The sequence below is a fragment of the Corvus cornix genome, chromosome 13, assembly GCF_000738735.6.
Source record: "Corvus cornix cornix isolate S_Up_H32 chromosome 13, ASM73873v5, whole genome shotgun sequence".
NCBI lineage: Eukaryota > Metazoa > Chordata > Aves > Passeriformes > Corvidae > Corvus > Corvus cornix.
In genome coordinates, this window is record NC_046343.1 from 7,082,490 (window position 1) to 7,139,408 (window position 56,919).

Below are 56,919 nucleotides of genomic sequence, written 5' to 3' on the forward strand. Positions count from 1 at the left end.
ACCTCGGAGCCACAGCACCACAGGCCAGGAATGACAGCAACAAACCTGTGTCACACAGGATCCCTGCTTGTTTTTATTTTCACTGATGCCTAAAAAATAAAAAGGAAAACCAGTTCTGCCTTATATACACAAAAACTGAGCTGATGTCCTGAGTCGACGCAAACATTTGTCCTCATCACTGAGCGCACCTGGTAACAGAGGCCGTGGGAAGTGTCACCGGCAGGAGGGAGACCCAAAGCCTTTGAGGGCTGGACCAGAGCAGTGGACACAGTGGGATAACAGGGACCCACTTGTAAAAGCCACAGCACACCTGGGGACTCTGTGTTCTGGGGGCTGGGAGTGGTGGGGGCTGGCAGTGGATGGTGTAGCCAAGGCATGCGAGGCACAAGCGGTGTCAGGTGGGGTGTGAGGGTTTGTCTGGGTGCTCTTCAGGCAGCAGGGACGTGTCTGCTGCTCCATCTTCCCAGAGCTTGGAGAGAAAATGCTGAGAAAGGTCACACAAGCCACCATGCAAAGCTCATGCTCCCTCATCCCTGTCTTGGTTTTCAGAAGCCACAGCCAAGGAGCACTTGGTGCAGCCCAGAGCAGGAGCCACAGACCCTCCTGTGTCCCAGCTGTGCCCCAGCTGTGCCCCACTGGCCTTTGGGGCTGCTGAAACTGGGCTGTATGTTAACCTGGGCCTATACAATGGTCAAGACTCAGCAGGATGAAGGGACTCCTCAGCTGCAGTTCACCAGTAGGAATGGATGGGGTTTAGCTAACCGGCCTAGGGAACACAGTGAGTGAGAGGGAGTGCAGTGCATGGAGGAGCAGGGAGAAAGGGAGGACAAAATCTGTAGTCCTCTAATCTGTAGTTTTAAAGAAAATAGGAAAAGAATTGCTTCTCTGTCTTTCTGAAAACCACCTCTCCATCACCTAACACCAGGGCACATGCCAGTCATTTCTTGCATGCCTGAGGAGGCCCCTGCCCACCTGGCACCAGCTCCTGGTGCCTGCAGTTACTGTGCTCCCTTGGAATAGCACCCAAATCGCTCCTGGTGTTGGCCCTTCTGGACAGCCCGGGGCTGGTTCTTGGACCCTGTCTTGATGGCAAACCTTCCGTTCTCCTTCCCTTCCCCATGGAAGGGCTCAGCAGGGTGGTCTGCCCCCACTGTGCCTGTGCTGGGCTCCCTTCTACCCTCTCCCTGTGCTCCAGGGGGAGGATGGCTGCAGGGCCACCTTGCCATGGCACAGCCAGGGGAACCAGGGCTGCAGGGGCACGTGGCTCTGCGTGGCTGCGGGGGCAGAGCTGAGGATGCACGATTGGGCACTGCCAGGGTCACTGGGGACAAGGGCGGGGATGTTCAGGTACTCTTGTCAAGGACACGCTCCAGCTTGCCACCATCACTGTGGCTTGAAGGGCTCCCATGTCACGTCCCACAGCTGAGGGTCTTGCCTGGTTCCCAGAGCCCAACTTGCTCTGCCCTCCTCACCCCACTTCCCGGAAGACCAGCTCAGCAGAAATCCATTTTGCCTTGAGTCCAGCCAGGTCTTTTTTCTACTTCAGTCTTGTTCGAACTGCCCAAAGCACCAGGCAGCTGGATTGCCAGGAGCACCAAAGGAAGCACCTGGAGCACCACAGGAAAGCCCTCCTCCACTATCACCCCCTTCCTTCTGCTGACATCAGGACTTTGCTGTGGGCTACAAAGACCAGAGACCAAACTGGTGTGTGGTTCCTATGGGAGAGCAGTACCTAACCCATGTTTTTTACGCAGGGGAGAGCCCACCAGTCCCTTGGGAAGGTCCCAGTGCCACCTGGCCCAGCCTTGCTGTCTGCCCCATCGGTTCAGCCAGGGACAGTCATGTCTTTGGGAAGGGGCTGTCACCCTTCAGAGCACATGGGCTGGCGGGGCTCTGCTGCATAGTGCTTTTCTCTTGGGGTCTGTAGCTGGTGAAGAGGGTTAAGGCATGAATTCTTCCTTGATCGTCAGTGGAGATGAGGAGACGAGGTTGGGGGCATTGCTGCTGCAGAGGCCTCCGATGGGTCCCAGTGTGCTGACAGCTGGTGGGGTGGGCGTGGTGGTGCTGGTGGGCTGGCTCTGCTGCTGCAGCTTCTTCTTGTTCACCTTCCTCTCCTTCGCCCTCCGATTCTGAAACCAGATTTTCACCTGCAGAAAGGAAAAGACGGCAATGCAAAGATGAGGATGGACTCAGGCAAGGATGACAACCCTCAGTCCCCATGGGGCAGGGAGGGCATCCCAAAGTTTGGAAAGGATGTCTGTGGAGCAAGGTGGGGCTTGGGCTCTTCCCCATCCCCATCTCCACCCGGGATGTGGTTTTCCCAGGACTCTGCAGCACTGACCTGCCGTTCGGTCAGCCCGAGGGCCGCGGCCAGCTCGGCCTTGCGGCGGATGGTGATGTAGCGGCTGTAGTGAAACTCCTTCTCCAGCTCCAGGCGCTGGTGGTCCGTGTACACCACCCGGTACTTGTCTTTTGTCCTGGTCTTGCCTGGCAGAGAGACCAGATAGGGGTGAGCCAAGGGGGGAAGAAGGGGAGCAGTGGAAGGGAGGGAGCATCCCCAAGGGCACAGAGGAGACACACAACCACCTCAGGAGAAGCATGCAATGCCCTGGGGACCAGTGGGAAAGACAGTCAGGAGGCTCCTACTGGCTTTAATATCCTTCCTGTTTAGCATCAGGATGTTTCTTCTTGTTGGGAAGTACCTGGGCTTTGGTGGAATTGCTTGGTAGAAAGAGTAGGATGGATTCAGATATGCCCCGGGAAAATGGACCATACATCCCCTGTGTCATGACACACGGTCCCTGAGAGGAGCAGAGCTGCAGGTCCTGCAGCGGGCAGAGGAGAGGCTGCCTGGCTGGGCTAAGGAGAGCCCAGCTCTTTGCTAGGAAGCCCAAAACCAAGGTGCCATCACTTGAATGTGCATGGATCAGAACAGGGGAAGGGCAGAAAACCTTGGAATGACCACATTTCTCTGCCTCCAAGAGGGCTATTCTCCTTCTCCCTGTACTGAGCTAAGACAGAGGGCAGTGCTTTTGGTGCAGTCTTTAAAGATGCACTGGAGAAAGCCCATAGGATGCCTAAGCACTCCTGGGGACTGGCTCAATGGGCCAGGGGTGCTTGGCCAAAGCCAGCCTGAATCTCTCCTTGGTCCCCCCAGATATGGACAGAGCTTGGGGCCATCAGCACCCACAGATGCACATCCCATGGGTCTGCAAACAGCACCTGCTGCTTTCTAGCAGCAAAATACAGTCAAAGGTCCTTTGTTATTCCACAGGGACACAGGGTGAGCTGTGGAACTCTGCCTGGGCCGTGGGGGGCAGGTGGCACTCCGAGGGGGGACGCCCATGCCCGGCAGTTTGCTCACAAGTTCCTGGTGTTTTTCTCTGCAGAAGAGCCCATAGGCAGGGAATAAACACAGCTGTGAATATTTGCTTCTCCACCCAAAATTACAAAATCCTGTTCCAGGGAGTCGAGAGGGATGATACCTGGCCATTTGTTTGCCTGGCAGACGTGTTTGCCCATATTCTCCTGAATTTCTGATGCTGAGAGCAGTGCTGCTGTGGGAAGGAGTGGGAGCAAGCTCAGAGCAGCTCCATGGATTTTCCTGGGGCTGCCCTGGGTGTATCAGCATGGACAAGATACTGCACACCACTGCTGCAGATGCGCAGAAAGGGATTTCTGGTGATTCAGCAACTTACATAACCTCGCTTGCAGCCTGGTTCTGCCAGGAAAGGGGATCTTTGTGTGCCTGCCATCCTGTTCATCCATTCTCCCTAATGAGTCCTTTGCACATCCACCCATTTGGGCCAAATCACTTGGACACTGGACAAACTCAGCAATACAATTAAATTCTGACACCGTCCTGGTGGAAGCAGGAGTTTATGTGGTCCAGACGAAAACTGGGCTCTAGACACCCTAATAAGACGTCAGAGAACATCTACAGAGCAAAACCCCAACCTTCAGGCTGCAAATCTGTTTGTGGACCAGCTCAGTTTTATTTTTGACAGTGTCTCTCTCCTGCTCTCACATTGCAAGGAGATGGAGACCTTCCTAAGCCACTCCTTATGCTGAAACTTAAATGTGAAAGAGTTGAAGACAGGACAACCCACATCCACTGCAGGTGGGAGAGGGGCTTGCAGCACCACATGGGATGGAAGAAAGCAGCTGGTTTTCTACTGAATAAGCAGGAGCCACAAAGATCCAGCTCATGGCATCACTGAGCAAACCAAGTGTGGAAGCACGAGTGGGAGCAAGCAGGACCTGGGATGGGCAAAGAAGGCACCTCACCCTGCAGGGACTGGATGCTGGCACTCCCAGGCACACAAGCAGCAGTCACTCAATTGAAGTTAGCACCCAATTTCCATCACTATGCTACTGTCTGTGTCCTCCTGCCATTGCTGTTGGTGGTGGTGGCACAGGCTCAGCACAGCATGAGCAGGGTGATGGCTGAGGGTCCCAGCACAGTCCCCAAGAAGCACTGAGGCTCCCAAGTGATCCATGGAATAGGGAAGGAGCCCAGCAAGGCTGCAACACAACCAGGAATAGAACCAGAGTTCCAGCACCAGGGCTGGACTTCAGCCACTAACTTGTAATTGAGGGATGGGATGAATTCAGTGACTGTTTCAGAGAGTGGGGAGCCCAGCTCATCCCAGGGCTTGTTGGAAGTGAACACCTAATCCTTCCTCACCACCACCAGGTCAAACCTGCCTCTGACCACACAGGGTGACCCTGTGGGTTAAGAAAGGGTAAAAAAAGGTTAATTTGATTGAGCAAGGTGTGTGTGGAATATCTGTTGGGACAGGGCTGAAACGCAGAGATTCCATGTGCAAGGGGTCTGTGGCAGCTTTGCCAGGCACTTGTCTCCTACTTGTCACACGTCAGCTATGACAGCTCCAAACAAAACTGCCCCCAGGAGACTCTGCTGGGCTGCAGCGATGCCAGGGGCACCCAGCCCACGCAGGATCTGCACCCTGCCCTCGCTCTCCTACAGGGCCCCCGTCCATCCCAGGGTCACTGCTGCCTCTCACCACCCTGCAGGGGAAGGGTTCACCAGCATGAAAAGAACTTCTGCACCCCAGCCCAGGAGGGACCTGTGCTGAATCTGCAAACACAGCAATTCCCAAGAAGTTACAGAATAAACCAGATGCTCTGGTGGAGATTTATGTGAGGTTTAACAGCTCTGTGAGAAACTGGGCTCCCTCTGGCTGCTCCAGGCTCAGGGGCTCCTGCAGGTTTTTTTTTTCCTCATAGATTTATCTTTTTTTCTGTTTTGTTTTTTTTTTTTTTAATCTGAAAGCAAAAACCTCTCTAAAGAGATAATAACTTTAAAATGGTTTTACTTGCAATGTTGTTATTTGAATAGTACTGTTTGGAAAAAAGGAACACCTGGAAAGTGAAGGAGTTGACAGATACAGTAAAAAAAATAAAGACTAAAGAAATAAGGCGGTTTGTGAATACCACATATGCCATGAATTTCAGTAGGAATTATTATTTCCTGCTGCAGCTGTAAATAGATCCATCACACCCTGTTCTTTGTTATTCCCTCTTCATCCTTCATCCTGGATGGAGGCTGTGCTTTGCCTCAGGGCTGGCAGAGCCATCGCTGGGTGAGCTGGGCACCAGGCTCAATAGCAGTATCAATATCATCACTTGCTGCTCAGTATCAGGTAGAAAAGACTCCAAACAGAGGGCTGACGACCAAGCCAGAGATGGAAAGTTATTCACCTCCACTAATTGCTGGTTTCAGATGTTTGCTGAATTCAGGGATGTACTGTGGGTGATTCACAAGGAAAAGAAAAGGATTTGCAAGAAATACTATTGACAATGAATAATTCAACTACCTTGAATATGAATGCTGGGTTACACTTAACTCTCTCCTGGAGACTTTTTATGGCTCTGTGAAAAGAAAGAGGAAATTTCGGACGAGCCAATCCGGTTACTTACAGGGAGCCCTCGTGCCTATGGCCAAACAGAGGGATGGAACCAGGCATTTCCAGCCAGGCCTGGCAATGCTGGAACAGGCTGTCCCATGGCTGGGATAACCTGGAGCTGGGGATGCTGCCCCAGGAGGGAGTGTGGATGGGATGCAGAGGGGGTGCCAGTGGTGTCTCTTAGCACAGTCGTTAGCTCCTTCCAACCCTGCTATGCATTTACAGCCCCTCCTGCTTGTCCCTGAAAGACTAGGCACAGGAACTGCTTGGACAGGCAAATGGAGCCATCCGTGGGGCCAGTGGGAATGGTTTCGGCTTTGGGATCAAGGCAGGGCCAATGACTGCGTGGGGAGAGGGTATCGTTACTACTGTTAATGTATAACCCTAATAGCACTCACCTGAGCCACGATTAGATAAGGGAATAGCTTTAATGTGCTGTGCAAACCCCAAGGGACGCGCTCCCGAGTGTGCACGCACACACACAGGGGGGATGGAGTCCTGACCCCAGCCTGGATTCACTCTCCTCAGCAACCCTGCCCCGAGACAGGGATGCCAGAGCTCCTGCCCTGGGCTGGATCAGGAGCCTGGCAGGGTAAGGGAAAATCAAACTAGATCCTGTGCCCACCATCCTAGGCTCTCTCCCTCACAGCCACAGTGGAGGCTGCCAGGAAGGGGGTATTTCACCATCTCCAGTCCTGGCCTGCCCAAAGGATGGCTTTAAGTAAAAAAATGTGCCCCGAAAACCCTAACAGATTGAGAATATGGGCATTGTGAGGCTGGTGCTGAGCAGCTCTAAGAACAGCTGGGAAGGGGCTGGTTCAAACCAGGGAGGAAAGAGACTGTGGGGTGGCAGTGGCACCCTGGGTGGAGGTGGAAAATAGCAAAGGAGCAAAAGCTGGCATGTTACGAGGGGATCCACCGAGCTCCCAATGGAGGATCCCCATCCACGGGACACCTTTCTCCCAGCCACAGCAGGAGCAGCACAGCTGCCAGCAGCCAGGAGCATAAACTGCAGCGCTTTTCTAAAAGTCTCTATTTCACAGGTCAAAGCAGCTCAAAATTACCACAGCCCCAAACTCTGTGGGAAGCTGCTGTGCAGCCATCAGGGCTCTGATCTGGGAAGCTGGGGTACGGCAGCCCTGACCTGCTGGCTGGAGCCACTGAGATGAGAGCCCACGGTGGTGACGGCTGTTGCACCCCACAGCAGATGTTCCCAAGGCCTGGGGACACGTTGGATGTTGCCTTGTAGAGGAGGTGCTGGCAGGGGTGATGGAGGCACTGCTGCCAGGCTGCCTCAGCAGCTCTCATGCCTCACTCTGTGCTGGCTCTTTGTGCTCCCAGAGCCATCCTGCCTGGTCCCACCTGCCTGGTGGTGCTCTGGCCCCACACTGGCTCTGTCTGTACAGCCTTGTCTGCCCATCTCTCTGTACTGGGGAGCTGGTCCCACACTCTCTGATGGCATTAAAATATTACAATGCTGAAAAACATCGGGTGTGAAAGTCCTGTCACCAGGGAGCACCTGGGAAAGAACTGGTCCACACTGGAGGTAAAGTGCAGCAAGACGGTGCAAGGCTGTCCCCTCCATGTGGGTGCTTCCTCTCCACGATAAAGCTGCTCCATTCTGAATGAGCAGCATCTGCTTGCAAAGAGGATAAAATCCTCCCATCCCAGAGGAATCAGTGTTCTATCAAGATTTGGCATTTCTCCCCTGGGAAAGGATCAAGGAAAACTTCCCTCACACCTGGCAGAGCTTTAGGCAATGTTATGGCTGGAGAAACAGGCACACAGGCAGTTGCAAACCAGAGTGGAGTCCCAGGGTGAGAGCCATGGGATTCCCTGGACAGTTTAATCCCCAGTCCTTCTCCAGCTCATGGGGGGAAATGCCCTTCACACCCCCACAAAATTGAGGACAGCCAGCAGAGCAATACCCCATGACAGACACCCCAGGCCCAGGAAAGGGCTGGGGTCGGCTCCTAAAGCTCACGAGCCTCCAGGCTGGCTGGAGCCACCCTCATCTGGCAGCCAGATGTGCTCCAGCTGTCTGTGTGCAGAGGGGTCAATGCTCCCTCTGCCGAGCAGCGATGATGGGAGCCGCACTGCACAGAGGTGATGCTGAGGCTCGGGACAGACAGCCTGGATCATTTCACCATCCCTAAACCGACTGGAAATAGGAACCCCAAAGTCTGAACTGGTGGTGGCAAGGGCGATCCTCTGATGCTCCCTTCCCCACACTCATTTTTTCCCCTCCTTTCCCCTCCAGGTCCAGCAGCCACTCCAAACACCCACGCTCCTCTGTGGCCTGGGAGGGGGGGAATAAACCCGAGCCCCTCACACTCCCTGAGTGCTGGGAACCAGCAGCTCATGGTTTTCACAAGCTTTCCCCTTCCCTTGCATACTTCAATATCCTCAGCTATTTTTCCTCTGCCGCAGGAAGCAGAGGAGTGATGGATGGGACGACTGATGCGGGGCGAAGGACCGGAGCCATGTGGCTCATTTCATCACTGCCAGTGAGAAACGACCCCCTCTGTAGGGCAATCCTTCCCGAGATCCCTGCCTGACATCATTCCTCTGCCAGAATACACTGGATTTAGACAACAGCTGGGTGTCAAAAACTGGGTGAGAGGAACCACACATCCTCTCTGTACATATTTAATGTCTCAGTGCTGTGGAGGGAGGGAGGGAGGGAATGCTGGATGAATCCTCACTGAATGGACCCTGCCAAAACTCCCCCATCTCTACTCTGGGTTGCAAAAATGGGCATTTCAGACATCAGGGTTGAGGCAGGACTCATCTGTGCTGCAGAGCACTGCAGGCCCCTCCAGGGAGCCCAGCAATGCTCCTACACCGAGGGTAGCTCTCTCCATGGCAGTTCATCTCACACAACCTGGGGATTTCTTCCTGGTGCCAAAGGCTTCAGAGCAAACTGCAAATCTCCCATGTGCACCCAGTAGCAATAAAACCTGGTCCAGCTTGGTATGGAGAGCACTGGAAACATTTCACTTGCCAAACTGCGCTGCTTGACCCAATGGCTTTCTGGTCCCCTGCTCACTGAGGATCAAGCTCTGTGTTCCCAAAAAAGCTTTGCTCTAAGTGCAAGTGTGTGGCTGGAGAAGGCATGCCCGGGGCTTGTGGGACTGGCAGAGCCGACACAGTCAAGCAGGGCAGCCCTGCTGCCAGGCAGGGGCAGAAACCTGGTCAAAGAGCTGGATTTGGAGAGTGCAGACCGGTGCACAGGAGCACAGGCTCACCCTGGCTGGGTTTTGCACAGCTGGCACAGTGTGACAGGGACAGAGCTGCACCCACACCCACGCCCACGCCCACTGGTGAGGACACCCTTCCCAGGAGGTGCAAACCCCAAGGGCATGAAGAGCAGATGCCTGGTGTTTGTAGTGAGCTGGTGATTCCCCATGACAGCCCCATGTTCTTGGACATGGACAACACAACCAGAGGCCAGTCAGCCCTGGGGGCAGCAGCCTGAAGCTGGCTGTTGGAGCAAGTCTTTCCCAGCCCTGCAGTGACTCAATCCTTTATTTTGGCAACTGGCAGATTCCTTCAGTTGTTCCCATGTTTTATGAGCAATGAGCTGAGTGCCGCCAGCCTGGCTCCTGTGCTGGGTCAAAGGCCACAGCAGCGCGGGAGGACAGGGAGCGCCAGGGTGACACATGGGCTGCTGGCACGTGTGGGGTGGACACAACCCCATTCAGAACATCACCTCACTCCAGCCCTGATCCAGCTCATCCCAACCTGCCACCTGGATGAAGCTCATCTGCAGTGGGGGGAGGAGAACAGTGAGGCAGTGGGGGTCCCATCTGGACATCAGGACTCCTCTCCCCCTTTGCAGCCCCACAGGGTTTGGCCCATCCTTGCCATGGGGCAGTGTGGGGGAAGGATCCAGCCTCTTATCCAAGCAATCACAAAGCTAACAGCACCAGAGTGGGCGTCCTTGAAGGGTCCCCTATAGGAAACATCTGTCATTGGCCAGAGGTTTAAAGTGTCCCTCTGCTAATCCCAGGGTATTAGCCAGCCAAGCCCATCACGTAGGTACTGCCAGTGCTCCAGAGAAGCCTTTTTTGTTCAAGGAAAGTCAATTCTAGGAAAGTTTGAGAGGCCTGTACCTTGGCCAGCAGGCTAAGCAGTCAACAAACCCCAGCTGGGGCCAGGAGCAGGTTGTGGGTTAATAATTCAAGGGGAAAAGACTGATGGGGCCTGACACACACCTCGCAAGTGTCCCGGTGGAGCAAAGGGTCTCACAGGGAATGAGCATGTCCTAAAGAGAGGCTCCCCATGCAGGGACTGACCAGGGAAATGCACTGTCCTCCAGCCAGCACCATCATCCCAAAACATACCAAGCACAGAGTGAACCCCAGCAGTCCAGGGGAAATGTTTCTGTCTCATTATTGGGTGTTTTACTCTTTCCCCCAGTGTTCATGGGCCCCACTAGGAAAATAAACAGAGCTGGAAAACTGACCTAGAAATAGTAAAACTGAGCTGGAAAACTGCACACCCAGCAAATCACCACATGCTCCGAGCATCACTGCTTGCTCTCGATCACCCCAAAACCTGCCTGGGCACCACGGGCAGTGGTACCACACGAAGCCGTGAGCACATTTGCCTCCACAAGGGATGCTCCAATTGCACTTTCACTTGCACTATTTAGCACTGTGGCCCCTGCTCAATTAGTGACCTAAAAGCCAGACCCAAGGCAGTATCTGAGGATTTGCATGACTAACGAGCAGAGAGTGAATTTCAAAGTTCAGCCAGCCCCTCTTCCAGCCACCTTCCTGAGCTTTTTATAAACCCTGGGTGCAATTCACAGGGAAGTTTGCAAATAATTGTGAATAAGGAGGAAGCATGAGGCTCTGACATGCTGCTAGTGAAGATTTTATGGGCAGAAAAGGAGGTGACATTGGAGAGAGAAATGAGGCCTGGGGACATCTTCCAGCTCGGTTCCCTTTAACTCCCAATTCCTGGTGTCTGGAGTTGCAATCCCTTCTGCTGCTGGGTTATCTCAGCTCAGCCATGTGAAGCACGCATGAATGTAGCAACAGGTACATAAAATCATCCCCCTGTAAAGCCTGACTCTTCAGTGAGTCACTGGGAGATTTCTCATTGATTTTTCTCAAGCTCTGGATCACATTTGCAGAAGTGCCTGACACACTCATATTCCCTGCACAACATTTTATTTTACTACCACGCAGCTCTTCCCCAAAAGCTTTCAAACTATGGCCAGGAGCTGTTTATACTAGACAAGACAGAAAGGGAACATTAATTTACAACCCTCTGAAGTATTATGATTTACAGCATTCACAATGAAACTGTTGATATTTATAGGAAAAATCTCCGTGTATTCATTTCCTATTCCCACAGTGGTGAGATGGGGAGTTTATCAATCCAGACAGATTAAAGCCCAGTTTATTGATTTCAATAAAATGATTCATCTAAGAGCTTCACCCTTATCTATGTCAAACCCATCTCTGCCCTACTCTCTTTCAAGCTTAATGAAGACTTTTATTTAAAGGGCAGCACTGGAAAACCCCAACAGCATCCCACCATCTCCCAGCTCATGGTCCCACCACAGCAAAATCCTGCAGTTGCTTGGCACCAGAAGCACTGGGCTTGGACCCAGCAGAGGTGCAAGGACAGGTCCTTAATCTGTGGGTGACTTAGAAAAGGAGCTTACTGGTCATCCATCCCAAGGAAACCACCCCAAGGAAGGGCCTTTCACCCCCACATCGCTGTGGTGGGGCTGGGGCAGCTCCTCTCCGTGTGAGAGGAACAAGGCTGATTTATTTGTTCCTTTGTATGTCTTTGATCTAGGAGATACAAACTAAGCAACTAATGATATTTTTCCAGAATTCAATCAACTCAATTGTCGTCTAACTCAATCAGAGGCACTTTCAAGCCCCTGTTTTATCTCGGCCCCACTGCTGGGTGTAAACCCATGGCCTTGATCCAGAGGAGAGGTGTGCTGATGGCTTTCCTTCCCCACTCATTTTCCCTCCCACCTCTCTCCTCAGAAGAAATCAAGATGTTCAGACCTACAAACCCTGCAGAAGTGGCAGGGTCCCAGCTGCAGGGCAGGGCTGCAGGGGCCTTTTCCTCACATTTCCCTTTCCACCCCGGGCAGAGGGAAGCCCTCAGCCCTGGCACGCCTGTGGGTCTCCATCACTACATCTGGGGGGAAGGATTTTTCCTAAATAGTTACATTCAGCACTTAAAACGAGACAGGAAATACCAGCCTGCCTCTCCCTCCTCTTTCCAGACTGGGGCTGGTTTTTTTTCCATTTATTGGGATATTCTGCCTGCTCCACTGCAGACACTGGTCCCCATCCCTGCCACACAGATTCTGGGAATATGAGTAGGTATTTTCCATGCTGGAAGACCCCAGGCACATCTGAAGAAGACCCTTACGTGGGCCCTGCCCACTGGGAATGCAGGGCAGAGCTGAAAACAAGCCAAAAACCTGAGACACTACAAACAGGGAGCCCTGGCCCTGATTCCAAGGATATGGGGCAGCAGTAACTCAAAGCAAACTCGCTCCCTAGAGATGCCCACAGCGACTCCTGTAGTGAGTTTGGCCCCAGCAGTGCTCTGAGGAGCTCATGGCACAGGAGAGGGAGAGGGATAGCAGGTTCAGGCAAGCCCCGTGGGTTCCGCTGGGAAGGGTCCAGGCTGGGAAGATGAAAGGGTGGGGGTAGGTCAGGACAAAGGGCCCGCACCTCACCTCGCTGCCAGAGGAGCCGGCCACCATCTCCATGACAAAGAGAAGTCCTTGTCAATTTGGGCTGGCCCCAAGGGGGATCTGCCCATCGCCTTTGAAGTGGGCAGCAGGGAGGGTAGGGGGCTGGGGTCACCCAGACGCTTCCCCCAGGTCAGGAGTTCAGCGGGGACAGAACCCTGGGGACAGCACGACCACTCGGTGCCCAGGCCGGAGATAATCCCAGGAACCAGGGCACCCTTTCCTGCAGAGCCGAGCACCCACCAGCCGTGCACCTGCAGCACCCACAGCCACCCTCCACGTGGCACTGTCCCCAAGACACTCTTTGCACACGCACGGTGCCCCTCGCACACACACCGTGCGCGACACCGTCCTCACACAGCGCCCTGCACACACACTCGGAGCACGTCACCTCCCCCAGGCACAGCGGGTGACACTGCCTGCACACACACACTGCCCGCGGTGCCCCGCACGCTCGCACAGAGCCTGCAGCACCTCCCTGAATGCACCTTGTGCACATGCACACGCACACAGCATGGCTGCACACAGCTCCTTCCCTGCACACGCACACCGCTTTAGGCACCCTGCACGGGCTCTCCCACAGCCAGCTCACGCTCTCATGTACAGCCACAGCCCCACACACTCACCTCGGCACTTTTGACACCCCCCATCCAACACCCCCTCAGGGTCCTGGGGGTCTCTGGTTCTGCCCATCCTACCCGGCACCGGCTGGGGAAAAGGACTGCCCCGCCATGTAAGCCCAGCTGTGAGTGTGGAAGGACAGCACCCTCCCTGCCCGTCCTCAGCTGCTGCCACCTCGCTGGCGGGGTCCCCTGCTCTTTGGGGACTGGGTGTCATGCCAAGGGCAGGCCAAACTTGCTGTCCTCCTGGCAGTCCCTGTGCAGGGAGAGCCACAGAGCAGGATCCGGCCCTGCAGAAATCCAAGCTCAGGGATCCTCTGCTCTGGGGATGGCGCAGGGGTGCAGGACTGGGGGTTTCCTTACCGTTGTTGCTGGTGCTGGGAATGCTGCGCCTCATCCACTCGTATGGGGTGCGTCTCTGGGCATTAGGGGAGAGCTGGGGGACCGAGCTGCTGATGGGTGGAGGCAGGAGTCCAGAGCCCGGAGGCTGAATGGGGTTAAAATCTGGGGGGCTGAATCCAAACTGCCCCGGGCTGGCGGTGGAAGGCGTCGCAGCGGCCCCATAGGAATGCCAGTCCTCCTTGGCAGGGGTGTAGGGAGAGCCCCAGGCAGCTGCCGGCTGCCCGTGGTGCAGGTCGTTGTTAATCCCCGGCACATGGTGGTAGCTGGCGAAGTCCGAGTACTGCGGTGGCCCCGGCACGTAGTTCTGGGGGTTGAGGTTGAGGCTGGGGTGCCGGACCGGGCTGGGATACATGTTGGTGTCCTTATCCACAAGATATCCTACATACATCTTCCCGGGCCGTCCCGCTCATGCTGCGCCGCCGAGCCGCGACTGCGGCCGCTTGGGTTTGGCGGGGAGGCGGCCGCCCCTCCTTCGCCACCACTCACCTGGGCGCCTTGGGGAGCCTGTCCTGGGGCCAGGCACCTCCCTGCCCACAGGCTTTTATTGGGCCCAACCTCTCGCAGCATTTGCATTGAAAGGCAGGTTTGCATTTCAAAGTGCAGAAACCCCAGCGGGTGAGGGGGACGAGCTCAAACTTCCCACTCTGGCTGCAAGGAGGATGAGGTAGTGGGTGACCCCAGGGAGCACCCAGGACCCCCCAGACCCTCTGTCACTACCCCACAACTGTGCCCATGCCACCGGACGTGGTCCCTCTGTAGCAGCTGTCTTTGGGGACATGAGGGTGTCACGGGTGTCCCATGAGGATACCCCAAGGGACCTCACCACCATCCACACCCCAGGAGCAGTGTGCCTTGGGATGAACCTCTGTATTAAAACCCAGCTGCACACAGGGGACAAGTTGGCCTGTCACCTGCCCTGTCCCCACGTTGGGGGACACCAAACTCTTGGTCTGAATGGGGTTCTCCTGTGCCCAGCAGCAGCATCTGCCTCTTTGGAAGAGAGAGGCTGGTGGAGGCTTTGGGTCTGCGTTTCCTTCATGCCAGGGCAAACCCACCCCTCCAACCCTGACAGCAAAGCTCAGCCCAGCCTCGAGAGCAGGAGAGATGGGCAGAACCTGTGTGCAGGGAGAATGCCCCCACCATGGGCACTGCTGCGAGTACCCGGGCTGACACATCTCCAAGGGGCTCACGACACTGCAGCAAGAGGAGTTTCTCACCTGCTTTGTCTCTTAAGAAAGCAAAACCATCCCCATATGTTTGGTGGTAAGGAAAACCAAGCAGAAAGGAGACCCTCGTGAAGCCCTGTCTGCCTGCAAGGTGGGAGGTGCCAGCCACAAACACCCCAGCAGAGATCACACCTGTCAGGTCAGACACACCTGCACTCCAGAGGGGGACGAAATCCCCACCACTGGCAGCCGGGAACCTCGGCCCCACCAACGTCCCCCTCCCCGCCGGTGTCACACTCCAGCTGCACTGGCCACCACCCAGCCACAGTTGTCATTTGCAGGCTGGCTTTTTCTCCCCAGTCAGAAGCAGAGTTCACAGAGGCTTCAGGAGGGTGTTTTGTCACCTCCTCAAGGCCGCCTCTGTCCTTTTCTCTGCACCAGCCCCTTCCCCTTCTAGAAAAGTGAGCAGGGCAAGGACAGATCCTCACCGTCCTGGAACCAAAACAGCCTGGAATTTGACAATAGGAAACAGAAAAAAACCCAAATAGATTAAGGATGAAATTGAGAGGAGGGGATAAAACCTCCATCACGGAGCTCTGGACCCTCAGTGTTCTGTGTCAGTTGCAAGCTCCTCATCCCATTGCTCTGGCCCCAGTTCTACCTGAAACTGGGTGCTCATATTCCCCTGTGCTACATCCACACCCTGCAAGGAGGTGGGTGCCAGGATGAGATGGAGGGGAGATGGGTAGGAGGTGAGGGGTCTGGTTTAGGAGGACAGAGAAGGGTAAACCCCCAGCAATGGGAAATCACCCCCAGAGCTGACATCACATGCAGTCTGCCTCCTGAAACCTGGCATGGCCAGAGGCACCAGGAGATGTGAGCACTTTGCAGCACCCCCTCTGGGCCCCCAGGGTCCCCAACCCCTTGCTCAGCCTTGTCCCAGGCCCCTCCCTTGTGACAAAGGTGACTGTCATGACCGTCCCACCCAGTGATGATCTCAGCTCACCACTCAGCTCAGATTGCTTGATGTGCTGTATAATCCCATCTATCCTGGATTTTTCCCAAGATCTCAGTACCGCCATGGCTTTGTGCAAACTAGAGAGCCAAAGCCACGTTACTCCTCCTCTTCCTCCCATCAGCAAAGATGCTCAGGAACTGGGAGAAAAAAGATGAAAAGAAAATTCCCCCTGAGCAGATGGTGGGAGGTACAGAGCAACAGAGGTGGCTGCTGGGTCCCATCCCAGGGGTGGCTGCACTTCAGGCTCTGGGGTTATTCCTGCCACTGGCTGTTTCTTTCAGGCAGTGACAGGGAGCCCAGGCCCCCCTTACCTTTTCCCAACCTGTGGAGCCAAAGCCAAGGACTCAGGCAGTTGCTGGGGGTGGGAGGGCTCAGGGGTCTGGGGCAGCACCCCACAGCTGCATCCTCTGCAGGGGAGCAGGTGACAGGCTTGGCAGGGCACAGCATGGCCAGGTGCCCGCTGACAGCTGAGCGTGAACTCCCTCAGTGTGGGCGAAGGGGGCGGGGGAGGACAATTGGGCCATAAAGATCCACCAACAATAACTTCCCTCTTCTGCTTTTCTTTGACCTGTTTATTACTGGTGGCAAAGTTTGTGCTGGGGAAGAGCCAGGTGAGGAGCCCTTCATGGGCTCTCCAGGCTGCTCAGCTGGGGCTGAAGGGTGCTGATTGGGACCCTCAGTGCCCCAGGATGCCACTTGCCCCGGGGTCCCATGGACGAGCAGATGAGGGACTGACAGAGCCCCTGGGGGGTCCCCAGCTGGGTGAGAGGAGGTGGCAGTACCCCCTCCATCCATCCTAGAGACCCCCAGAAACACACCCAACCTGGGGACCTCCTCCTAGTCCTTCAGACCTGGTATTCCTGGTGGAAACCAGGCAGATGCAGCGGAGAGGGAGAGCAGTCAGGGTTCCCTCAACACTCCCTGGGGCTCGCTGCTGCTATCTGTGATCGAGTGATGCCATCTCCTGGAAGGAGGAGGGCTGGGAGGTCCCCAGGGCCAGGCTGCACGCAACTATCCTCAGATGGAGCAGGGACACCATCTCATCACCTCCTGCTCCCATGGAGGAGGCATTCAATATGGAAACTGAGTCCTAACTTGTCCCCCAGCTTGCTCTGAACCCCACTGTGGTTTCTGCAGGAGAGGGAGATGCCCACAGAGAGTCAAGTAGGTGTCCCCCCTTGCTCCCCTTTTCCCCCACAGCCTCCTTCCTCACTTCACTCCCTCCAGCTCCTATTGCTCCCAAAGGCAAATCTGTGGCTTCAGACCAGCATATCCCAGAGCTGCATGGCCCCACTCACATCCCAGCCCAGCCAGGGTTTCACCTTTTGGTCATTCCTCAGCTTCTGAATGCCCTGAGAGTAACCCCTCTCTCTGGCAATGGAGACATTAGTGCTACCCTCTTGCAGAGGAAAACCCCCTGCCTCATGTCCACCAGCCCCACTGCAGGCTCCTGTGTGGCCTTTGGCTCTCCCCAGATGCCTGAACCGCCCCTGTGCTGTCACCTGTGTCCCTGTGCTGAGGAGAGTCTGAGGAGCTGGTCCCCAGAGAGATGGGTGCTGGACCGGGATAGCCCCAATGGATGTGCCACCAGTGCACAGTACAGCTCCCCTCTCCCCATCCAGGGCCACGGATCCTCTTTGGGATCTGGATCAGCTTTCTTGGCAAATGCAAATGCCACAAACCCTGTGAATATCCTCAAGAGGGCACTGGGGACAGGGACACATGCTGGCATCCCTCATCACTTCCCAGCACGTGTGGGCCCTGCTCTTGGTGGGGTGGGGATGTGATTCTCCCTGCACTGGTGGGGAGCATCCTGGTTTCGCTCCTTTGCTGCGTTTCAGGCACTGTGCAAGCAGAGGGTTAACGATTCCCACATTAAGTGGCTGCAGATGTGTGGGAAAGGCTGGGTCGAGCGGCCGGCATCGTTATTAGTATTCACCCAGGAGCCTGTCGCTGCCTCCCGGGGCTCTGCCGAGCACATTTAATACCAAGGTTCGTGGTGGGGGTTAGGAAGAGTGCGTGGGATGGGGTCGGAAAGGCCCTGAGGTGGGGAAAGGCAGCAGGATAACATCCTCCATGCTGGCTGCTGCCTCCTCCAAGTGTCCCAGCCCTGGGGATGTAGGGAAGGGGCCAGCATCCATAGGGACACAGCACCATACGTGCGTATGGCCCAGTGCTACCTCCTGACACTGCTGTCACCCTGTGGTGTCCATGGCCAGTGTTCCCAGTGCTGGGGAATGCTGCAGGATACTCCCCAGGATGCTCCCCATCATGTTATGCTTGGGCATACGGTCACTTTGGAAGAAACCCAGCACTTTTTGCCTCCCTTTCCTCCCTGGGCCCTGGTGTCACCCATCCTGGCAAAGCAGGATCACACACACACACAGGGTACAGGCTCCTCTGGACACCAGGGCAGAGCTTTAGAGATGCTGGATGAAGCCTTGGTGCAGCTCCCTGCAGGGCCCAAGAGCTGGATCCAGCCAGGGGCAAGTGCTGGCAGCTGCCATGCCAGATGGGCTGCCCAGATGTGGTGCTGTGCTCCCTGGCACCCTCTCTTGTGGTCTGCGGCTTGACACCACTTCAGAGTGATGCTGAAATTCCTCGGCTGATTTGTGAGTTGATAGAGGCTCCGAAAATCTGAAGCTGGAGCAAATCTGGCCCCTATCAAACCTTCAGAGAAGTGGGGAAGGCCGACATGTGCTGCTTCTTCCATACCTGCCTGTCACCTGCTGGCACATGGTACCTGTTGAGGACTCCAGCACGGCTGTTTCCACCATTGTCTTGGGTCACCTGGCTCTGGTCTCTCTTCTCTATGTCAGGCATGGGGAATAGGTTTTTCTCTGTGGTCCCAGCTCTGCCTGGGGTGGGCCAGGAGTTCGGAGAGCTGCTTTGATCCAGTTGATACCAGAGCAGACCAAATCCCCTGGAATATCCTGTCTCAATGGCTGATTGCCCCACCAGAGATGCTGCACTACATGACCCCAAGGCCCCATTAGGACTTAGTGATGCTTACTGAGGCTAGAAATCTCAGCTGAGAGGGGTCTGGCATCCCACACTGCAGCTGTCCCAGCCCCAGGGGGACCACTGGGTCCTGCAGCACCACGAAGGGGGGTGCAGGCGCCAAAAATAGAGGTGAGCAATGAAGGGCTGATGAGGCCAAAGTAGCAGAGCTGCTGCCCTCCACCCACACGCTTGCACAAGCGAGTTCCTCTGGCTTTGGTGCTTCCTCTGAGCTGGCCTTTCCCAGGAGCTGCCGTAACCCCAGCGTGCTGCTCCTAAACAAAGTATGTGGCTGTGGATGCTCCCTGGGGATGTACAGAGTGGGCTGACGTGTGCTTGCCGGGATGCTTTGGGTTCCCCAGAGCTCTCTCAGCATCCCCAAACAATGAATCCTGGCCTTTGCAGACTGGGAGGTTTTGTTTGCCAGATTCTTCCTGGTCCCAGCCTGGAGTGGGTATTGGTGCCATCTGTTTGCAAGGGACAGAAGGGGGAATATGTCCCACTTCAGGCTCAGGATGCTCTGCCCTCAAGCATGGTCTGTGTTAGCTTTTCCACCCCCTGCTCACCCCAGGTAGCCCATCCCCAGTGCAAGGGGCCCAGCAGGATTGTGCCAGTGAGTTTCTCCCTCTCCCACTCTGTCTGGAGAAGTCATGTCCTCAGAGCGGGGACACCACCAGGAAATAGCTCTGCTGAGCAATTCCCAGCAGCCCATATGTCCCCACACATGGACCCACCAGACACATCTTCATCCCTTGGGAAAAGTGTTGGGAAGAGCCATGTGCACAGCACGTCCCCTGTGCCGCCTGGCCCCCACACGAGCTGCTCTCACGCTCGCTGGCTCCATTTCTGCACAACAGCATGTCTCAGCCCAGGGGGGCTGACAGGGCCCCTGACACAGGGCCACCACCAGGTCTGGAGTCAGGGGAATCCATCCGAGCCAGGGCTGCATCCCTCCTGCACCTGTCCAGGTACCAGGCGCTGCCAGGCACGGAGCTGGCACACCAGCCCCGTGCCAGGAGTGGCCCTACTGGTCACGTAGGAATAGCCTGGTGCTGCAGCCTGGCTCTCCTCACCCTCCACAGCTGCACAGAATAAACACCTCCCCTTTGGTTTTCCATAGATACAAAGAAAACATTAAGATAATGAGAGATAAACAGCAAATCTCTTGGGCTGGTCCAGCCAGGAATCATTCCCTGTGGTCATTGTGCAGGCATTTGCTAGCATGGCAGGAGGGGATGAGCCTGCCTTGCAAAAAAAAAGGCAAAAACACAGATTTCAGCAGTGTTGTCATTATGGGGACAGCTTTTTTATTCTTAGAAAGGAAAATTAAAGAAAGATGGACACGTGTCTTTTCAGGATAGCCAGTGCAGTTTTGCACTTTCTCTTGTTTCGATCAGAGAGAAACACAGAATGGTTAAGGTTAAAAAAGACCTCTAAGATCATCGAGTCCAACCCCCCACTGCCATCGTCACCACTAAACCATGTCCCCAAGTGCCACTTCCAGACATTTTTGAACATTTCCAGGGATGGTGATTCCACTACTTCCCTTTGCAGCCTGTTCCAATGCCTGACCACCCTTAAGCATCCCCAAGATGAAAACGGTGGCAAGAACTGATGGGTCAAAAGGCACTTTTCATCCAAAGATCACCTGTCCCTTGTTACAGTGCTAAAACAAATTGAAAAAAAAATCCCCTCTGGACACATGGTAATGTTTTGCCTACTGAAAGTTTCTCAGAAATTCGATTTGAACTCATTAAGATGCTGGGAGGATTTAAAGCTGGTTCATTACCTGGATTCCAGCCCCCCAGGGCAGGAGGGGTGCAGCACATCTGAGATGATGGCACGGCTGAGGTGATCACTCCTGCCATCTCTCCCAGCTCTGTGCCCTCGGCAGCCCCAACACCCCAAATCCCCAGCTAAACCCACCCTCTGCTGCAGCATCCCAGCTGCAGAAGACCTTTTACCCCCCTTTCCAAAAGAGAGGAGTTGCAAGGGTGCGTTGGTGGTCCCCAAGGGGCAGCGGCCAGTCGGGGTCAGGGGCCAGGAGCTGCAGTGCCGGCACAGCACAGCGCAGGGAGGCATCTGGGGGGAACACACGGAGTCAGTTCAGTACAGGCCCTCTTTAATAAAAACATGAGTCAGCTGCTGGCGTGGGCAGTGGATTTTCTAAACATCCCCTCATATCCTGAGAAAGGGGGAAAAAAAAAAAGTAAACGGGAGGGGGGGGTTGAGGGGAAAAAAAGAGAAAGAAAATAAAAGAAAAAGAAAACAGGGAAAAAGGCCAGAATTGAAAGCAGACACAGGGAGAGAGCAGCTCCTTCCCTCCGGTTTAAGGAGGCGATAGCAGGGCTGGTCCGGGCTCCTTTTGTTCCCCGTGAGCCGGGCCCTCACCGCTCGCCCCATCGCAGCCCGCAGCAGAGCTCCCCTCTCCTTGCAGCCACTAAGGCTTCTCCTCCTTTTAAATTTTTTTTTTTTTTTTTCACGCATCACGCTCGTCCGCCGGGCGTTAATCGCAAATTCTGCTCTGCAAAGGGTCCCCACAGAGGGTGGAGGGAGGAAGTCGGAGGAGCTCCTCTCCTCATTGGCGAAACAGCCTCCCCCTTCTCCTCCTCCCGAGGTCTCTTTTATTTATACACGCACACACACACGCGTGCACATCCCTCGGCCCCGGGATTTGCTCCACACTCGGGTCCGAGGAGGCTGGACCCCCTCCCAGCTGGGCTGGGGGTTGCACAGGGCACTGCTGAGGTGCACTAGAGGAGTAGAGCAGGGGCTTGGCTGCAGCCCAGCCCTGGCACAGCCTTGCCTCTCCTTTTGATTTTATTTTATTTTTTTTCCCCTCCTCCCCTCCACTTCATTTCTTTCTCTCCCTCTTTCGCCTTTAAGTGGAAAAGCCTTGCCAGCTGGGGAAGGCTGGGAGGGCAGAGAGAGCCTCAGCAGGCAGCAGATAGAGAGTGCGGAGGAGGAAGAGAGGAAGGAATTTCGGGGCGGCCTTCGCCGGTGGGACGTGCGGCGCAGGCACTCGGCCGGTGGGACCCTGCCCAAGGTAAGCTCTCGTGTCGCCCACCCGGGGGCTGACTCGCCCTCCTGCTCAGCTCTGGCTGTCCGCATGGCAAACATCGTATTGGAGCTGCTACAGTCTCAAGGGACCCTGTCCCTGAGCCAGCCCGGTTGCTCTGGAGCTGGCTTTGCCCCCCTCCAAGAGGTTGGCAGCCCAATACGCTCCCCCGAGCTCTGGGGAGACGGTGTTTGGTGGAAAGCAGCTGAATTCTGTGGCATCCCATGGGAAAAATCGTTCCACCAGCTCTCACCAGGTCCTGGACCCAGGTAGCTGAGAGAAGCCAACGGGATGCTGCGGTTGTAGGGAAGGAAGGGGGGTCCCCACTGCAGTGGGAGTAGGGCCCAGGTGATCTCTGCTTCTCCCTGGATCAGGGGCTTGCCCTGGCTCTCCAGGCTGGTGGGTGGGAGGGCTGGAGTGTGCATGGGGGAGAGGCTGCCCACCACCCCTGACAGCGAGATGTCCTGTCATCCTTCCGAGGCGTGAGTGTCCCCCATGGCAGAGCAGTGTCGCCCCAGGGTCAGCCTGTCCAAACATGTCCATGGCCATCCCTAAAAGCAGATTGCTCCAGGACAATGTCCTTGGACCTCAGTCTGTGGCTGCGGTGGGGCTCCTGTGCCTGTGCACCATGGAGAGGGACGTCTGCAAGCCCTGCCCAGGGTCTGTGCCTGGGTGTGCTGGGTATTGGAAAGGGCAGAGCTTGGTAAAACCCTACTAGGCATGGATGGGGGCAACTACTCTGCTATCCCAAAAGCACAGGAGCTGAGGGCCTTGAACAGGACAGAGCTGACCTGGAGTGAAGCTCTGACAGCCCAGGGACAGGGGTTAGCATGACCTGCGGGGCTAACTGTGCTCACTGTGGTGCCACTGTGGGCTCAGAGTACCCAGCTCCTGCACTCACCTGCCAGTTGGGAGTCATTCAAAGAAGGATTTGTGGTGGAAAGGGATGTTGTGCTCCTCCATCCTGGTCCCAGAGCAAGTGGGGTTTATGATAAAGCCTTGGGTAAACAGCTTAAAGTAGTTGGTCTGGTGCGCAAAGCCTGTGTTGGCAGAGGCTTGGCATTCCCAAATCTTTTCAGAGGGTCTCCCACTGATGACAAGGACTAGCAACGTTGAGACCCAGTGCTTCCCAGGGGCCATTGAGGGATGGGTGGGAGGGTCATTTCCCACTCAGCACCCTGCAGGACAAGGTGCCTGTGCCTCCCATGCTCTCCGGAAAAGAGTGAGTTTCATGTGGTCACCATGAGCCAGTGTCAAGGACATGGCTCTGCCTGGCAGAGGACACAGGCCAGGCTGGCTTGGAGGGGGAGCTGCAAGGCAGCTGCCCGGGTTGGCAGCCCTTGCCAGGGTCTGACATGAGGCTTGGAGTCACTCCTTGAAGGGATGTCACCCAAGCTTGGGTGTGCTCTGGTTGTGGCAGCCACCAACCCTGGGCAATGTCCCTGAGCCCAGGAAGTATCCCTAAATCAGTCGGTGCATCAGGAGGGATCAGTGTTTTGGACAAGCACCAAGTCACAGCAACCCAATTGCAGCACGCAAAGGGCTTTTCTCTCTGCCTAAAGCCAGCTGTCCCTTCCTCCAGCTCAGGAGCATGGAGGGTCCTCATGGAAGGAGCATGCGAGGGGAAAACAGCCACTCAATTCCCTGCCCCTGGATCACCTCCTGCATCCCTGCACAGGACTGGGAGTGTGGGGTGCCCGTGGTCTGAATGGAAAGCACAGTGTGAACACAAGCATGGCCAGCTGCAGTACTGCAGTCAGGGAGAAGTTAGCCATGGCTTATTGTCCACAGTCCTGGGCGTTTCTTGTGGGCTCCTGCAGGGCTCTGGCCTGGCCTTGGCCCTCTGCAATCCCTACCTTAACCACGTGGGAGGTGGATAAGTACATCCTACACCCTGGGATGGCACCAAGCTGGGTGGGCAGCTGGTGTGCATGGGAGTGTGGGAGGATCCCAAGAGCTCCAGCAGAGTCCAGAACCAGCCAGAGTGGCTGTAGTGGACACACACCAGATTGCAGCATGGTTCCAGGAAACCCAAGCTCTTCCTGAGGGATGTGCTGAAAGGTGCATGGCTGGAGGCAGCTCAGAGAGGCAGGGTGAAGGGAGCGGGTCCTCCCCAGCAAGTGACACTGAGTACTTCAGCAGAGATGGACATGGAGTAGAGGGGCTCAGGGACAGCAGTGAGAATGGTGAGAAGTCCAGAAGAAGCTGCAAAGGACTGGGAGAGGGGTTGATGGGGCCTGTTGGTCACTGGGTGTTGTGGGAAGCTGACGCAGTCTTCATGCACAGGTCATCGCAGAGAGAAAAGAGCTTTTAGGAAAATATCTGCAGGCTTAAAGACAGGAGGCTGAGTTCCTTCAGCCTCACAAGTTTCAAAGGACATGTCAGGCAAAGCTCTGGCTGGGAAGACATGGGTGCAGCAACAGGACAATGACACCATGGTCACTTTCACCCTCATTTTTGACGGGTCTGTGACAGGATTTCCAAGGCATTCAGAACAACAGTCAGGGAGAGGAGAGCACTGAGACCATCTCCAGGACTGGGGCAAGACAGGATTGTCTCAGTGAACACCAGAGGAAAGCTGAGACTAAGAAATGCTCCCTAGCTGTGGGAGTGATGCGATGCAAGAAGAGACCGTGTTGGCTGGATGTGGCTTTGGCCAAAGGACCAGCTGCTGTCAGAGGCTCCAGGCAGGGACTTCTCTGCCTGGTGCCCAAGGTTCCTTTGGCCTTGGTGTCTGATGGGAAGTGGGATGGGATTGCAATGCTGTCCATAGTGTCAGGCTGCAGCAAAGCATCTTCCTGGGATGGAGTGGCAAAGGGCAGGGAGCAGAGGAGCTGTGTGGTGGCTGAATCCCGTGGGAGCACGGCTGCCAGCGCTGGCAACTGGGGCTGCCTTTGACCCAGAGCTGGAAGGAGCTGGGGACCATGTGGGCTCGGGGTTGGCTGGATGTATCCTATCCCTGCAAGGGAGGATTGGAGCTGAACACTTCGTGGAGTTTGTTTGTTTGTACTTTAACCAAGGGAAAGAAATCCCCTGGAGAGGAGCTGCAGGGGGAGGGTATAGACTGGGTATTGTTTCCTGAGGGGCTGGAGCAGCTCCAGGAGGCTCCTTCCGCTCCACCAGGCAAATTGGACATAACGAGGCTTGTTTTAGGGGTGGTTGTTTCCCCTCCTCCTCTCCCCCATTGCCTAATTAGGGTTCCCAAGCTAAGCGCACCTCTGTCCTGTTCTGCTGCCACCGAGATGCCTCCTCCTGGAAGGGCAGCATGTTCCCAGCACCATGGGGAACACGGAGCAGACCCAGTTGTGACAGGGACACATGATGCAGATGAGGGGGTGCTGGGATGGGTCATGTGCTGAGCAAGGGGGTCCCATGGGTCCATTTTCCCCCAGCCTGATAGCAGGAGCTCTACAGTGATGTACTGCCCCTCACACCCTGCCTTTCCAGCATCCCTGGGTGCACGCCAGGCTCTACCATGCCCTGGTCTGTGTGTGTAACCTTCCCTTGCGACCACCAGCCTGCAGAACCAGAGGACCCTGGTGTGCAGAGCTTGTGCAGGGAGCAGGGAGCTCACAAAGCTCCCACAAAAAGGCTGGTGTCAGGACAGCCAGGGTGGTGCAGTGTGTGGTGTTTGTTCTGCACCCATGGATGGACTCATCCTCTGCAGGCCACGTCTGCAGGGGCACCTGCTCATCCATCCAGCAATTCACTAACACCCATCTTCCTTGGGCTCAGTAAGAGCCAGGGTGTGATGGAGCTGGCAGGAAGCTGTGGAGTGCAGGAGCTGGAGCAGGGAAGGGTTAGAGAATGCAGGGACATATCAGGGCACTGCACTGATTGTTAAACCCTGGAAATTCACCAGGAAACAGATGGAGCACCTTCTCTCTGCTGTGGAAGGGAACTGGTTGGCAGGTGCCCATGGGCAGCACAGGGGTGCTGCTCCTGAAGCAGCAGGAGATGGGCAATCCTGCTCCTCAGCCCCATCCTGCCAGGCCCTCTGCCTTCCCTCTTCCGGCCCAACTACCATGCAAAAGAGTCTGTGACTGAAATCTTAATGCTACCAAGACCCAGCAATTGGCACCAATTAAATTGCTACATTCATGTTTGAATTGCTTTAACTGGCGAGACACACTGTCTTATTTATACAAAAAAATATGTTTGCTTGTGGGTTTGTCTGAACTGGTGCCAGCAGAAAATACACCATTTCAAGCCCTGCACTCTGCAAGTTCATTCTCCTCTCCCAAGCTGGAAGTCACCTTGGTTTCAGCCTTTGCCAAGAAATGGTGGCAGAACAGAAACACTGCTTTCCTCGGGGCCGAGCACTGCAGGCACCATGAGAGGGGTCCCCTCCTCTCTCCCCACAGGCAGCTGCCAAGTTTCCTTCTCCAGCCTGGGAGCTGTTTGGGAGAATATGGCCTGATTCAGGAGCAGGACTCGGTGCCCATTTTAAAGCAGCACTCAGGGGGAGGGCAGGGGGTGCTAGCAGCTGTTGCTACCAAGTCCTGCCTCAGCTTCCCCTCTGGAGGTTCTGTCAGGTTTTGGGGTTAGGGGCTGTTTGCAGAGCATGGGTGCAGAGGGGAGCTGATTTCTGCTTTGTGACTGAGAGAAATTGTAAAGAACCCTGCATGCAGGTTAGCAAGCATGGCTTATGCTGCCTGGCCAGAGCATGCAGGAGGAGGTTATCCATCTCTGCAGTCCTGGTGCTGAGTGCCACCATCCTGGTCTTCCTGCCCCACACATGAGCCTATGCAGGAGGGGGCAGAGTCAGCCCACGGCACCAAGAGCTGCACCAGAAGTTGCATTCTGCTCCCTCTCAGAAATCCAGAAGCAACAGGGCCAAACAAATAGCCCCCCTCTGAAAGCAGCATCTGCCCTTTGCACCCAGCACTGGCTGGCCCCATCCTTTCCCACCCTGGCCACAGTGCCTGCAGATAGGCAAGAGGTGCCCTGACCACAGGGATGGTGAGTGCCTAATCCCAGCCACGAGAGCCTAAAACCCCAGAACAAAGCAATTAAGCTCGGGTCCCTCAGAGGCAGCTGAGAGGAGCTGATGCATCCACAGAGATTATCTCCTCCTCCGCAGATCTCGGGGAAATGCTCACAAGAGGATCAGGTTGCTCAGCCTTTGCTGGGATGTGGGACTGGTAAGACCACAACACTCTGCCAGCTCCTGAGGCTTTGCAAAACCCCAACATCCTACTGGGACTTAGGATGGTTCTTCTTCTCATCCTGCCTCCCTTGCCCTCCCCTCACAGCTTATTAGTGGTTAATTAGAGCCAGCTGGGACCTTTGGCTCCAGCCCTGGCCCCACCAGAGCAGCCACCCTGGATCAGTGGCGGTGAGCAGGTGATGGAGGTGCTGACGTGCTGTGGATTGTTCTCCTCCCTCTGCAGACATCAGCAGAGTGCTTCCCTGGAATCACCATAGGAAGGCAGACACGGCTTTCTGGCAGCCATGGAACAAGAGTGAGGAAAGCCCTGGGAATGCCAGGACAATAGATAAGAAGCCAAGATGGTGCCTGATCTTGGTTCCATATCCCCTGCTTCCCTCACTCTCTGCTCTGGTGGGGAGAAGGAGCAGGTAAGCAGATGGACTCTGCTCAAGGCAGGCAACCCCCATCCAGTCTGACATGCCCAGGAGCTGGGATCCCCAAATATGCCAGTTTGGGGTGGAGGGATAGGAGAACCCTGAGTCACTCAGCCAGCCCCAAGGCTTTGCTACCCGGTTGGAGGGGCCAGTGGGATGCACAGAGAGCTGTGTGGGTCCTGCACTGTAGTTTGGGTGCCCTGCAGCCATGTTCATAATTGACATTGCTCACATGCTTGTGAAACAGTGTGGTGTATTCTCCCAGAAATGTCTTTGCTGTCAGGGGTAATGGAGAAGTTAGGGGACAGTCATGGACAGCCCTGGCTGGGCTGTGTTCGATCATTTAGAGCATCCTGTTGGACGAGAGCACTGGGAAGGGCTGAAATGCTCCCAAGGGGCACATTTGTACCTCCCTAGGGGGGTCACTGCACTACAAGGGGTGAGTCCTGAGTCTGCACAGGGCTGCTCCCCACACCTGGCATGAGCATCCCCAGACGTGCACAATGCCAGACTTAGGGCTGTGCTCCAAAATGCTGGCCAGCCTCCAGCACCACCCCAGACCAGTCCCAGAACCACCATGGCCCTGGCACACACTTTCTGCCCTAGGGAGATCAAGGTGGGCAGGATTTGACCAGGGCGAGAAGCCGGGGATGCAGCAAGGGACAGCTGGGCATTGCCCAGCATGTGGCAGCCATTCCTCCCGACACCCCCTCCCTCCTTCCCCAGGCCCAGGTGAACCCTGGTCCTCGCCCAGGGTTTTCCCACAGTCTGGGCCAAGCTTGCAGGCTCCGGGGAGCAGCCCCCAGGGTCTGGCCTTTCCTCCGAAAGCGGAAGCCGGGGAGCATGCGCAGCCGAAAGGGCCATGGATACCATCACTCGGGGCTGGGGAATTATTTATAACACTGGCACCTCTCCAAACAGATGTTTCTTTTTATTCTGAACTTGCACTAAATGGGTCACTCATTTCCTCCATCTCCCATGGGCTTAAAACAGAGGGGGAAAGAGGAGGGGATATGGGTGAGAGTGCAGGGCTTGCCCTGGTCCCACGTCCCTCTGTGCTGGCTCCTCACAGGGACGTGTTGTGGAGAGCCCAGGGCTGGAGATTTGCTGGATTCTGTGTGGGGACGTTGTGGTCCCCCCTCACTCAGAGAGGGAGGATGGCTGTGGTCAGACAGGGCTGCGTGGGGCTCGCCTGCCCACCCCATTCCTCACATGGCTGACTCCCGGGCAGCTGAATCACACTGCTGGGGCTCAGTGTGGACTTGTCATCCTCCTTGGCAGTCTCCCTCCCCCTGCTTCAGGGTCACAGTCCTCATTTTCAGCTTTCTGTCAGGTGCTGTCAAAGCCTGTGGCAGGCTGGCCAGGAGGAGGCTGGGTGTGCCACCTCATGTGCTGACATCTACTGCAGGACCCTCATGACCACACAACCACCTTCTCCAGGTGCCTCTGAGGCTGGGGACCAGAATCTGGGGTCCTGGGCAGGGGCTTTGGTAGTGTCAGATCTGCTCCCTGCCCCAGAGGTCAGTAGGAGAACCATCCCCTCCTGTGGGCACAGTGTCCCTGGGCTCGTCCCTCAGCTCATCCCCAGAGGTGGCATCTGCCCATGCTTTTCCCATCTCCTAGAGAGCTCAGTCCATACCAAGGCTGTGGCTTTAGTCACATCTTCACAGCCAAGGAGCTCTCACAAAACCACTCAGAGGGTTCTGGCATAAGTGACACTGCCTGTGCTTGCAAAACTTCACCTCTCCCAGACTGAAACACCCCCAGATCCAGCACATTGCCAGCAGGTACCCAGGGCTCTCAGCATTCCCCGGTCTCACAGTGTCTGGATAAAGCCTCAGGGCCCCCTTAGACCAGGTGAGGAGGGTTTTGCCCCCAGGTGTTCATCCCGGGGCAGGGATGGTCTGTGGGGCACAGGGACTCCCCAGCCCTGCTGCTCCTCAGTCTGGTTTCGGATTTCCTACCTCTGTGTTTTATCAGCAGCCGTTTATGGGCTTTGGGATGACAGGCTCCCCATGTGTGTGCCCTGCCCAATTCTAGCCTTTTGCTGGGAAAAAGAAAAAGGGCTCTGTGATGATAATCTGGCCTGTGAGTAAACACGGTGTCATGGGAGCTGAGGGACCCCAGAGGAGAGATGTTGTAACTCCGGACAATTCTAGCCAAGGGAAAAAAAAAAAAAACAACCACTCAGTTTTATTTAGATTAAAGGGTGGGAAAGAAGCAGTTGCAGAGGCCAGAGGGAGGGTGGCAGAGGAAAACAGGACAAGCCAAGAAGTTTCACTGCCGGACAAGCAAGGTTTGGGTTTCAGGGGTCACCAGCCTTTGCTCAGGGAGCCTTTTCCCTTCAAAAGCGGGGGGTGGTGTCCCCCTCCCCCTGCCAGGAAAGCCTTTGCTCCCTGGCTGCGAGCAGTATTGATCATGGGATCCATACGGGGAAATTTTTATTGTATATGGGCACCCATGATCTCACTTAATGACTCAGATGCGCTTAGACAAAGAAGAAATAAAGTATATTTGACTTCCCACTAATTTGCACCAGATGTCCCTTGCCTGCTTGGCAGGGCAGCAGGGCCATTGAGCATTGTGGGAGTGCCTGGAAGCACAGCCCTGCTAGAAAAGGGGCTAGAAATAGAAATCCAGAGAAAGGGAAAGGATTGGCGGCTGTGTGAGAGCTCCTTCCCGATCAGGCGAGGTGCCCTCGCAGGCAGGGCCAGCATCCAGCACCTCTGCCCAACAGCACAGGAGCAGCCATGAGGGCAAGGAGAGCATGGCCAGAGAGAAGAGCAATGTGGGGCAATGGATGCAGGAATTGCCCCTGGAAATACAAATAGAATTTGCTGAGAGGGGGCTGTTCACCCTGATTTCCAGCAAACAGCGCATCCTCTTACTGGTGACTAATGGTCTGTAGGGACCAGAGCTCCTGCCAAGGCAGCTGCCCGGGCAGCTGTGGCTGTTCTCCCCCTCCCCAGCATGCTGAGCCATCCCCTTCCCTGTGCACCAACTCTGCAGGCTGGTTCTCAGCTCCCACAGCTCTGGGGGTGCTTGTGGGACCCCCCCACACACACTGGTTCTGCACAGGGCACTGGTTGTGGAGAGGCAAGAAACATGGTCTAGGCATGCTGGGGAGGAGGGCAGTGGACTGGAAGGACATCCTTGGAGTTCCTAACCCATCCTCTCCCATGGTTTACAACATTTACAGGGCTGGAAATGGCCCTGTCCCACATGATGCGTGCTTGGGGACAGGCAGTGCCATGCAGTGTCTGTGCCAGCAGTGGCTGCCATGTGTGTTCTGTCAGGATGCTGGGAGACACTCAGGGAGCAAGCGCAGAGGGAAGGGGGCTCAGAGGTGTGGCAGGGCACACAGAGCAAAGTCAGAGGAAATTCTTGCCTTGTTACCCAAAAATAGTGAAGACTGAACCCACACAGCATATTTTGGGTATTAGCAAAGGCATCTTAGGCTTACTAGCATTCTTAAAGAAGAGGGAGGTCTGGAGTGGGGGAATGTTAATGAATCAGTAGGGTTTGGTGATGCTGGAGCTGCTTAGCAAGGCATTCTGAGGTGCAAGGAGTGGTAGAGGTGGCTCCCTAAATTAAGGTGGTACCATCCCCAGTAGAGGCTGGATACAGCTTTTCCTCGTATCCAAAACCCTGGGCGTTGCCCTGCTCCTGCTGCAGAAACTCCTGTCCAAGTTCATCAGCCACAGAGGCATCAGTCCCCGGCTGCTCGAACGAGGGAGTGGGAGAGGAGGTGGAGGAGAAAGCTCAGCTGTCATCAGATTTGGGATGCAGGAGAAGTGGGAGTGGGCTGCTCTGGAAAAACTGTGTAGTCATGAGATGGGGAATCATGAGACTTGAATCCTGGTCCTGGCGCAGCTGTGGCCCTGGCCGTGCTGTTTGACCTCTGCTCTGGCCCTCTCGCCTGTGTCCTGTCTGTGGGATCACAGGCCGTCAGAGCCCTGTGCTCACTGCTGCGGCTGCTCTGGCATGGTGGGGTGACCCCTTTTATTCCATCCCCCAGAAACCCCCTGCAAGAGCACAAGGCTAGAGATGCTCAAACAGCATTCCAGCGGTGCCTGACCTCAGCCAGCCATGGGACGCTTTCCCTTGCCAGCTGGGAAAGCCAGCAGCCCCAGGGTTGGCTCAGCTCTCCTCATCTCTGCTGCAAACTCCGCTCTCTGCTCGGCCAGGCTGGTGTGATTACAGAGGGGAGATAAGGACAGGCAGTGTCTGTGTCACCAGTCAGGGACAGTTGCCTGTATCTGTGTCTTGTTTGGACTCCAAACCCTCCCAGACCTCTCAGTCCAGCAGTGCCCGGCTCCGGCCTCGCTGGGCGTAGTGCGGGGGCGAGCAGGGACGTGCTGACTGTCGGGGACCAGCCTCCCCCACGGCTCTTGGCCAAGCCCCAGCGTGACCCCCGGGACCTGAGCTCCCCCAGGACCCGAGCCCCTGGGGAGCACAGCCACCCCACAGGCATGTGGGGCTGAATGTGCTGTGGGGCTGTGTCACCCAGCCAGCGCGGCTGCCCTGAGAGCCAGCCGACCTCCTGTCTCCTCTCCCAGCCAAATTCCTCCTTTAGAATAATAAACAGTGCGGCTCAAGAGAAAAGCTCTGCCTGGCCAGGACTGGTTTGCCTTCACATTGCAGAGCTGGAGAGGGGCAGAGAGAAGGTCTGTACCAGTGCTGGAGGGGAGGGAAGGATGGTGAGGGGTATAACATGGGGATGGAGAGCTGGGACAGCACCTTGGTGGCTGTGAGGTGGGAGGCTGCCATGGAGCTGCAGGGCTGAGTGAAGGGTGCTGGACGTGGCATTGCTGCAGGAGCTCCCCAGCCTCCATGACTGTGCCCAGATGGGTGAAGGCGAAGGGTCTCATGGCTTGAAAATACTCAGGTCCTGGCCTCTGGGAAGGATGTAGGAGTCTGAGGGGCCTGTGGCACCCTGCTAACCCATAGGGGTGGGAAGAGACCACCCAAGGCAGCTGAGCATCGTGTAGGTGCTTGTGTTTGGGTCCCTGGTTGGGATAACATCTGTGTGCCTGCTTTTGGATCACTGAGTGGGGTTGCTCCTCCTTGTCTGGCACTCTTAATGGCACTTACAGTTCCTGCTAAGAACAAAAGCTGGGATTGAGGAGAGGAACGAGTGCTCTCAAGGCTGGCAGCGAGCTGGGTGCATTTGCATCCCTTGTGAAACGCCTGTGTGCACCCACATGTGCAAGCACACGCATCCCCGTGACAGCGAGAGAAAGGCTCGTCCCTCTGCCTCCCGCAGGACGGGCAGAGCTCACCCGGCGTCTCTGAGCATGCCTCTTGCTCCGGCCGGAGCAGACAAACAAGGGAGAGGTCACCACTCTTTGCGAGACGTTGCCACCCTCCCACTCTGCTTGGGAAGCATCTCCAAGAGAAATGCCTTTCTGCAAAACCAGCAGCTTTATTAAAACCAGCTAGGAACACAGCGGAGGCGGCCAGAGGCAGCAGGCGGAGGCTGTGGGGCTCTTGCTGCTCGCTGGAGCAGCACCCCTGCTCGCCCAGCGCCAGCACACACCCGTGCCCGGCTCCCTGATCCGGCAGGGCAGGGGTTTGCCCATCAGTGATCCTGCAGAGATCGCTGCTGGAGTGATCACTCCTGTCTGTGTGGGGACAGGAAGCCAAGATCTCGCCTGCAGCAGGACTGGCAGTGGCAGCCATGGAGCTGGACAGGCAGATAAAAGCTGGGCATGAGCTCGGGAGGATCTTAGCTGCTTACAGGCAGGTATCTGGGGGGTTGGGGTGGTGAATACAACCTGGCTTGGGCATGCAGGCAGGGAGGGGTGAAAGGAGAGGATCCCAGTTGTCCTTACAACTTTGAACATTGAATAATGGATGAATCACACACCTCTGCAAAGGAGAACGGGGAAACGAAAGTAATTGTTCTCATGGCACTGCCTCGGGGGGCAGAGATTAGATTGTCCATCCTCCTCTCTTCTGCAGCTCGGTGCTCTCTGAGGGTGGGTGCAGGGAGGTCACATTCATTTACAGGCTGAATTTCACCTCGGTCCTTTCATCCTACCCACCCCCAGCTCTTGCCCTAAGTGCTCTTATCCCCTCTGGCAAACGCAGAGAGAGAAAGAGTCGTAGAGTTTTTTCAGGAGGAGGGAGAGGGACGCTGCTGAATAAGTTGGAGACCTGGAAGGATTTGTGGTAGATCAAATTTTTGTTGAGCCAAAGCAAGAGAATAATAAAAACATCTGACAAGCGCACGTCATTTAAAAACCATTTCCTCCTTAACATCAAGCAGACCGGGAGGCCACTCCAGGGCCGAGAGGCAGCCGACAGCTCAGTAAGAGACGGTGCCTGGGGCCGGGTCAGCAATTCCAGATTTCCACTAGCCCTCCTTGAGCCTGGCAAGAGCTCCCCAGAGCACCGCTGGCATCACGGGTGGCTTCTCCTCGGGGTCTGCCCTGGGAGGTGGCCCAGCGGCAGGGCAGGAGCTCAGCCCTGGGTTGCAGCGTGGCTGAGCCGTGAGGTTCAGCTCCATGCAGGAGCATCCCCAAGTTCCCCAGTGAATTCATTTCCCCCAGGCTTTGCCCAGGCACAGAGAAAGCCTTTCCCCTTTCTCTTTCCCTTGTCAGTCTGTTGATTTTGCTTTTCAGAAATACTCATTCCCATCCCTGCAGGCGCCATGGGGAGGGGTACCTGTCACCCCAATACACAGGAGTCAGACCCCTGCTCCTAGGGATCTCTGGCCTCATCTCTTTTGGCTCTTGGTTTGCACCAGGGAAGGCTGAAAAAGCTCTGTGGAAAAGATTTCTTGAGAAATGTTGATTAGAAGGATTTTAAACAACAGCAAAAAAAATCTTAGATGTTCTCTTAAATTTATGTATTTAAAAGTTAAATACAAGAAACTGATTTTTGGTGGAGTTTCTTCAGGCTTGTTGTGGTTTAACCCCAGGCAGCAACCAAGTGCCATGACAAGGCTGCTTTTATTTCATTGGAAGGAGCAAACAATGTGGGAGGGTTGGAGTGGGATCTGTTTTCTAGCAAGTTTTATCTCACTGTGACTGAGGGAAGAAAATCTAAGGAAAAAAGGCAACTGGTAAAGCAGAGGGAGGGAGGAAGGTAGGGCTGTGCAGAGCAGGGAGAGGTGTTTCCAGCAGAGATGAGCAAAAGTTGACACAACTGCTGGAGCCTCCAGCAAAATCCCTGTTCACCAGTGGGAGATGCCTTAGAAACTGCTCCTTGTGCAGATCCAGCGTGAGGGGGAGCCACCAGCCCCCCAGGAGGGAAAGGCTGAGAACTGGGGAGAGATGGAAGGTTTCTGAGGTGGAGAAGTGAGGCCAGGACTTGGGTGGGGGCTCAGGGACCCCTGCCCAGGACAGCCGAGGGATCCCTCCTCTGCTGAGTGCTGTGCTCATATCACTTTGCTCTTGACAGGATTCAGACACCAAGCCCAGAGCCCACCATGCTGTGCCCCACTCTCAAGACGTGTCTCGGGCTCCTCATCCTCACCGGTGAGTGCTGTGGCTGGGCAGGGGTGTGTGATCCCTGCACTGGGATGCTGCCCTGGGGGGCTCACCTCAGGGTGAAGGGGAGGAAAGGGGCAGTGCCATGGGGAAGCACTGGGGTGCACAGCATGCTCCAGGCACATCTATCCCTCCTAATGCCTCACATCCAGGGGATGATTCAATCCTGTGGCAGGGTGGGTGTAAAGTCCCCACCTGCTTCATGGCAATGCACAGCACAGTGGGAGAAGGAGACCTTTCCATAGGCAGCACTGCCAGGTGTGCTCAGACCTTCCTTAGCAGACACCCAAGAACCCACATTAGCAGGACACCCCACAGCAGAAAGGATTTGGTCAGATCCCATATATCCAACAACTCCCCACAGCAAGGCAGTAGAGCTCCTGGCTGCACCTGGGCTGTTCACAGCATTGCTGCTGTCCCCAGCTGTCCTGCCCACCTGTGGGAACACCAGGGAGGAGCACATGTCACAGCCCCACTGGGACATCTGGACAAATGGTGGAGCAAGGAAGCTGGGAGAGGCACGGGGAGCCATTCAGGAAGACCTTGCCTGCTCTATTGCTTCCAAAGGATTTCCTGCAAGGTTTTGCTTCCATTCCTTTGTCACTTTCTTGTAAACTGACATTGTTTCAGCCTAGTCTGTGTCCTGTCTGACACTGTCCGCGTGGACAGGCAGCCAGAAGAGCAGGGAATTGCCTCCTATCCTCCCTGAGGGTTCTCCACCTAATATTGCCACAGACATCATGGGCTGCATTGAACACTGCTAAATCCTGTGATGTCTGATTTGCTCTCCAGTGAGGGTTGCAGGAGGTACAGGGAATGAAGGGTGACCCACCAAGGTGTGGGCTGGCAGGACATTTCTGAGGAGAGTGTGGGTTTGTCAGTGGTGATTACACTAGGGAAGGCAATTCCAGGGTTTTTTCAGTGTAAAGTTATTTTTCAGTGTAAGGACTGACACTACAAAGCAAACACACTGCCATGAGGTGGTGCTCCAGTGTGCTTCTCTGTGAATTTTGGAGGAATCCAATCTGGTCTCATGTCACTCCTCTCTCAGGTATGCTGCAGGTAACATTTGGGGACAGCAAGCTGCACATCGAACCCAGAGACACTGAGCTTGTCCTCAGCCTCCACAGCAGCTTCTCCCTCCTGTGCTACGGGGACAGAGAGCTGGTCTGGGAACGTGAGGGGCAGCCCCTTGCTGCCTCGCTGGAGCACAGGGACGGTGTCTTCGTCAGCAATCTCACCCTCAGGAACGTGACAGGCCATCACACTGGGGAGTACACGTGCACCTACAGCCCTGAGCAGGCTCCAGAGCCAGCGGACAGGAAAACCCTGTACATCTACGTTCCAGGTAGGGGACAGCATGTCCTTGCCTGTGGGTTTCCACAGGGTTTAGCAACTAGGAGAAAGAGGGCTTTGACTTATTGTTCTGTTTCCAAGCACCTGGCCTTCCCAAATCCCTCTTCCAACAGCAGAAGAGCCCTTATGGTAGGTCTCTCTGGCTGTGGCATTCTCTGGTGTGCCAGCTCATGGAGAGAGAGTGTGGTGTGCTGGGACAAGTGGTGGGGGAGCAGTGGTGCTTGGTAGTGCTGGGTTTCTCTCACCCTTCCAGGAGAGGTTTGACAAGCACACAACATGCAGCTCTACTTTCCCAAGAGAAGTGTGGGAAGAAGCATCCTGCTAATATGGAGTCAGGGCCCTGTGTTGGAGTATTCCCGGAGGAGCACAGAGCAGCCCTGCTTAAGCTTCAAGCAGCTTTCTCTAACCAATGTTCCCTCTCTCCCACAGATCCCTCCTTGGTTTTCCTCCCCGTAGCCACCTCTGAAGAGCTCTTCATCTTCATGACGGGCTACACAGAGGCTGTCATCCCATGTCGTGTGACCAACCCACAGATGCAGGTCACCCTCTATGAGAAGAAGGTGGAGAACCCCATCCCAGCTACATATGATCCACAACAGGGATTCAAAGGCTTCTTTGAGGATAAGAGCTATTTCTGCCGGACATTCGTGGATGACCAGGAGGTGGATTCAGACACTTTTTATGTCTACAGGATCCAGGGTGAGCTGACATTATCTCAGCACACCTGTGCACCTGCTGTGGCTGTTTCTTCAGGGCAATGGCAGGGGACAGCAAAGCTCTCCCCCATCTCCTCTGTGATGATCACTTTGGAGGCTGGATTTAGTCCTGTCTCTATTAGAGAGTAGGTTCTGCCTACAAGTCAGCTCCATCCCTCAGGGAAGACAGTTTCCACTGGACCAGTCCACCCAAGACAAATGGACTGGGTGCCCACTTATCCCTTCATAATTCATTCCTTTCGTCCACCTTTCCCACAGTGTCATCTGTGAACGTCTCCATCAGCGCGGTGCAGACCATGGTGCGCCAGGGAGAAAACATCACCGTGATGTGCACCGTGAGCGGCAACGAGCTGGTCAACTTCAACTGGGATTATCCCCGCAAACAGGTGAGTGCTCCACATCCACAGGCTCTGGGCAGCAGCTCCAGCCTTCACCCAGAAGTGCCACGGCAATCACTCAGCAATATCCCATGGCAAAAGTTATGGGATGCTGCTGCTGCCACACAGGGAAGCTTGACCGGGATATCCTTGGATTAAGACTGTCTGTCTCAGGGGCCTCTGATTGGTGCATGTTCCCTGGCCCTGTGGCAGCCAAACTGGGGTCCTCTACCACTTTCTCTCCCCTCCCTGTGAGCCCAATGGCAGAACATGTTCATGGCTCCTCAGACCATGTCTCCCGTGCCCATTTTGCAGGCAGGGGAGGCTGTGGAGCCCGTGACTGACTTCCTGCCTGGATCCACTCATGAGATCCGCTCCATCCTCATCATCCAGAATGCAGAGCTGGAGGACGGTGGCACCTATGTCTGCAATGTCTCCGAGGGCTACCATGAGAAAACAGACCTGAAAGACATCACCGTCCAAGTGATCGGTGCGTTGCTCGCCACACACCCAAAGCCAGCAAACAATGTGGGCATCCAGGCAGGATGTCCCAGAGTGACCCCCTCTCCTCTCTCACAGCCTCCAGCTCTCTCCCCTCCTCACTTCTGCTCTAAGTAACCATTACAATGAGCTAAACCTTACCCCATGTCACCCCTGCCGCTTCTTGGCTTCAAAACATCCCAAATCTCCCATCATGGCCTTTGTGACTCTTTAACACTCTTGAGGGTATGGGTAAGAGCTCTTCTGCACTGTGCAGTGCCAAGGGGACGTGAAGACAGATTGTCTTTCATCTGCATCTGACCTTCTTTCATGTAATTTGAGGGAAACTGCCCCATCTCCGTTATCTCCACAAGATAAGAGCCACATGCTGCCCTGTGAGCTCCTCTACTCCAGTGTGGTTTTACATCCACACTCTCCTCAGACACAAGTCTGAGGTCTCAAGGCATGGATCTGGACCTGCCCCACCACTTCTGGTCATTCAGAGAGTTTTGTTCCAGATCCATATTTATCCAAAGGGCCGGGCACAGGGTTGTTTCCCTCTCTGACTCCCCTCTTCCTCCTGTGCCCTCTCAGAGCGTGGCTTTGTTCACTTCCATACCCACGTGCCCAGCACAGTGTACGCTGAGGTCCACAAGAGCCACACTATCCAGGTGGAGCTGGAGGCTTATCCCCAACCCAGCATTGTGTGGTTGAAGAACAACAAGACATTGACCATGGAGAGCAGCAGTGAGTTCACCATCACCAGCAGGAACCTGTCAGAAACCAGGTATGGGCCCATCATTCCTCACCAGGGTGCAGAGAGGGGGTAATTCACAAAGCAATCTCCAAATTGCTGGCTGGACACGGTGGTTGAATGGTTTTCTGTGAGTGGATTTCGAGCCTCAGGTGGATGGGAGCTGCTGTCTCCAAGCATTATCAGTCCCCAGGTACCTTCCCACAGCCTTCAGTCTGTGACTGTCTCCCTCAGGTACCAGACAGCTCTGGTGCTGGTACGGGTGAAGCAGGAAGAAGGAGGATTTTACACCATTCGGGCTTCCAATGAAGATGATGAGCAGGAGCTCTCCTTCCATCTGCAGATAAATGGTGAGTCTGGGCATGCAGACACAGGGCTGAGGAGAGCAGGAGCAGCCATAAGGGGTGCCACCATCCTTTGCTGCAGAACCCTCAGAATGAAGCCCTTACTTCTCTGGCTGCAGCTCCAGAGTGGTCTTGCTTAAAGAAAGAGCATTCAAGCAAGAAACACAGGTGAAATATCTCACACTTGGCCTCAGAGCAAGTGGGGACAGGGAAGCAGTACAAACACCATCAGCTTGGCCCAAGGTAGTAGATACAGAGATTATTGTACAGCTTTCATGTCCAGGACTTTCCCCTGTGCTCTCCAGTCAAGCTACATGGCAGCAGATCTCCTCCATAACCCCCTCAAACCTTAATCTTTTTGCTGTTCCCTTTCAAAAATAAAACACAATTGATGTGATGAGTCCTACCTCATCCCTAGGCTCTGGTAGGGGTACAGTCGAATCACGTTACCCAGAGGAATCGTGTTCCCCTTCCATCCTGCAGTCAGAAAGGAAGATTAATTCCCATCACTGTCTTTTGTTTTCAGTGCCAGCTAAAGTGGTGGATCTCAAGGAGAACAGCAGTGCCAGCAGTGGGGAGCAGACTGTAACATGCTCTGCTGAAGGCATGCCCCAGCCCGAGATCAGCTGGTCTACTTGCAGCGACATCAAATGGTGAGTGGAGGGATGGAGGCCATGAGAACAGCTGGACTTTTATTTATTAGAATAATAGGCCATTATTTAACTGTATTCTGCTGGCCCAGACACCTGGGCATCCCATGGTGGTGCGTGGTCCCTTCTGCCTCTCAGGTTCCTTTATCCTCTCTGGACCAGGTGCAGCACCAAGGGACAGCCCACCCGGCTTCTGGGGAACGAGTCGGCCGAGATCGGCGTGCAGACCAACGCCTCGTACCACGCGGAGCGGCAGCTGTACCGCGTCAACAGCACCCTGCAGCTGCACAGGGTGCACGAGCCCCTGCTCCTCAGGTGCACCGTGCAGAACTTCCTGGGCACCAACTCCCAGGACATCACTCTGGTCCCACATGGTGAGGGCTGAGTCAAGTTTTGAGCAAGTGGTGGGGAGATAGACCTTTCTGTGTCTCCAGCCTGGAAACCTGGGTGCTTCTGCCCCAAATGAGGCTTCCTTTGGGTTGAACAGAAAAGATTATTCCAGCTGGAGTGTGGAGCCCTTATGTCCAATAGCCATGGATATGCTCTTCCCACTACTGGCAGGGTCATTTCTCCAGGGAGACCAGAGAAGAGTGCCTGGGCAGGTCCCCAGTGTCTTGTTATTAGCCCCCGGGTCACTAGATGGTGCCATGGACTTGAACATCCACGTGCTGAGCACCCCAAATATGAGGAAGGATGGTCTAAGCCCAGGCCCAGAGCTGCCAGTTCTCCCCCAAGCAAAACAGCCCCTCTTTATATACTCCCATGGCCAAACTTCTCCTGAGGCAGCAGACCCTTCAGCAGGCAGTAACAACCCATCACCCCCTCATCCCTGGGGGACTGGCCCTGCAAGTGCTGGGCAAGTCTGCCCGGGAGGAGACTGTCCCTACCCAGAGAACAGCTCAGGGTCAATGTCTGGGGGAGGAGTGGGCAGGGACCCCTTTGCACTGCTCTCACCTCCTTTCCCTGGGTGCTTAGGCCGTGCAGGGGTGGAGGAGTCTGATTGCTGTCTCTGTTATTTTTGTAGCCTTGCCATTCAAGGTGGTCATCATCTCTGTCATCCTGGCCTTGCTGGTCCTCACTGTGATCTCCCTGATCATCCTGATCGTCCTGTGGCAGAAGGTAAAAGAGGAGAGTGTTCCCAGGCCGACACAGTGGTACCCCAGGGTTAGGGTGGCTGGGCCTGATGTGTCCCAGCTGTGTCAGGATCTATGGCCTCCATTAGTTCCTGCATGTCCCTGGCATCTCCGGAGTAGATAGGGAATGAGACAACAGCTGGAGGGACCAAAGGCTCCCTAACAAAGTCCACACACATCCCCATGCCCTCTCTGACTCCCAGCCTCTCAGATGTCACTTTTCCCTTTGCTCCTTTTTCCAGAAACCTCGTTATGAAATCCGCTGGAAGGTGATTGAGTCAGTCAGCTCTGATGGGCACGAGTACATCTATGTGGATCCCATGCAGCTCCCGTATGACTCCACCTGGGAGGTGCCCAGGGACAAGCTGGTGTTAGGTAAAGGCTCTGCAGGTCCCACTGATGGATTCCTGAGGTCCTGGCTGTCTGGGGGTGATAAGTTTTGGGTTGAAATCTCCAAAAGAGACCAACCCAGAATAAACACAGAGATCCCTGGAGATACAAGGTGGTCCTGGAAAAGGGGGATCATCTGGGGCCATGGTGGGAGGCCAGCTGCCCCTTTTGGCATTAAGCATTGTGTTATTCCCGGCTATCCCTCCTTGTAGCTGGCAGTTCTGGAAACCAGCCCCAACCCCAAACATCATAGCTCATGACCATGTCCGTGCCCACCAGGATGACTGCAGCAAGGCTGGTGTGGTTTCAGACAGGCAACTTGTCTTTTCCAGGCTCCTCTCCTCATGTCTCCTCTAGAACATTGCCGACTTTGCCTCTTTGCTGTTTCTTTGCAGGACGCACTCTCGGCTCCGGTGCCTTCGGTCGTGTGGTGGAGGCAACAGCCCATGGCCTGAGCCATTCACAGTCCACCATGAAAGTGGCAGTCAAGATGCTCAAGTGTGAGTTGTCCCCCTTTCCCCACCCTAAAGCCACAAGACCAATCAGTGCCATGCTCTCCCCTCCTTGCCCTGCTGCTCACACTGGCTCTCCCCAACAGCCACAGCCCGCAGTAGTGAGAAGCAAGCCCTCATGTCCGAGCTGAAGATCATGAGCCACCTGGGACCTCACCTCAACATTGTCAACTTGCTGGGGGCCTGCACCAAAGGAGGTAGATGAGCCCTGAGAACCCTGTGTCCTCTCCCTGCTTCCCTGGGCTGTGCTTAGGAGGACAACTGTCCTTAGATAGAATAATTCCTGTTGTCTGGTTCCAAATGATTCATCCTTCTCCTAAGAAAGCCTTGTGGGACTCTGAACACCTTTCTTCCAACCTGACTGAAACTGGGAAAGCACGTCTGTAATTCCCCCCTCCACAAACACAAATTTCAAATGCCAAAAAATGCTCAGTACCAGAAAGGTGGCTTTTCCCTTTGGCCCTGCCCAGACGCCCTGCAGTCTCGTAATATCCTAGTGGGATGAAATTCACGGGCATGGTGGCCAAGGCAGGACTGATGCAAGTGTTCTGTCCCACCAGGACCCATCTACATCATCACCGAGTACTGCCGCTACGGGGACCTGGTGGATTACCTGCACCGCAACAAGCACACCTTCCTGCAGTCCTACGGAGAGAAGGCACGGCGAGAGGCGGAGCTCTACGGGAACACACCCAAGGAGGACCATGTGCACAGGTACCAGGAAGGCAGCTCTCTCCTTCTCCCTGGCACCTGCCCCATCCTAGCCCCATCAGGGAGGGAGGCTGGTACTGCCAGGAAGGATCCTGCATTTCTCCAGAGCAGTGAAATAAACGCTGGCCCAGCACTGGGACACAGCTGGCTGCTCTGTTACCTTGTTAGACCAGCCCTTGTGCCAACCAGTGACCTCCAAGCAGCTCCTGACAGCAAGGAGTTAGCAAACTGTGTGTCCTGGAGTCTGAGTTTGCTAGCACACATGCCAGCAGCTCCATGCCAGTTGGGAATATTTCCTGGCATTGTTAACTTTATTGGCATAACCATAGCCATGCTCTGAGTACAGAGACACTGGGTTTTCCAGCATGTCTTAGCCACTGGACACCTCAGCTCTGCATTTCCAGGGCAGGTGGAGTTGCTACCAAGCCTAAGGGAGAAGTGCTAGAAGGAGGGCAGTTGCACAAGAGGTGCCACAAGGAAAGGGAAATGGTCCTTCATCTGGTTGCCAGCTGTAAGGGATGCAGGCACGGCAGCACAAAGAAGTGGTCCCATGGGAAGCTAGAAAGCAGCATTTCCTTCCAACACGCCAAAACAATAGAAAAATACAGCAGTGTTACAGCTCCCCCCTGCCCTTTCTGCCTGAAGGCGGCTGAGATCTTCCTAAGCGCTGTGCCATTTGCACATTTCTGCATCCATGATGCAGGGCTTCCTTCCCAGCTGTGTGGGACATTTCAGTGCTGGGGCTGAGGTTTCAGGAATTTCAGACTCACAAATCATTGCCCCCAGCCCTCATGTCTCCTCCTCCCCTCTGGATCTGAACAGCCTCTTCCCTTCCCCCCACAGCCACCTCTCCATGTCTGTCGAGAGCGACGGGGGCTACATGGACATGAGCAAGGACGACTCCCTAGACTATGTGCCCATGTCTGACATGAAGGGTGAAGTCAAGTACGCTGACATCGAGTCCTCTAACTATGGCACCCCCTATGAGCTGGACAGCTACTCCCCCTCAGGTAACAGCTTGGCCAAAGCGGGGGGGAGAGGTGCTTGTACTTTGGGTGTGGGTGCCTTTGCTTGCAGAGGTTGCCTTTGGGACACATCCAGCAGCAGTGGCAGATGTCCTCACAGTGAGAGCTCCCAGCTCTGCTCTTTTGTTGCTGGAGGCAGAGCATTCCCCAGTGTGTCCTTCCCCTAGTGGGAGGCTCACCAGTGTGCTGGGTAACACCAACATCCATCTCTGCTTGCCCTCAGCTCCTGAAAGGACAGACCGGGTGACACTGATAAATGAGTCTCCGCTCCTCAGCTACATGGACTTGGTGGGCTTCAGCTTCCAAGTGGCCAATGGGATGGAGTTCCTGGCTTCCAAAAACGTATGTATGCTGGCTGGTCTGTGGTGGGAGCAGTGGTGGTGGCCAACAGTGAGTTCTCTGCCGTATCCTGTGGTCAGCTTCCTCCCACTGTCCCTCTGTCCGTGCCAAACTCCTCGTGGGTGAAGTCGCTGTGCAATTGAAGAGCTGCTGACCACTTCCCTTTGGAAACACAGTCCTGGAGATCAGCGTGACTATATTTGCATGTGACAGCTACTCCTGGCTTACACTGAGCTTCAGACCTCAAATTCCCTGACTCTGTGCTCCTCCCGAGCTGTGTTCAGCACAGCTGTGGCATTATATCATCCCTATTTACTGGGATGACCAAACAGTGTACAGGGAGCTAAAGCACAAGGCACTCTGCAGCAGAGCAACTACTCTTACTAGGCACCCTTTTTGCACTGCATGCTCTGAGCACCCCAGGACTCACCAAAAGTGCTTGTTTAGTGGAAATTAAGGAAATTTAGTGGAAATTAATCCTCTGGGATTTCCTAAGGTGTGGCTTAGCCCAGGGCAAGCAGTAATATAGCTGGATTGTGTGAAGCTCACAGGGCAGGGCTAACAGAAGGCATCAATGCCATCAACAAGGAGAGAAATTCCTGGCTCTCTGCCCCCAGCTAGACAGTCTGATCTGCAAAAGTGCACGGTCAGTGCACCTGCAGCAAATTTCAGGGCTGTTCATACGGAAAACATCCAGCATGCTGGCAAACTAGGAGGCACAAGCCAGGCTGGTGTAACTCTGATGCCTTCAGGCTGCTGGGTTGGATTGTCCAGAGATGGAGACCACCCCTTCCCTCCAGCCCACCAAGTCCCCCCGCTTGGTCCGGCCCAGGCAGTGCCCTCTCTGCTGGGCTGTTCAGATTCCCCCTGCCAGATCCATATGGCTGTTGCTGTCACAGGGGAAGCAGTCCAGGCAAACAGCAAAAATGTGGTAGCTCTGCTAGTGGTCAAGCCATGATTGTCCCTAGAGGTGAAGGAGATACCTGAAATGGTGTGAGGTGATTCCTTTCCCTGCAGCCCCAGGAATGGGTCAGTGCTGGAGCTGGGCTGTGTCCTTGGGCTGTCTGAAGATCCCTCACAGTGACAGTGCTCTGTCTCCCCCCTACAGTGTGTGCACCGTGACCTGGCTGCCAGGAACGTCCTCATCTGTGAGGGGAAGCTGGTGAAGATCTGTGACTTTGGCCTGGCAAGGGACATCATGAGGGATTCCAACTATATCTCCAAAGGCAGCGTGAGTACCAGCAGCCTTGCAAGCTCCTTCTTCCCAGGGCTCTGGGGCTGGCACCTCCTACATAGTCCCCCTGAGAGCCACCTGTCCATCAGTGTGCCCAGAGGTGGTGACAGGGCAGGACTCCCAGGAGATGATGTCAACAGCCAACCATCATTCACTTTGTGTGCTCTGTACACTGTGGAGTAGCAGAATTGCGTACCCACATCTCCTGGCTCTTTACAGAAGAACCTGAGCAGCCGCAAAACTAAGGATTGCCCCCTGTACACTGTCCCCATCACTGGCACCAGTGCTGCATCCTGCCAGCACTGAGTGTGGTCTTGAGCTGCAGGCAGGAGGAGGCGAGGTTAGGCAGCCTGGTAGGGCTATAGTGACTCACTGACCACTCTGGGAAGAGATTCACAGGACTCTGCTCTAACCACTAGACCACAAGTTAAGAAGAAGTGTCTTCTTGCAAGCAGCTACTCTCCAGAGAGACATCTTCAATCTTTCGAGGCAGGAGAGGATAAAGCTGTAATTGAGCTTTGCCAGAAAGCATTTCCCTGTGATTTCAACAACAACCTATCCGCTCCAGCCCTGAGGCATTTGGTGATCTCCAACCCCAAGCAAAACAGGCCATTCCCAGAGAAACTGAGGCTGGGGGAGCTGAGAATAGAGACAGGTGCCTTAAATCTCTATCTAATCTATAAAAGACTTAACTTCTTTCATGATTTCTCCCATGTGCTGTCAAACAGGCACTCAGAGCTTGGACAGGGGGACCCTCCTGCAGAGGGGTTGGGGTTTTCAGTCCAGCCTTGGCATAGCAGCTTTCCTGTCCAAAATGGGAAATGAAACTGAGCCCCTTTGCAGTCCTTCCTGGAGATTATTTTGGTATTCATTGTGCAAGCAAATCCCAGGAGCAGCACAGCCAGTGCTGCCTACAAGCTGGTCAAGTGAGGCTTTTGGTTTTCTATTACTCTGTGTGAGTAAGAAGAGAAAAGAATCTGGATGTATCCTTTGGCTCTTTTCTGGCCATCCCTTAGCCCTCTCCAGCTTGGTCTCAGGTTTCCAAAGTCAGATGGGCCTGGATTTTCATCAGAAGTCTTTGGTCAGGTTGTGCAAGTCAGTGGCCTCCTCAAGAGCGAGGATCAGAGAACACGCACTGTGACGTGTGCACTCATCACTGCAGGCTGTGATGGAAATGGATACAGCACAGCCATTCTTTCCTCCTTCCTGCTGGGTCTGTTCTGCACAAACAAAGAGGCAACTGGTCCCTCCCAGAACTGACAGACAGCAGATGTCACAGATGTGTTGGACTCACAGACAGATCTGAAGGGTCTTCTTTGCTTGTAGCTTGGGTGACAGGCTCTTACCTGTTGAAACAGGTGCTGTGGGTACAGCTGACTCTCTTCTTGTTTCATTTTTTATTCTCTCTTAGACCTTCTTGCCCCTTAAGTGGATGGCTCCAGAGAGCATCTTCAACAACCTCTACACCACCCTGAGTGATGTGTGGTCTTTTGGGATTCTTCTTTGGGAGATATTCACTCTAGGTAAGTGCCCTGGAGATCATGGTGATGTCTGTAGTTCTGATAGCATGTTAGCAGGATCCCTTCAAAAACAATAAAAATGCATTTCTAACCCCCAAGTTCCTACCTTACCAGTCAGAGTAGCACTTTATTCCCTGTCTCCTTCTTCCCCATGCTCACGTTGCATTTGGAAGTGAAATGAAACAGGAAAGGTAAAAAATAAGAAAGTCTTGGTGTGAAATGCATGTTGGCTGGAGGGTGGCAGGCAATCCAGCAGCCTAATTCCTGCTCTCCCTGTACACCAGGAGGGACTCCATACCCTGAACTGCCTATGAATGAACAGTTCTACAACGCCATCAAACGTGGCTATCGGATGTCCAAACCCACCCACGCCTCTGATGAAATGTAAGTGCTGTCCACATGTGTTTGCCCTGGATGTGTTCTACACACTACAGAAGCATTTCTGCCTGTTTTCCTCACCTGCTAACTCTCCGTTCCCTCTTGGCAGCTACAACATCATGCAGAAGTGCTGGGAGGAGAAGTTTGAGATCAGGCCATCCTTCTCGCAGCTGGTGGTGCTTATGGGAAACCTCCTGGTGGATTGCTACAGAAAGGTGTGTTCAAAGGACCCTGTGCTGGAGGGACAGAGGAGGGTCAGTGCCTTGGTGAGGGCCCTCAGTCAGGGTTTGGAGATGAGTGTTTAGTGCTGCAGTGGCAGAGGATTTTGCTGTGAGCAAGTCTGCATTAGCCAGTGAAGGTGGTTTGGGCATCACAGGAACATTGCCGAGACAGCTGGCATCGCCAGACAGGCAGCTGGTAACTCAGCAACTGCGGAAATCAGAACTGGCAGGAGATCGAAATCCTGCCTCCAACTGTTTGGTATTTTGGAGCTGTGAAGTTGTGCTACTGATCTCTCCCTTAGGAAAGGTTCATGGCCTATCTTTGTTGGAGTAAGGGCAGATGAACCCAGCTAGAAGATGCCAGACCCTCTAGGAAAACCCTGGCAGGCATGGAAAGGATACACAACACAAGTGCATTCTCCCCACTCACAAGACCTTTCCCTTTCTTTGGTAACCTGCCCTGTGAGAGCAGAGGTACCAGCAGGTGGATGAAGAGTTCATGAAGAGTGACCACCCCGCTGTTGTCCGCACAAGACCCACGATTCCTGTGCTGAACAACGCCCGGCTTGCTGCCAGCTCCCCCACCAGCAGCATCCTCTACACAGCTGTGCACCAGAACGGGGGCGAGAATGATTATATCATCCCTCTTCCCGACCCCAAACCTGAGGCAAGCTGTGACCTCCCTCAGGAGGCCTCCATCAGCCGGGCCAGGTAAAAACATTGCTTCTGAGTGTTGTCCTTCCCCCCAGCTGTCCAAATCTGAAATGGGGACCTCAAGAGAAAAAGGGGATGTTCTGCTGAGGCACAGACTAGGGGTGGATGTACTAGGAGAGAAGGAGGGCAGTGTTGCCCCATCTGAGTAGCTGTGACTTTCATGAGCCTAAAGGAACCAGAGGAGCTGGGACATGAACTAAGATAGGGCACAATGCCACATCCCTGCACATCAGCCAGCACAGCTGACGACAAGCAACCCCACTCATGGAGAGGAGAGCACACAGGGAGCCATGTTCTGTAGAACCCAACCAACCGTGTGTTGTGTTTGAGGGCTGAATAGGCCCACCTGGTATGGTCTGTTCCCCTGTGGGAAGCTACTCAGAGTGGGGCTGCTGGGAGCTCAACACGCTTCTCAGTTGCTGGGAGTCCTCTCTGACCAGGAGACTTGGGACAAGACATTCATTTCTCTCTCCCTCTTGTCTCCCTTCAGCTCTATGCTGAACGAGGCCAACACATCATCTACAATATCCTGTGACACCCCTCTGGGCCTCCGGCAGGATGAGGAGCAGGAATCCGACCCACAGCCAGGCTGCCAGGAGCCAACCACTGGACTCCAAGAGGTGGAGGAGAGTTTCCTGTAGTCAGAGCTGGGCTGACTTTGCATCTCCTTATGGAGAGGCCGGCTGAGGGGCTGACCCAGCTGTCACAGAGAGCCATGCTTGTGCTTGTACGTCAGGACATCCCCTCCTGTCCCAGCATTCCTCCTTCCCTCCTGTTTCCCAGTGTTGGGTGGGGAATTGAAGACTTTTCCCCACTGCCATCCCCTTCCCCCTTAAAAAGAGGCGGCTCAGTGCCAGAAACCCTCTATATCACTGCCACATCCTCCTCAGTGATCAAACCACTGCAGGAGGGAGACATCTCACAGACCAACATCTTTTCAATGGAAGACATGGGTTGGATCTCCACGAGACACCACTTTCTGCATTGCTAAGATGATACTCCAGCCTCTTCCTCCTCCGTGGCAAGGAGTTTCGTCCCCTCTGCACCAGCACTTCTCTGATGGTCTCAGCACCAGCCATGCTGTGGTTCTGTGGAATGCCACTGCGACAGATAATCCACCTGGAGCCCATTGCTGGGGTGTAGAGAAACTGCAACACCAACCTTCAGCTGCTGGAGGTCAGGAGTACGTTGGATTCTCCTCCAAGCACAGTCAAGTCCTGAAGAGACCAGCCAGTGTCTGGGAGGTACGGAATTACCCTTTTCCTCTCTCGACAGCTCTTCTGTGGTGGATAGAGCATCACAAGCACTGCAGGTATTCATAGCTCTGGGGCATAGCTCGGCATCCACCTAGAGGCTGTCACACCCTTTTGTGCCCAGCATGGCACCAGGAGCTCCAGGGGCATGCCAGGAACTCCAAATGCCCTCACAATGACTTGGTTATAGAAGCAAAGAGGGCAGCCACTGTTGTTCGTGTTGTCTGTGTGGACACTAAGCTAATTATTCTCCATTGAAGATTTAAAGGGAACAAATATATTAATCCACTAGCCAGGGCCAGTATAAGGAAACAATATGGTTATTCATTAATCTACTGCCACTACACCCAGCTCATCTGCTGGGAAATCATATAACCACGCCAGCTGCAGAACCCTTGTGCCTTATCTTTGGGAAGCAAAGGCTCACCTTTGATAAACTGTTCACCCAAACGCTCTTTCTCAGGATGGGAGGGCTCACCGTTCCCTCCTGAGTCACAGCAAGATTATGGGCAGAAATAAGGATGCCAGAACACCAGCCCAGGGATAGCTCCAAAGGAAGAGAGGGAGCGGGGCTGGGAAGCTCCTTGGTCACAGCTGAACTGGATCTCATGCCCTGCCACCTTCTGAGGTCAGGCAGAGTCCCTTGCAGCCTGCCAGGGCTGTGAAGTGTCACAGGGAACTGAGCAGGGCAAGAGGAATCGGGGAGGATTCCTCTCTCTTGGAGAGTGTTTTGAAAACTAAAAGGGCCCAGACCTTCCCCCTGCCTCTCACCTCCTTCCCCACTTCTCACAGATGGGTCTGAGGCTTCTTGTGCTCTCAGCTGGCACTTGAACGAGCAGACTCAAAGCAGGAGGAACACCAGGCTTTGGAAATCAGTTGTGAACCCCGCCTCTGCAGAGATGAAAGCTGGACCCCCAAAACCACAGGTCTGACACCACAGAAGACAGGTTTTTCTCTGAAATGAGTTTCACTTCACACAGAGCTCTGTTCACTGCATGTGCCCTACTCCCATTAACCCCTTCATTGCCCTACTCACGCACATCGCTCTGTGCATTCTACAGGAATTGCACAGGCAGGTTTACAAAATCAGAAATTTGATCAGCATCTTGCTGGGCTTCTGCCACCTCAGAGCCACTGAGAATTTATTTTGTTTCAAGATATGAAACTTCTGCCAGAAATCCCCAGCAAAACAGCTTCTGTTTTAAATTTCCTACCACTCCAGTGCTGCCATTTATGCGGCTGAAGGAGGAGTAGGTGTTTTGTGGGCTGATGTCCTTGGTAAAATGTGAACATAAGAAATAGCACTTTTATTGGCAGTCGGCAGAGGATATTTTCAGCCTATGTGGTCAGATTCCCCACCATCCATAGGAAACATACCGTGAATGACAGTTGTTTTTCCATCCTCTGTTCCTCCTGCTTGTAATGAAGGAGCCATCTCCTATGGCCACAGTTCATGAAACAATCCTCACTGCAGAGAAGCAGTAATTTATGAGATCCTTTGGGTCAGACTGCTTGATTTTTCTAACATGTAAGGTGCTTGGTAGGATCTCTGTCACTGCAACTTGAGCCCATAGGATGGCACATCAGATCATCCTAACAGCCCCTGTCTGCACCAGCTCCACTTTTAATTCATCCTTCTCTATCAAAGGTGACCAGAAGTACCCAGTACTCCAGGTGAGGTCAAACCTAGACCTCACACAGGGCATTAATAGTTCTGGTCTGTGCTGGTCTGGACTTGCCTGGTCCAGGCAAGATAGCTTTGGATAATATTAGCCTTTTCCCAGCCACAACATACTGAGAGCTTGGAGTCATCCTCTGACCAATCTAGGCACCTACGTCTTTCTACACTTCTAGCATTTCTCACCAAGATACACCCTGCTGTTCCAGACATTGGGTCATCAGCAAATTTTGTTAACAAACTGTTATTTTTGGGTTGGACTGACTAATAAAAATATTAGATACTTCTAGCAACAAGAAAAAACTGTGGGAGCTACTTTTACTACTTCCACCCGGCCCAAAGATTTCCCCATCAATTAACACCTTCTCACTTTCCCTTTGGCCATTTACTTATTTCAAAAATCCTATTCTAAACTTCATCTTGTACAGATTTAATTGCTAATTAAATTACTGATTTCCCACTATCAAATAGTTTCCACAGTCCTGAAAGGGGAAATGTCCCTGCTGGGGGAGGTCAGGTGTCCTGTCCTATTGCTGGGCATTAGCTACATTTGGATGTCTATTGCATTTTGTCCCATTAGTAGATTTACTGCAATTATTCTTTGCATTGAAACCTGTTCTGGCTGCTGATGGGATGCTAACCCCACCTCCCTATTCCTTCTTAAAGTAGGTACACCAGACTCTTTGCAAAACGGTACCATTCCCCACTCCAGAGGAATATGACCAAATACTTGCCCTTGGCCCTGTGATTTTTAGGGCTAAGTCTTGCACTTTGTGGTATTTTCCTGTCCTTACTCAACCTTTCACAGCACCTTTAGCAAGTTGCAGTGACCTGACCTTCTCAGCCAGGGACAAGCTGGCAGCTGGGAAAAGCCAACTTATTTTGCTAAGCATCCCTCAAAGAGAGGGCTTGGCAGAGCTGGGAATGACAGATCCAGCCCCACACTCCCTCTCTCTGCTGCCGACATTCCAGTCCCTGCGTGGCCTGGCAGATGAGGGCCAGGAGAAATGTTTGACTGTTCTAGGCCCTTCAGTTTTGTAGCCATAATTTCTCCAGTGGGACTCTGAAGGAAACTGGTCCCACTGGGTTTTCTGTTTTGATGATCAGTATTTTTGTTTGGGTGTGTTTTTGTGTTTAGAGGTGGACCCAAACTGAGCCCCGTATGAAGGAACACATGCCACAGCTTGGGCCCATCTCTAGTGCAATATCTTTTTATTTGTAGGTTATATTTTACTCTACAGCTGTTACATTGTTATCAGAACCAGTATATGCACAATCCTACTGCCAGTCACTATTTCATACGTGTATCCCAGAAACTATTGCAGCGCTCTGGTGTCTATTTCCACATTTAAGGTGTTTCTCAGACTGATGTGTGCACAGGTTTTAATCCTTTTGTCCTTCTCAGTTTGAGTGTGTTATTTTCTTAAGCGCGAGTGTCACGTTTAGTGTTTGTTTGTGTTGCGTTAAGAAATCTAGAGCACAGCGGACTTTACTAGTAGGTAAATTGTCTCTGTTCACCTGCCAAGGGGACTGTGACAGGGTCCCATGGGGATGGGGGGCAGAAGTGCAGTGCAGATGTGCAGCCAGAGGAAGTCAGCCAGAAGTGAAAAGCAGCTCTTGTCTTTCTTCCCAGTCAGGGCTCTGGGCTGAGGGAGAGGCAGCGCCACAAATAAAGGGCACTGGGCTGTTAGGGCTTGCCTGTGGGGAAGCCCCAGGTCTGTGCAAAGCTGGCAGATCTGGGGAAGGGAATTTCACAGAGTGCTAAGGAGGCAAACCCCCTGTTCCAATGTGCAAGTGCAAGGAACAGCCCTGGTTGGGCTCCGTGCTTAGCTCAGGTTCCAGGATGACCAGGGAGCCTGGATACAGCCTGTCTGTGTCCCACTTAGAGAACACAAAGGTTGCCCTTTGGTAGCCCTCAGCAACGTCTTGGCATCCTTTGCCTCAGGTGGTTGCCCAGGCAGAGAGCAGCCAGGGCAGCTGCAGGTCCTCCCTGAGCACTGGGCAGCTCCAGAGCCACACAGGTCATTCCTGCAGCAGATCCCAGCCCTGCCTGCAGGCTGAGTGGCCAGTGCTGACTGTAACAGTGGAGGCACCATGTCACCTGCAGGACTTGCCCAAAGCAGGCCAGATATTGCTAAGAGTAAGATTTCATGGGCCAGCACATGGGTTGCTGGGCTCCCAGCATAGTTCCCATGTTTCACCCAGAGATCTGAGGTCCCTGGGAAATGCCAAGGTGGATCTAGTTGGCTGTGGCAAAGACAGGGGAACTGCTCCAGCAGCACTTTGGAGTGATGACTCTTGCCTGAGGTGCAAGAAGGCAAGGAAGCCAGCTTGTGCTTGCAGGCCTCTAGCGTCCCATCACTCCTCTTCCTTACTCCTTCATGGATTCATTGTACCAGAACTGTAAATCTTGCCCAAAGTGTGCCCTCTCCCCATCCTGCTGTGCTGGCTTGCTGGCATCACACTGTTCCTCTGCAGCCTTTCTGAACAGCAGCAGCACCTATCTCCATGCTCTCTGTCAAAATCAGCATGAGGGCAAAGGAGAAAGCAGAGTTCAGACTAAGGTACCAAAGAGTTAACATTTTTCTAGGTTTACAGTTGTATTTGTAGAATTTGTACTATGTCACATTTATAGCCATGAGATATTATTTTTATGCTGTAAACTTTTACAAATACATTTTTAAAGAAAGAGTTTAAAAATAAAGGTGTTTTTCATTTTGCAAAGTTCCATCTCTTCCTTTATTTGCCTGCTTTTGGTTGCTCCTGCTCAGATGGGGCTGGGAATACAGCTTAACCCTGTGGTGGGTGAAGGCTAAGCATGTTAATACGCTGTGCATGACCCCAGTGCTTAGTGAAAGCCAAGCTGGGAGCCAGGCAGGGAGAAGCACTGCAAGGAGCAGCTGAGCCCAGAGACAGGGTAAGGAAAAGGGTCAAGATCTGCCCCATCTCTCTGGTAGCTGTGCAGCTTGTGGGTTATATGGCAGGTGGGTAGAGGGAAGGACACCAGGAATTGTTCCTATGTATAACCCCACTGCCTGGGGTTTGGGCCAGCAGTCCCAGCTAAGGACTTGACTCCTTGGAGCATTGTTGGGTCTGTGCTCAGATTGGGGTGGGGAAGCAGGAGAAATGACAAACTGAACAGTGGCTGGGCTGAAGGAGATGGCAGATGCCGCAGCACTGATTTTTCCATGTAGTTCAATAGCTCAGGGCAGTGGGAGGGCCTGGAGATAGCAATAGGGCAGGGCACCAGCAGGAGCCACGCTGCAGCACACAGGGCTCCTCACATCCAGCTCTCCTCCCTTCCCTCTAGGATAAGGAATTTGCTGATACCCTCAAAAGATGCAACTCCAAAATCCTGGCTCCCCGCCCCACCACTCCCTCAGATCCACATGTCACTCTGCTCCCCTCACCTTTCCCCAGTCACCTTTCTGAGGCACTGAGGTCCCCCAGCCGCATGAGAGACAGGCACCTCCTGAGTGTTGCTCAAAGTTTTCTCCTCTCTCTAGCTCAAATTTAACTCTTCCTCCAAAATCCACCCCAAGCTGCAGAGTAGAGATGTTTGCATCTGCTCTGAGCCACATGCTTGGAAAGCTCAGGGTTGCTGCAAGGAGGGGTTTTGGACAGAGGTTCAAACATATCAGTGTTGATCCTGTTTTCTAGCTACGTGGTGCAGCCCCCACTGGCAACAGTCGTGCCTTCCTCAGCTCCTGCAAACTCCCTGTGTACCCAGAGGTCCAAGGCATGGAGTGCAGCAGCAGGCAGGTCCAAGTTCCAGCAAGGCTCCCCTTTCCAGCACGGCCTGTCCTGGGTTACTGCCTTCGCTCATTTTTCCAGAGTGGAGGTTTGCAGTCTCCCTGACCAGCTCGGGCTGATTCTCCCCAGATATCTCTGAGTCACCTGGCACAGCTCAGTCAGGGCATTTTTCTCCAGAAGCTGAATCAGCAGGGAGAAAAAAAAAATCCCCTTTTCTCCAGAGAGGCTGGGGGGAAGCAGAGAGGGGGAACTGATAGACCTCAGCCCTGAACCCTGCAGGCTCCCACTGCCTGATCCTTGCCTAGCAGACCTTTTGCATCTCAGGATGTGCAGGAGTGGGGTCATGGGGCTGGAAATGAGCAGGCCAACATGGGGACCCCCAGTAGGGCACCTTCCCCACCCCAAAACAAGTCTTCTCTCCAGTGATGAGACAGACACCCCGTGGAAGAGCTCAGGAAAGCAGAGGCACTCATACTGCAGTGACAAACCCCAGCCTGCTGCAGCCAGGGTTTGTAGCTGTGGGGGTACCCACAGCTCAGTACCAACAGGACACAGGTGTTCCACGTGTGTCCCCAAGCTGCTGCAGGGCTGCTCAGGCAAGCATGGCACCATGGCCAGCTGTGCTCAGTGGGCCCCATAGGGCTCCCAGCCTGGGGAACAAGCCTGAGCTCCCAATGCTCCCAACCAGGGCTCACGGCAGCCTCCATTCCCCCTTCCACAGCCAGTCTACAGCCTACCAGGCACTGAGCAAGTCTCATCCCATCTTTCACAACCGTCAGGGCCTCCACAAATGTTCCTGGGCTTCAAGTGGTTCAAAGTAAGGCTGCAGCTCCTCCAAGAGCATCCCTGCCCCGTGCTCAGAACTGCATGGGTGCGTGAGTTCCAGCAGCATTCCTGTGGCTGAGCTGCTTGCACACAAGATTTGGGGTGCAGCCTTCAGGAGGAAGAGAAGGACACAAAAGAGGGAGGGACCCCATGTTTGTCCCAGTGAGCATCCCCAGGTGTGCCCAGTCCAGGCTGGGGACCCAAGTGTCCAGGCTGTCACCTGGGGATCACTGCCATCTGAGATGCTCTGCAAGGGGTCCCCTCAGTGAGAAGAAGGAGGGCTGAGAGATTGTTTCCCTTCTCTCTCTTAGACCTGTCTGGTTTAATACTTATTCACATTGGTGAGTCAGTTCTCTCTGAGCTGGCATTTGTTCCTGGAAACAAAACAAATAAAAAAGACTTAAAAAGAAGAAGGAGGGAAACAAACATCCTTTAAAAAGCCCCTTTGGCTCAAAAGGAGGAAAGAATAATCAAGCAGACATCTCCTGTGGCCCAGCTGCTTGACAGCTCCCCAGCTCTGGGCAGGAGCCTGCCAGAGCACCATGCTGCCTCTAATTCCTGTTCTTCTCCCCTGCATCCTGCCAGGAAAAACTGCTGAGGGGAAACGTTCCTTGGCCAAAAGCTGCCTTTCCTTCTCTCTGGACTCCCTCTTGCTCTCCAGCCATCCTTCTGGCCAAAACCAAGAGCTCTCTCCACGTTCCCATGACTCTTAGTCATCTCCAGCACAGTCAGCCGTGCTCTCATCTCCTGGCCCCAAGGACCTTGTCTTGCTGGTACCTCTCTAACTGCCCCCTTTGGAGAAGCCCATTCCCCTCCAGGCTGTGGAGGCTTTCAGGGCATTGCAGGTGCAGATTCAACAGCTACCTCTGTGCAGGTATTTTAGCACATCCCTTCTCTTTCTGCCCATGGTTTGTCATGGTGTTCCTGTCACCTCCCTGCTGTTGGGGCTGCATCTGGGGCAGTTGGCAGAGCCCCCAGCTGCACCTTCCTCCCCTGTGCTTCCTTCCCAGTGCTGTCAGGTGGTGGCTGTCACTTCCCACCCCAGAGCTGCTGTGAACAGCCCTGAACTTCTGCTGCAGCGTGAGGTGAGACAGAGCAGAGAGCCAGGGGCCACCCTGTGTCTGACTGGACCCACTAATCCTGCTGGCTTGAGTGTCCCTGGGAGAACTGGTTTGCTTCAAGCCTTCTCTCACCCCTGTTTTGGAAGGGCCACTGTCCAGTGGAGGGTTAACAAAGTGTCTAATTTATTAATTACTAACACTGCTAATTAGCTAACTGCCTAATTGCTGCTTCAAGGTGCCTGCCAGGTTGTCAATTACAGAGCAGCTCCAAGCAGCCTCCCCACCAGCAAGGCAGGATGGCTGGGTGGGACGGGCTCCAGGGGAGGAAGGGTCTGTGCTTTTGCCCTGGGGCTGCCTGGTGGTGACAGGGTCACTGTGAGCCCCAGGCTTGGAGGTACAGGGACAGAAGAGAGCCAGGGTCCCCATGTGTCCCCCAGCCCAGCCAGGAGCCAGAAGGGGTCTGCATGCTGGACTCCCAAC

At 54.4% G+C, this 56,919-nt stretch overlaps 2 protein-coding genes across 2 annotated transcripts; one reads left to right on the forward strand and one right to left on the reverse strand.

Moving 5' to 3' along the window:
• Positions 1–1,853: 1,853 nt before the first annotated feature.
• CDX1 (caudal type homeobox 1) lies at positions 1,854–14,130 on the reverse strand. Its single transcript, XM_010399760.3, has 3 exons — positions 13,653–14,130; positions 2,342–2,487; positions 1,854–2,147 (listed from the first exon to the last, which is right to left on the reverse strand). The coding sequence occupies exons 1-3, from the start codon at positions 14,077–14,079 to the stop codon at positions 1,941–1,943; spliced, it is 780 nt and encodes a 259-aa protein (XP_010398062.1). The 5' UTR covers positions 14,080–14,130; the 3' UTR covers positions 1,854–1,940.
• A 7,252-nt stretch (positions 14,131–21,382) lies between these two features.
• On the forward strand, positions 21,383–49,638 carry PDGFRB (platelet derived growth factor receptor beta). Its single transcript, XM_010399761.4, has 23 exons — positions 21,383–21,921; positions 34,927–35,003; positions 36,067–36,363; positions 36,801–37,070; positions 37,346–37,473; positions 37,780–37,954; positions 38,539–38,731; positions 38,933–39,048; positions 39,569–39,695; positions 39,855–40,066; positions 40,717–40,811; positions 41,068–41,200; positions 41,611–41,715; positions 41,814–41,924; positions 42,288–42,441; positions 43,282–43,448; positions 43,687–43,805; positions 44,911–45,033; positions 46,448–46,559; positions 46,841–46,940; positions 47,044–47,149; positions 47,628–47,866; positions 48,360–49,638. Exons 2-23 carry the CDS (start codon positions 34,955–34,957, stop codon positions 48,508–48,510), a joined length of 3,282 nt encoding a protein of 1,093 aa, XP_010398063.2. The 5' UTR covers positions 21,383–21,921; positions 34,927–34,954; the 3' UTR covers positions 48,511–49,638.
• Positions 49,639–56,919: the final 7,281 nt, after the last annotated feature.

What these genes read in the sequence shown, in the direction of transcription:
- CDX1 (XM_010399760.3), bottom strand. Translation starts at nt 14,079, where the DNA reads ATGTATGTAGGATATCTTGTGGATAAGGACACCAACATGTATCCCAGC. An exon ending in TCCCAGCACCAGCAACAACG is followed by an intron (nt 2,488 to 13,652) that starts GTAAGGAAACCC and finishes TCTCTCTGCCAG; the next exon opens with GCAAGACCAGGACAAAAGAC. An exon ending in TCGGGCTGACCGAACGGCAG is followed by an intron (nt 2,148 to 2,341) that starts GTCAGTGCTGCA and finishes TCCTTTCTGCAG; the next exon opens with GTGAAAATCTGGTTTCAGAA.
- PDGFRB (XM_010399761.4), top strand. Translation starts at nt 34,955, where the DNA reads ATGCTGTGCCCCACTCTCAAGACGTGTCTCGGGCTCCTCATCCTCACC. An exon ending in AAGGAGGACCATGTGCACAG is followed by an intron (nt 42,442 to 43,281) that starts GTACCAGGAAGG and finishes TTCCCCCCACAG; the next exon opens with CCACCTCTCCATGTCTGTCG. An exon ending in GGACAGCTACTCCCCCTCAG is followed by an intron (nt 43,449 to 43,686) that starts GTAACAGCTTGG and finishes GCTTGCCCTCAG; the next exon opens with CTCCTGAAAGGACAGACCGG.